We start from the raw sequence: 70,370 nt of genomic DNA on the forward strand, positions 1-70,370 counted from the left end.
ATAATATTACTACTTTAAATGAAGGAGGATTAGGGAGAATCATAATCCTTTATTGGGTTCTGGGGGGAAAACCTGGTTAAAAGGGATGAGTTAAAGGCTTAGACACTTAATGCCTTCTTTGCCTCTTTACTAGCAGCAAGACCAGTTGTTCCCCTGGACATTTCTTCCTCCTCATGGCCAGTGCCAACATTCCAATGCACACTTTGTGGCAGTCTTTTCTCTCCTGCTCTTTCCTACTACCAAAGGAAGCTCCATCAGGGTGGAAACCACTCCTGAAGTAGGCATCCCAACCAAGCAGGCTCCTTGAGGCCTCTCAGCCAAGCAGACACAAGTCACCTCAGCAGCAGCTTCCAAGCCAGGGGCCTGCTGCTGGCCTTGCAGCTTCTTGGCTACGCACAGCCAAGCCTTGTGCCTGCTGCTGCCCACTCATGGACTCAAGCAGAAGGGACAGGACAACCCATGTTGGGGCCTTCTTTCTGTCTGGGTCCTCCTGGGTCTGGAGGCAGAGGGGATCCCCCAGTCAGCATGCCAAGCAGGTGCCTTCTGCTGGCCTAGCAGGGCCACTGCCACATGTCAGCCCAAAAGTGCAGCTCCCAGGGAGAAGTCAAGGGTGACCTGACACCTCCAGACACAAAGTGACCTCACAGTCCCTTTGCGTGACACGTTCCTGGTGCTGCCCTATCAAGTGCAGAGACAGAAGTGACCTCACAGTCACTGCCACAGTCACATTCCTGCTGCTGGGGCAGGAGATCCTGAGGCAGAGCTGAACTTTCTCTCACCCCCTAGGTACCTGTTTTTCTCTTTCTGGGTCAGAGAATAAGCAAAGTTTTAATGGGAGTATGTGTTATCCTGCTAGTGGTGTCAGGTCTTTGGTTAAGACATAGACAAGGTCTGTGGTTTTAGGTCTCCCAAGGAATCTAGGGTTAAATAGAGCATTTTAATGTTAGTGTTAAGGGAAGGCATTAGGTTTAGTAAGAGAAAAAATTAATAATAAAAAAAAAAAATTCCTTTCAGAGTACTGTAGTAGCATGTAGGTTTAGGGATTGAAATTACTGTTTCAAGTAAGGAAAGGGACATATGTGACTTCTTTAAGTCAGCGTTACTGCAGCATCCACACTACGTAAACCCTCTTCCTTCTATGAAATCATAAGTTGCTGCTGGCCAAGCTCTTCTTCCCACAGAATCACAGAATCATAGAATTGTCTAGGTTGGAAGAGACCTCAAGATCATCGAGTCCAACCTCTGACCTAACACTAACAAGTCCTCCACTAAACCATATCACTAAGTTCAACATCTAAATATCTTTTAAAGATCTCCAGGGATGGTGACTCCACTACTTCCCTGGGCAGCCCATTCCAATGCCTCACAACCCTCTCAGTAAAGAAGTTCTTCCTAATATCCAACCAAAACCACCCCTGGTGCAAATCTAGCCTGTTCCCCCTCGTTCTGTCACCAGGCACGTGGGAGAATAGACCAACCCCCACCTCACTACAGCCTCCTTTGAGGTACCTGTAGAGAGCAAAATGGACACCCCTGAGCCTCCTTTTCTCCAGGCTGAACAAGCCCAGCTCCCTCAGCCGCAACTTGTAGGACTCCAGACCCCTCACCAGCTTTGTGTTTTCTCTGGACTTGCTGGAGCACCTTGATGTCATTCTTGTTGCGAGGGGCCCAAAACTGAATACAGTACTCGAGGTGTGGCCTCACCAGAGACGAGTACAGGGGGACAATCACTTCCCTAACCCTGCTGGTCACACTGTTCCTGATACAAGCCAGGATGCCGTTGGCCTTCTTGGCCACCTGAGCACACTGCTGGCCCATATTCAGCCGACTATCAACCATCACTCCCAGGTCCTTCTCTGCCTAGCAGCTCTCCAACCATTCCTCTCCCAGCCTGTAGCTCTGCTTGGGGTTATTGTGCCCCAGGTGCAGGACCCTGCACTTGGCCTTGTTGAACTTCATACAGTTGGCCTCAGCCCATCGGTGCAGCCTATCCAGATCCTCCTGCAGAGCTTTCCTACCCTCGAGCAGATCGACACACGCACCTACCCTGGTGTCATCTGCAAATTTAGTGAGGGTGCACTCGATCCCCTCATCCAGATCATTGATAAAGATATTAAAGAGGACTGGCCTTAGTACTGAGTACTCATGCTAAATCCAAAACACAGCTTCATACCAGCTACTAGGAGGAAAATTATCTGGATCCTAGCCAACTCCAGGACACTCACAGACTAAGGACATGATATATCTGTGTGTATATCATCTGAGAAAACGTGGTGGTGATTAATTGGAAAGTACTGGAGCTGAGCATGGTGCAGATGGTATGGAATATAGGGTGGATATTGTCCATGTGTTGTCTGGGATAGACTTAATTTCCTTCTTATTAGATGATACAGTGTTGTATTTTGTATATAGGACACAGTTCCAGATAAAGTAACAGTATGCATGAGAAGGAAGAACAGAAAAGTGGAATCTGGCAGCCTTCTATCCCCCACCCTTCACTGATTCTGTGCTGTAATTCCATTCAACTAGTTCCTGCTGTATAATCCAAACTGTCCTGCAAACTCCTGCTACTGTTATCTTGTGAGAAACAGCATAGTCAGGGTGAGCCGTCTGCCTGCAGACATTAACAGCTGACAGAATGGAGCTTCTGTGCAGGGGAACCTTGAGAAACTGCGGGATTTTGCCTACACAAACCTCCTGACATTTACACGGAGAAGAGCCCAATCCTGCACCAGAGGAAGAGGAACCCCATACATGGAGGCAGACTGGGACACTGCTGAGTGAGCAGTGCCCAGGAGGAGGAGGGCCTGGACACCATGAGGGATGCCATATGAGCAGTGGTGCCTGCTCAGCAGGAATCAGGCCAGCTTCCTACAGAGCTCCCTTCTGAGGAGCAGGAACACCAAGAAGATCTGAGTTATCAGACAGCTCAGATCAAATGTGACACTACCCACAGAAGGGTCTGCATCTGGCAGTGGAAGATTAGGAAGTCCGGGAGTCTCTCAGACAGCCTGCTGTGGAGAGGAGTAATGGCTGTGGCAAGGCTGTAAGACCCATCAGGACTCAGGTCTTTGTGTCCATGGCTATGGCTGTTGTCTCTGCCACTGAGGCCTATGAGGAGACGGCTGATCGTTAAAGCACCAGGGCCTCATTGCCTCCTCGCCCCCACCCATGAAGCAGACAGGGGTCGTACCATTCTCCTGCACTTGGCCATGCACATCCCCATCTCCTACTGCCCCACAAAGAGCCCTGAGCAAGGTGTGGCTGCTAAGGATCTCCCTTCTCAGGGGACAGGGGTCAAGGCCTGGCCCTTGTTCTTGGTGACACACATCCAGTTTTCCTACACATCAGTGTCACCTTCACACTGCCTTTGTCTCCGTGTCGTCACTGCCTCCAGTGTTCTGCTCTAACGAGCTCCAAGGGAGGCTGTGTCAGTGCTGGCCCTCAGGAGAACACTGCAGGAAACTTGCCTCTGACTTGGACTTCTGCAGAGATGTCTTCAATTGTCTCTGAGTGCCTGAGTTTCATGGGCTCATCAGCAAAGCCCCCAGAGGGGTGATTGCAGTGCCTTGGGCTGGTGCTGTGCTGCTGAGCTGGGCCGGGCTCGTGGGACAGAGAGAGCTCGTGGCAAGAGGGCCCTGGTGCAGAGAGACAGCTGTGGCCAGGAGCAGCTCCTCTGCACAGCGCAGCAGGGCTGGGGGCTCTGACCGCAGCTCGCACACAGAGAGGAGAGGAGAGAGGGCTTGGAGGCACTGAGGAGCGCAACAACAGAGGGCAGCGTGTGGCAGGACACATCTGCAGGCTCTTGACACCATGAGGCTCTGGCAGCAGGGCCATGCAGGTGGGGTTGCCAGAGGGGTCTTCTACAGCTGGCACATCTGATGGCTGATAGCATCTGTCAGGGTCGGTCTCACTCTTTTGGTAATTTGGACTAGGAGAAACTTTAGAGAATGGCATTTATGAATGGGCATTTCAGGAGGAAGACTGAGGCTCGCTTAGCCTGAGGAGAAAGGCTTTTTTGGATTCAGTGCCCTAAGTGCCAAATTCTTGCAGTGGAGGGGAATCTGAGTGAGTGTGAGCACACAGCTTGTGGTCTGGGGTCTCTTAGCATGGACAGGGAAGAGATGTGGGGACAGAGAACCAGTTCCCAGCAGGGCTATAGGCAGGCAGTGAGAGGGAGCTGCTGACAGAAATGCTGTTTGGGGGAGGGCTCAGGCACCTCCCTGGGACAATCGCTGCTCTTCTCTCCCACCAGCACAGGGCAGCTGAGACCAGAATGGATGGACAGACTGGCTGTGCTCTCTGAAGTACACTCTGCACTAGAGGAATAGTATCTATGACTCTGAGGATCCACAAGGCTTTTTTTGTAGTGCAGCAGGAACGACAGCATAGAAAAAAAAAAATTGCCAAAGCCCTTCTCTGCCATTAGGTGATTTGGGAGTAAAAATTTCTTCATATGAAGAGTTAAACTGATCTGACAATACCCCATGCTCCTCTTTACTTTTTTTTTTTTTTTTTTTATAGGTAGGGACTGTTAACTACACTGCCTACAGAAGAGTCCCCTGTTCCCACGGACTACTTTAGGCAGCATCCGTCAGGGCTCATGAAATGGACATGCCTAATGTCTGCTTAAAAGGCCAATATTGAATCAGATATCAACAGATAGTTGTGTTGTATTTTCTTACTGCCTTTTCCCTCCTTGTAGAACCCCATGACCACAACCAGCAAATGCCCAACATCAGCTCTGTGAGCGAGTTCCTCCTGCTGGCATTCGCAGACACGCGCGAGCTGCAGCTCCTGCACTTCGTGCTCTTCCTGGGCATCTACCTGGCTGCCCTCTTGGGCAACGGCCTCATCCTCAGCGCCGTAGCCTGCGACCACCGGCTCCACACCCCCATGTACTTCTTCCTCCTCAACCTCGCCCTCCTGGACCTGGGCTGCATCTCCACCACTCTGCCCAAAGCCATGGCCATATCCCTCTGGGACACCAGGGCCATCTCCTATCAAGGATGTGCTGCTCAGGTCTTTCTCTTTGTCTTCTTGATTGTATCAGAATTTTATCTTCTCACTGTCATGGCCTATGACCGCTATGTTGCCATCTGCAAGCCCCTGCACTACGGGGGCCTCGTGGGCAGCAGAGCTTGTGCCCAGATGGCAGCAGCTGCCTGGGGCAGTGGCTTTCTCAATGCTGTCCTGCACACGGCCAACACATTTTCCCTGCCCCTCTGCCATGGCAATGTTTTGGACCAGTTCTTCTGTGAAATCTCACAGATCCTCAAGCTCTCCTGCTCAGATGCCTACTTCAGGGAAGCTGGGCCACTTGTGTTTAGTTTTTCTTTAGCATTTGGTTGTTTTGTTTTCATTGTGGTGTCCTATGTGCAGATCTTCAGGGCTGTGCTGAGGATGCCCTCTGAGCAGGGCCGGCACAAAGCCTTTTCCACGTGCCTCCCTCACCTGGCTGTTGTCTCCCTGATGGTCAGCACTGGCATGTTTGCCTACCTGAAGCACCCTTACATCTCCTCCCCACATCTAAATCTGGTGGTGGCTGTTCTGTACTCCATGGTACCTCCAGCACTGAACCCCCTCATCTACAGCATGAGGAATAAGGAGCTCAAGGAGGCACTGAGGATGTTATTGCAATATTCAGTATTTCAACGAGGAACTGATCTTCTGCATGTGACTCCCTGAAGTATACCTGGACAAGGCAGAAACACCTTTGTTCACATATTTCAAAAACTGTTCATTCTTTTCAATATTATTCCCATATGCTAAATATGTCTTTATACTTTTATTTTATAAATTTAATATATTTTTCTTCTTCTGTGTCCTTCTACCTTTTCTTCTAAGCCAAAGACTTCATGTAGAGGTGCTGCTAAGCTCTTTGTAACAAACTAAATAAAGGAACCAGCAGGTAATCAGTTTCTGTGGATCTCATTTCTCATACACTCTTCTCAGATACAGCAGTGGTTGTGGGGTGAAGATCCCTGTTGCAACGTGGTGGAAAGCCCTGGTGTTGTTTGGGGCTGCCCTTTTCTGCCCTGGCAGGCACTCCTTGCCTGCAGCCTTTGAGTCAGGGTTGCCACTTTCTTGGACCCACGAACACTGAGAGCAGCAGGACATGGTCGTTTTGGTGCTGGTCTCACTTCTCTTCCACACTGCTGTCTTGTAGCACCACTGAATGAGAACTGGCCTTCCAGCTAACACCCCTAGGAGTACGGCTTTCAAAAGTGAGGTGGAAGAAGCATTGAGGAAGCAGCCTGATCTGATGTGAAAGTTCTCCCTGCTCAGTGCAGATCTTAGCACTGGAAACCTCCAGAGCTCCCTTCTGACTCTAATCCTGAAGGAAAGAAGGGCAGGACAGGAAGATAGGGGGAGGAAATACTGCGGTGGGTTGAGGTATTGCTGACATATGTAATCCTTGCTCCACATTGTCCTCAGGGTTACATCATGAATGAGTTCATCCCCAAAAGATCCTCTGCACCATGAGCACCCGGTGTCCAGCTGGTTTGGAGATACTGCAGAGACGTTCTTCTGATGCTTGTGTAACCAGATTGGTGATGGCAGGAAAAGACTGTTCCTTCACCAGTGATCAACTTTCTTCTTCATGTTAGGCCACAACTGAACATCCCTCACAATTCTTAGAGTGTTTGCTTTATGTCAGGGATGAACTGCATTAGGTCTCCTTGATTAGTCTGAGGCACAATGCAATACTTTTTCCCTTCTGCCACTCCAGCACAAAACCTCTGAATATTTTTTCCACATTGACCTGATGGGGCATTTCACATTTTTTACTTTCATATCCCTGATGGAAGGGGATGATTCCCAAACTAGGATAAGCAGATGGGTTCTGCTTCAGCCATTTGAACTGTCCTGTTCTTGAGTATTTCAGCCTGAGTTTTGCCACAACTCCTGCACTGTAATGCATCCCTTGTCTGGCATTACCCTGTCCCCTGTACTGTGGGATGACTGTGCTGTGGTGGGACGTGTTTCCAGTGAGTCGTCTACCAGACATCGTAAAGAATACTATAAGCAGGACTAGAGGGGTTCTGCTTCCAGCCATGGGGAGGCGGGGAAGAAAGGAACAATCACGTTTACTGGACTGGGTATAGTTACTGGCCTGGTACATCACACCCACAAATGTATCAGGCTCTACTGACACATCAGTACTCACCGGTGCACAGAGTACCCTAATGCCATCAAGCTAGAAAGAGGTAGAACCCACCTGTATTTCTGGAGTGACAGGGGGAACCCAATACATAACTGTACTGGAGACTGAGGTGAGTCTAACTGGGAAGGAATGGCAAAAGCACCCCATTGGGACTGGCCCAGAGGCTATGTGCATCCTCGGCATAGACTGCTTCAGGAGAGGGAATTCAGAGTTTCAAGAGGGCACCACCGGTGCGGCTTTGGCAGAGCTGCCTTGGAGACAAAGGACATGAAACAGTTGTCTACCTTGCTTGGCCTGCCACAGAATCCTTCTGTTGTGGGTTAGCTGAGGTTTGAAGAACAGCAGGTGCCAATGGCTACCATGGTGGAGCACCTGAGGCAGCATCGCGCTAACTGAGACTCCCTGATTGCCATCCATGAGCTGGGTCATCAACTGGAGAGCCAAGGTGTAGATGTAGAGCTTGGCAGCGTGGTTTAATGATGGACTTGTCAGCACTAAGGCAAAGATGTATGACCTGGGTGACACGTCCCAGAGTAGTGTCAGGCACAATGCAATTCTTTTTACCTTCTGCATCTATAGCACAGGAAGTAGGACTTTGCCCTACTCTATTGACTGGGCAGGTCTTTTCACTTTACTCAGTTTAGGTTTCTGTGTCTAGAAGGTTAAATTCCCCAAATGAGGCCAAGCTCATGGGTGCAGCTACAGCCACTCGAAGATATATATTTTTTAATTTTCATCCTGAGTTTCCCACAGAAGACCCAATAGAGCATAGATGTCCAGTTGTCTGCAAAGATTCTAGCAGAATTCCTCAGGTTCCAATGGTCATTTCAATTTTATTTTATTTTATTTTATTTTATTTTATTTTATTTTATTTTATTTTATTTTATTTATTTTATTTTATTATTTTATTTCATTTTTTTCCCTAGGAACTCCTGACTTCCCTTAGAAAGGGTTTCATGTGCTGGGCTGGGCTGCAGTTACAGGGACAAAGACTACTGCTGGCAGCAGATGTGTCAGACCTCTAGACTCTACTTTTCCTCCCGATGAAGGTTTCCAAAGAAGAAGCGATAGAAAAATAGCAGAAGAAGAAAGATGCTCAAAACTGAAATATAGCAAAATTCAGGATTTATAAACAGAAAATATTTTCATTAGTTGCTTTTTGAAATCTTCTTCCTTAACTACATCATGCAAGCTCTGCAATTAGCTGCACAAGCTGTGAAGACTTAATAAAACTATGGAAGAGATGTCAGGAGTTTCTGCATTTTAATGAGGTCCATAGTGTATTTTGGCACTGATGCTATGGAGCTCAGGTACTATAGAAGAGAGTGATGTAACCGCTTGAGCAAGTAAAGTCAGGAGGAAAAGTTGAAGCGACTTGGAGTATGAATGGGCCCAACTGAGGGCTTTTACTAAGAAAGCCTCCTCAGGGATACGTTAGGGTAGATAATTAGAGGCCATGATTGCAGACTGGCAAAGTCCTGTGCTGAGAAAACTCTTGGTTGATTTTAGTGAAGCAGAAGAGCCAAGGCCTGACCCCAGCCACTGGGAGAGGAGATCCTGCATCCCCATGTCTGGCTCAAGGCTCTTCCTGGGATCTGTGGGATGGAGTGGGCAGTGGGATGCCATGAGAAGAACAGTGGTATGACACCTCTGAGCTGCTGCTCAGAGTTGAAAGAAATCAATGAAGCCTCATCAGAATTAATATAACATATCTCCCAACAAACTCAAGCCAAGGGGACAAAAACCTCAGGGCTCTTGGGGCCTTCCCTTTTTACCAGCACCCTCTGCCTTCTCCTCTGCAGGCTCTCCTATGCTGTCCCACACTTTGTCCTATTTCCTTCAAGTCTACAGACACCCATCTCTGTCCACAACCTTGCTCTCATCCTTTGTTTCACCCATGTCTCGCCAACTCTCACCAGGTACTCCTTGAAAGACAAAGCCCAGGTCTGATCAGACACAAGTCACCTCAGCAGCAGCTTCCAAGCCAGGGGCCTGCTGCTGGCCTTGCAGCTTCTTGGCTACGCACAGCCAAGCCTTGTGCCTGCTGCTGCCCACTCATGGACTCAAGCAGAAGGGACAGGACAACCCATGTTGGGGCCTTCTTTCTGCCTGGATCCTCCTGGGTCTGGAGGCAGAGGGGATCCCCCAGTCAGCATGCCAAGCAGGTGCCTTCTGCTGGCCTAGCAGGGCCACTGCCACATGTCAGCCCAAAAGTGCAGCTCCCAGGAAGAAGTCAAGGCTGACCTGCCACCTCCAGACAGAAATGACCTCACAGTCCCTTTCTGTGACAGGTTCCTGCTGCTGCCCTATCAAGTGCAGAGACAGAATTTACCTCACAGTCACTGCCACAGTCACATTGCTCCTGCTGGGGCAGGAAATGCTGAGGCAGAGCTGAGCCCTTCAGAGCACTCCCATCCATCTCCTCTTTGTGGTCGACAAGCTGATCAGATCCATGACCCCTCACATCCATCTTTGCATGCCATGTGACTGCAGAGTAACCTCACAGTTCTTGGCCTGCACTAAGGGCCAGACCCAGTATGGTACCTAAAGGTAAGGGTTAGGAGAGGGGCTGAAGGTGAGGAAGTCAATGCACAGGAACAGGGGAATCAGCTGTTAGGTGCTCATGCATCAGGGGACTAGGGCTCACCTTTCTGGGTTTGAATATAAAGAAAGATTTTTTGGGAGGGATTGGTGTTCTGCTTTGCGTATCAGGTCTGTGGTTAAAGTGCGGACAAGCTTAGTGATTTAGGGTTTGTTTAGTTTTTCCAATAATTCTACACCTAAATAGAGCATTTAAATCTAGTGTTAAGGGTAGGGATCAATGTAAGCAAGAGAGTAAGGGTAAGGGAAAGAGGCTATGACTGAGTTTTGTCTTCAGTGCAGAATTAGATGTCAGGCATAGGAGTAGTTGATTCCTGTTTGGGTGTGGAGTAACATTTAAATGTAGGAATTAAGTTTGCTCTTTGAAGCTGGGGAATAGCCTCATATAAGTGTTTTAAGTCACGGTTACAGCAGCTTCCGCATAGCCTGAACCAACTTACCTTTTACAAAATCTTTAGTTTCTGCTGGATAGTCCTATTCCCTCCTCCTAATCTCACATTTCTCCTGACCAGGGCTTCTCCTGACCACACTATATCAGTCATATTCTTAGGGACAACTTTCTAGTGGCTTTCATGATCTCAGAGTATCTGTCACAGCTCTGTTGGGTACTTTATTCCTGAGAAATGTGGCACTTAATACATGATGGAAAAGGACATAAAAGTCCATCAGAGCACCCTGAACATGTGCCCAGCAGCTCGGCACCATCACAAAAGTGCGTTTCCTGCCTACAACTTTTCTTTCCAGAATGGCTCCTATGGCTCCAGGGTAACTTTTCCCAGGCACTACGTTCCACAGTCATGCATACAGGTCCCACGTGTCTCTCCAACCCTCCCCTCTTCCCCTGCAGTAGTGGCACCTCAGCACAGCAGGTTGGTGCATCTTCAGGCTCAGGGGTGTTTCCTGAGGGCCTGCCCCGTGTGGGGAGGAAGAGAGCAAGGTCATCTCCTGGGGCATGGCTGAGCACAGCCCAGCCATCCTCCACCACGGGCAGGCCCCTGCTCCCAGGCTGAGGCACACATGCAATGTGCACATTTCTCCATCATCCCAGCTTCACGCAGGGACCTTCAGCCCTGTCCCAGTCACAAGATTTGGCTACTTCTCCACCCACAGACAGAATCACAGAATCACAGAATTTTCTAGGTTGGAAGAGACCTCAAGGTCATCGAGTCCAACCTCCAACCTAACGCTAACAGCCCTCCACTAAACCATATCCCTAAGCTCTACATCTAAGCGTCTTTTGAAGACTTCCAGGGATGGTGACTCCACCACTTCCCTGGGCAGCCTGTTCCAATGCCTCACAACCCTTTCTGTAAAGAAGTTCTTCCTAACATCTAACCTAAAACTCCCCTGGCTCAACTTAAGCCCATTCCCCCTCGTCCTGTCACCAGGCACGTGGGAGAACAGGCCAACCCCCACCTCTCTACAGCCTCCTTTAAGGTATCTGTAAAGAGCAATAAGGTCGCCCCTGAGCCTCCTCTTCTCCAGGCTGAACAAGCCCAGCTCCCTCAGCCGCTCCTCGTAGGACTTGTTCTCCAGGCCCCTCACCAGCTTCGTCGCCCTTCTCTGCACCCGCTCAAGCACCTCCATGTCCTTCTTGTAGACATACCCTGCTTTCCATCTGGGGACTCAGGCAGGACTTTAAGGATCTGCTAAAGCCATGGATTTCCTTGTTTCTCACAGCCTTCTCACAAGTCTTTCTCCTGGCCCTCCCCACTGCCCAGCACTGCCTCTCAGGTGCCACTCAGTGACCCTTCAGAAGGGCCTTTGGGCTTCCTCAATTGTCCTGGTGCTTATTAGCACCTTCCTGGCTCCTTCCTGAGCTTAGAGAGAGTCTTCTTGTCCATCAGGGGCCCTGTACTGGCTCTGGCTGGGACGGAGTTACTCTCTGCAAAGCAGCCCCTTGTGGTACTGTGTTTTGGTTGTGTGACCAGTGATGGTCACCCACAGTTGTGGTTGCTGTTTTTGAGCATTTCTTGCACAGCATCAGGGCCTTCTATGGCTCACAATTTGTGAGTTTTATTTGGTTTTGCTATTCTGTCCCCAGTTCCTCTAGAAGAAGAGAAAGCAGGTGGCCGATAGGTGTTTATCTGCTGGATGCATGAAGCAAGGACGTGTCCATGGTGCCAGGAGATGGAGGTCCATGAAGCTGCAGGAGCCCTGCTCTCTTGCCTGGCAGATCCCCAGCCCACAGTGCCTATGCCCCACAGGGCCAGCCCCGCTCCCCAGGCCAGCACAAGAGGCCTGGCCCAGCCACAGAGCAGCCTGCCCCGAGCAGGGGCCTGCACAAAGAACTTTCCCTTTGCCCTTTCCCCATCAGTGCAGGCCCAACAATGCTGCCCTGCTCTTCCCCAGGGCCATCCCTGCTCCCAGGGAGCCTTGCCCAGGGCAGTGTGTCTGTGCTAGCCTGGCTGGCCATTGCTGCTTCCTTCTCCATGATCCCTGCAGGGCCCCAAGCTGGCGGTGGTGCTGTGAGAGCCAGGGGCTGTGGTGCCCTGGAATCCCTGCAGGTCTCCCCCCCTGCCCATGCTGCTCAGGGTGAGCAGCAGACCTATGTCCATGGGGATCTCTGCTGCTGAGCCCCTTTCCATCTGCCCTGATGGCTCAGCAGCACAGGGCAGTGCTGGGAAGGGCCATGGGGTGTGTCTGAGGGTACAAAGGGCAGGCAAGTGCTTCACCAGAACTTGCCCACAGCACTTCAAAATGCTTATCCTCAGTTACTCTGCAGTCTTATGGGCCTTTGCCTGCTGGGTCTTCAACACCTCTTGTGGCATTGCAGAGCCCTCCTTTAGACCATGGAATCCTTAGATTCCCCTTTTCCTTTACCAGACCCTTCTTTGGATGATCACACATTTTAGGAGGTTCTAATCACTACCCACTGAGCACATTGTCCCTGGAGATCCCCTGACATCTCCTGGAAGCTCCAGATTCCTCTACAGGCTGGAATCTGCCATCTGCCCCGCTGCAGGGGGTGCAGTCCCATGCAGATAAATTTAAGATCAGTTGTCATCTCCTTAGGCAAGTTCTGCCATAATGGAAGCTCTTAGTGCTGCCCTTGGTTCCTCAGGGACCACCCTGGGACTTTCAGCCTGTGTCCCTCACTCCATGACTAACCCCCAGAAATCAGAAGAGCGGGGAGCAACCCCTTGGCTGTGTTCCTGCTAACACATTTGGAAGAGGTGTCCAGAGCCTGGGTTTGCCCTGAGTAAGACCCTCTTGCTACTGTGGTGCGAGCAGGGAGGCAGCTGTGACCCAGGGCTGCACAGTGCGTGCTGCTGGCTGCAGACACAGGGATGCCACTGCAGAGGGGACAGGACTGTCACCAAGGTACACGAGATCTGAGGGTTTACCCAGAAAAAAAGAAGTTCAATGTGGAAGCCATAAGAGAGCAGCAGGGAAAAAGCCACGTCCTGATGCCGGCCATGGCCATGGCTCCAGGGAAGCAGCAGCCCCGACCCGAAGGCAGCAGAGAGGCAGAGCGCAGCGGGCAGTGAGGGGCAGCCCCGAGGGCCACCGGGGCTGCTCCTTCATGTGTCAGCAGGGCTCTTGATCCTGAGCCCCTCCTGCATGCTGGTGCTGCTCCCCCAGCTCCAGAAAAGATGGGAAGAGATGGCAGCTGAGACCAGTGAAGTTCTAATGGCTTTATTATTGGGTTTATCTACACAGGGAGCCATCTTCAATAGGAAATAATTGATTCTGGGGGGGGTTAAAAATAATATTATTTAATTCAAAAGCGAAATACTTAGAGAAAATAATAATACAGACATTTAATAACAGAAGACATGATATTATTTTATTTCTGAGAAAAACTAGGATTTCTAATATTATGTGTGGTATTATAGATGAATCTGCTGAAGATGTGTGTATTCAACTAGAGTCCTGATGGAATCCCTTAGTTCCCAGTTCCTCATACTGTAGATGAGTGGGTTTGCTGCTGGAGGTACTACTGAGTACAGAAGTGACGCCACCAGGTCCAGGAACGGCGATGAGATGGAGGGAGGCTTCAGGTAGGCAAACATGGCAGTGCTGACCATTAGGGAGACGACAGCTAGGTGCGGGAGGCATGTGGAAAAGGCTTTGTGTCGGCCCTGCTCAGAGGGCATCCTCAGCACTGCCCTGAATACCAGCACATAAGATACCACTATGAAGACAAAACAATCAAAGGCCAAAAAAATACTAAACACAAGTGCCCAAACTTCCCTGAGAGAGGCATCTGAGCAGGAGAGCTTGAGGATGTGGGGGATTTCACAGAAGAACTGGTCCACAGCATTGCCGTGGCAGAGGGGCAGGGAAAATGTAGTGGCCGTGTGCAGGACAGCATTGAGAAAGCCACTGCCCCAGGCAGCTGCTGCCATCTGGGCACAAGCTCTGCTGCCCACGAGGCTCCCGTAGTGCAGGGGCTTGCAGATGGCAATGTAGCGGTCGTACGACATGATAGTTAGAATTGAATACTCTGAACCAAAGAAGAAGACAAAAAAGAGAACTTGAGCAGCACAGCCTTGATAGGAGATGACCTTGGTGTCCCAGAGGGCATTGGCCATGGCTTTGGGCAGAGTGGTGGAGATGCAGCCCACGTCGAGGAGGGCGAGGTTGAGGAGGAAGAAGTACATGGGGGTGTGGAGGCGGTGGTCACAGGCTACGGCGCTGAGGATGAGGCCGTTGCCCAGGAGGGCAGCCAGGTAGATGCCCAGGAAGAGCGCGAAGTGCAGGAGCTGCAGCTTGTGTGTGTCTGCGAATGCCAGCAGGAGGAACTCACTCACAGAGCTGCTGTTGGGCATTCTCTGACTTTGTACTTGCTTGTCTGTTGAAGGGGAGAAGGCAGAAAAAGGTTAGAACAGACTTTTATGAAGAAAATTGGAAATAAAACAAAAGGCTGGCTAACTCATATTCAGACAAGTGTCAGATCAATGAGCTTTGAAGTATTGCTGCAAAAAAACTGAGCTGAATGCAAAGCAGAGCTGCAACTATTTCCCTCACTTTATTTTATTCTAGTTGCCCTATCCTAGTTGAGGTATTGGATTTTGAAACTCCCTGACATTACTTGTACACTCACAGTGAAATCCTGTGTTTGCCAGGAGGCAAAAGGGCTGTCCCTAGGTGAAGACTGAGCAGAGCAGCTCTGCCCAGTTGTCCTGTTCTCAGTTGCTCTGTGTCACCTCTCTGAGCTGCAGGACCATCCCACTCAGATGTTTCCCTGAGAAGAAACAAAAGAAAACTGAGAGCAGAAAAGCCTGAGTCCAAGTGCATCTGGACAGAATCCTCACCTTGTCTCACGGGGTCTTAGCAGGATCTCAGCTCTTCCCTCCTAACCAGGGCTGCAGAAGCCTCACTCCAGCTTCCCAGAGACAGCCATCCAGCAGCACATCCAGGCATGGCCTTAACACGGAGGTGTCTCCTCCTTCGGGTACCTGGATGCTGCAAGGGCACAAGGATGCCACGAGAGAGCTGCATCCTGCTGGAGAGCATCATGCAGACCAGGAGGACACCCCTCAGACTGCTCTGGATATTCAAAAGCTGGGGTATCCCAATATTCAAACTGCATCCCCTGCAGTGTCTGGAGGAGGCTCGGCCACCACAATCCTGGCTGACCAGGGGTAGCTATGTTATGACATTCCAAGGGGCTTCTGCCAGACTTCCTCCCCTCACACTGCAACCCAGTAGGACTCTCAAAGCCTACTGCACTGCCCACTGCCCTCCCAGAAACAACACCCAGCAGGAGGAGACCCTTCCAGGACCTGCCGCTGCATGGCCTGCAGCCAGGCACTTACCTTGTCAAGGGCTGTGCGGGTTACTACTGCAGGCAGCTCTCAGCATCTTCCCACTCCCAGCTGCCTCCAAGCCCTCTCTCCTTTTCTTTTCTCTGTGTCTGTGCCTCTGTGTCTCTTTCCTGCTGCGCTGTGCAGAGGAGCTGCTCCTGGGCACAGCTGTCTCTCTGCACCACGGCCCTCTTGCCATGAGCTCTCTCTGTCCCACGGGCCCGGCCCAGCTCAGCAGCACAGCACCAGCCCAAGGCACTGCAATCACCCCTCTGGGGGCTTTGCTGATGAGCCCACGAACCTCAGGCACTCAGAGACAATTGAAGACATCTCTGCAGAAGTGCAAGTCAGAGGCAAGTTTCCTGCAGTGTCCCCCTGAGGGCCAGCACTGACACAGCCTCCCTTGGAGCTCGTTAGAGCAGAACCCTGGAGGCAGTGAGGACAAGGAGACAAAGGCAATGTGAAGGTGACACTGATGTGTAGGAAACCTGGATGTGTGTCACCAAGCTCAAGGGCCAGGACTTGACATCCATCCCATTTTAAGGGGGATCCTTTCCCTTGACAGGTTGCTCAGGGCTCTTTGTGGGGCAGTAGGAGATGGGGATGTGCATGGCCAAGTGCAGGAGAATGGTATGACCCCTGCCTGCTTCATGGGTGGGGGCGAGGAGGCAATGAGGCCCTGGTGCTTTAACGATCAGCTGTCTCCTCTAAGGGCTCAGTGGCAGAGACAACAGCCATAGCCATGAACACAAAGACCTGGGTCCTGCTGGGACTTTGAGCCTTGCCATAGCCCTTGCTCCTCTCCAAACCAGGATGGCCTAGAGAATCCCAGACCTGTACCTCTTCACTGGTTAGTTGAAGACACTTGTCCTTGTGATGTCATACCGGATCTGATATGGGCATGATAACTCAGATCTTTTTGGTGGCCGTGCTCCTCATGAGGCAGCTCTGTAGAAAGCTGGTCTGGTTCCTCGTGAGGAGGCACCTCTGCTCATATGGCATCCCTTGTGGTGCCCAGGCCCTCCTCGTCCTGTGTACTCTGCAGTGTCCCAGTCTGCTCTGATGTGTGGCGTTACTCTCCCTCTCGTTCAGGACTGGGCTCTTCTCCTTGTAAATGTCTAGATGTTTCTCTAGACAAAATCCTGTAGTTTCTCAAGCTCCCACCACACCGATGCTCTGTTCTGTCAGATGTTCCTGTCCGCAGGCAGACAGTTCAGCCTTCATGTGATTGTGCTGTCTCTGACAAGACAGCAGTATTGGGAGGTACAGGGGACACAGAATCACAGAGAATTTTCTGGGTTGGAGGAGGCCTCAAGATAATCGAGTCCAACCTCTGACCTAACACTAACAAGTCCTCCACTAAACCAATGTTTGGATAATACAGGAGTAACTGGCTAAATGGAATTGCAGCACAGTCACAGAAAGGTAGTGGGTGGAAGGCTGCCAGATTCTACTTTTTCTGTTCTTCATTCTCATGCATGCTGTCAGTTTCTCGGGAGCTGTGTCCTAAATATTATGGGGCTGTGCAGGACAAAGTTAGAAGGGCCAAAGCCCAGATGGAGCTTAATCAATCCATTCCTGTCAAAGACAATAAACACTGCTTATATAAATACTTTAAATTAAAGAGGATTATGAATCGTCATAAATTACTGGATGTGGGGGGAAACCTGGTGCCAAGAGATGAGGTAAAGGCTGAGGTACTTAATGCCTTCTTTGCCTCTGTTACTAGCAGCAAGACCAGTTGTTCCCCTGGTCACTTCTTCCTCCTCATGGCCAGTGCCTAACTTTTAGGGTGGTTTGTGTCTTTTTTTTTTTTTCTCTCCTGCTCTTTCCTACTGCCAAAGCAGGCTCCATCAGGGTAGAAACCACTCCTGAAGTAGGCATCCCAACCCAGCAGGCTCCTTGCGGCCTCTCAGCCAACCAGACACAAGTCACCTCAGCAGCAGCTTCCAAGGCATGGACTTGCTGCTGGCCTTGCAGCTTCTTGGCTACACACAGCCAAGCCTTGTGCCTGCTGCTGTGCAGTCATGGACTCAGGCAGAAGGGACAGGACAACCCGTCTTGGGGTCTCCTTTCTGCCTGGGTCCTCCTGGCTCTGGAGGCAGAGGGGATCCCCCAGTCAGCATGCCAAGCAGGTGCCTTGTGCTGGCCCAGCAGGGCCACTGCCAGATGTCAGCCCAAAAGTGCAGCTCCCAGGAAGAAGTCAAGGCTGACCTGCCACCTCCAGACACAAGTGACCTCACAGTCCCTTTGCGTGACATGTTCCTGCTGCTGCCCTATCAAGTGCAGAGACAGAAGTGACCTCACAGTCCCTGCCACAGTCACATTCCTTCTGCTGGGCCATGAGATCCTTAGGCATAGCTGACTGCTTTCTATTTCCCAAGGGACTAAGGCTCAACTTTCTGGGTTAGAGAGTAAACAAATGTTTACTGGGAAGGTTTGGTGTTCTTCTGTGTTTAGGGTATGGTCAGGCTCTGTAGTTTAGTTCATTTTTAGGTCTGCCTAGAAGCCTAGGGTTAAATAGAGTATTTTAATGCTAATATTAAGGAAAGGGATTAGGGTGATTAAAAGAGTAAATGTAATGGAAAGGGGCTATGGGGTGAGTTTTGCTTCAAGGGATACTTTGTGTTCAAGCTTTGGAGAAATGGATTCCTGTCAGAGTGTTGGAACAGCATTTAGATTTCGGGATTAAAACTACTGGTTAAAATAGTGTAAGGGCCATACATGACTGTACAAGTCAGTGTTGCTTCATAATCTACATTACATGATTCCTCTTACCTCTACAAAATCATTAATTGGCCATGCTCCTCTTGCCACCTGAAAATGTCACATCTCTCGTGTCCAGGTTGCTCCCGACCTCCCCATATCTTACTGGGATCAGCTTTCTGATGACATCCATGACATAGGCAGTATATGTCTCACGTCTGTGGGCTATTCTGTTCTTCAGAGAGAAGTGGCATTGTAGTCAGGAGGGAAAAGGGCCTAAAGGAGCATCCTGCCCAGTATGCCCATCAGCTCTGCCTCTCTACAAAATTGCGCATCCTACCTACTAGTTTTGTTTCCAGAATAGCTTCCATGGATCTCGAGGGCTCTTTTCCAGGCCCTCACAAATACTTCATTTTTGGATGTGTAGAGATGGAATAAGGAAAGCAATGCGCGGATAGAACTGAGCTTAGCAAGGGAGGCAAAGAATAACAGGAAGAGATTCTAGAGATACATAGCTCAGAAAAGAAAGGCCAAGGAGAGTGTACCCGCTCTGAGGGATGAGAAGGGTAAACTGGTAATGACAGGCATGGAGAAGCCTGAGGGCCTCGACAACATTTTGGCTCAGTCTTCCCTGCCAATCAGGCTTCCCAAGTCTTTACTTTTCCTGAAGCCATGGGTGGAGGCTGGGAGGCAAAGTCCCACCTGCTCTTAGTGAAAAGCAGGTTTGAGACCACCTGAAGAAACTAAACAAGTACAAGTCTATGGGGCTTGATGACTTGCATCCCAGGGTCCTGAGGGAACTGGCTGATGTAGTTGCCAAGCCTCTCTCCATCATATTTGAAGATTCCTGAAGGTTGGGTGAAGTCCCTGGTGACCTGAAAAAGGAAAACATCACTCCCATTTTTAAAAAAGGGTAGAAAGGAGGACCCAGGGAACTACCGAATGGTGAGCCTCACCCCTGTGCCTGACAAGATCATGAAAAAGATCCTCCTGGAATCGGTGTCAAGGCACATGCAAGACAAAGAGGTGATCTCAGACAGCCAGCATGGCTTCTCCAGGGGTAAATCTGGTAGCTTTCTACAATGGAGTGACTACATCAGACAACAATGGAAGACAGACCACCTAATTGGATTTCTGTAAGACATTTGACACTATCCCACATGACATCCTGATCTCCAAATTGGAGAGATACGCATTTGATGGGTGCACCATTCAGTGGATAAGGAGTTGGCCTGAAGGTCACACCGAGAGAGAGGTGGTCAATGGATCTATGTCCAAGTGGAGGCTGGTGATGAGTGGTGTACCTCAGGGGTCTGTCCTGGGACAGGTATTGTTTAATATCTTTATCAATGACATAGACAGTGGGGTCAAGTGCACCCTCAGCAAGTGTGCAGATGACACCAAGCTGAGTGGTGTAGTTGATGCAACAGAGGAAGGGATGCCATCCAAATGGTTCTGGGAAAGCTTGAAATTTGGCCCCATGTGAACCTAAGCAGGTTCTATAAGTCCAAGTGCAAAGTGCTGCACCTGGGCCGGGGAAATCCCATACAGGAGGATAGACTGGGATAAGAAGTGATTGACAGTAGCCCTGCAGAGAAGGACTTGGGGATTCTGCTGAACGAAAAGCTCAACCTGAGCCAGCAGTGTGCCCTTGTAGCCCAGAAGGCCAACTGTATCCTGGGCTGCATCAGCAGAGGAGTGGCCAGCAGGTGGAGGCAAGTGATTCACCCCTTCTACTCTGTCCTTGTGAGGCTCCACTTGGAGTCCTGCATCCAGGACTGGGGCCGCCAGCACATGAAGGGTGTGGGTCTGTTAGAATGGGTCTAGAGGAGGGCCACGAAGATGATCAAGGGGCTGGAACACCTCTCCTATGAAGAAAGGCTGAGAGAGCTGGGGCTCTTCAGCCTGGAGAAGAAAAGGTTCCAGGGTGACCTCATCGCAGCCTTTCAGTACTTAAAGGGGGCTTATAAAAAAAATGGAGAGTGACTCTTGAAGTGGAGAGTGACTCCACTCTCCACTTCAAGAAAATCTTCAGCACTTGTTCTCGTGGGGGACTTCAACTTCCCTGACATATCCTGGAAGCACAACACAGCCCTGAGGAAGCAGTCTAGGAGGTTTCTGGAGAGCGTGGAAGATAGCTTCCTGACGCAGCTAGTTAATGAGCCTACCAGGGGTGGTGCCCCGCTAGACCTTCTCTTCACAAACAGAGAAGGACTGGTGGAGGACGTGATCGTCGGGAGCTGTCTAGGGCAGAGTGACCACGAAATGGTGGAGTTCACTATTCTTGGCAAGGCCAGGAAGGGGACCAGTAAAACCGCTGTATTGGACTTTCGGAGGGCTGACTTTGAGCTGCTCAGGACACTGGTTGGTGGAGTCCCTTGGGAGGCGGTTCTGAAGGGCAGAGGGGTCCAGGAAGGCTGGGCGCTCTTCAAGAGGGAAGTCTTAATGGCGCAGGAACGGTCTGTTCCCACGTGCCCAAAGACGAGCTGGCGGGGAAGAAGACCGGCCTGGCTCAACAGAGAATTGTGGCTTGATCTTAGGAGGAAAAAGAGGGTTTATAAGCTTTGGAAAAGTGGGCAGGCCACTAGGGAGGACTATAAGGATGTTGCGAGGCTGTGCAGGGACAAAATTAGGAAGGCCAAAGCTCATCTGGAGCTCAATCGGCTACTGCCATTAAAGATAACAAAAAACCTTTCTATAAATACATCAACACAAAAAGGAGGACTAAGGAGAATCTCCATCCTTTACTGGATGCGGGGGAAACTTAGTTACAAGAGATGAGGAAAAGGCGGAGGTGCTCAATGCCTTCTTTGCCTCAGTCTTTAGCGGCAATACCGGTTGTTCTCTGGATACCCAGTACCCTGAGCTGGTGGAAGGGGATGGGGAGCAGGATGTGACCCTCACTATCCACGAAGCACTGTTTGGTGACCTGGTACGGCACTTGGATGTGCACAAGTCGATGGGGCCGGATGGGATCCACCCAAGGGTACTGAGAGAACTGGCAGAGGAGCTGGCCAAGCCGCTTACCTTCATTTATCAACAGTCCTGGCTATCGGGGGAGGTCTCAGTTGACTGGTGGCTAGCAAACGTGACGCCCATCTACAAGAAGGGCCGGAGGACTGACCTGGGAAACTACAGGCCTGTCAGTTTGACCTCAGTGCCAGGAAAGCTCATGGAGCAGATCCTCCTGAGAGTCATCATGCAGCACTTGAAGGGGAAGCAGGCGATCAGGCCCAGTCAGCATGGCTTTATGAAAGGCAGGTCATGCCTGACGAACCTGATCTCCTTCTATGACAGAGTGACGCGCTGGGTGGACGAGGGAAAGACTGTGGATGTGGTCTACCTTGACTTCAGCAAGGCTTTTGACACCGTCTCCCACAGCATTCTCCTCAAGAAACTGGCTGCTCTTGGCTTGGACTGGCGCACGCTTCGTTGGCTTAGAAACTGGCTGGATAGCCGGGCCCAAAGAGTCGTGGTGAATGGAGCCAAGTCCAGTTGGAGGCCAGTCACTAGTGGCGTCCCCCAGGGCTCGGTGCTGGGGCCGGTCCTCTTTAATATCTTCATCGATGATCTGGACGAGGGCATCGAGTGCACCCTCAGTAAGTTCGCAGATGACACCAAATTAGGTGCGTGTGTCGATCTGCTTGAGGGTAGGAAAGCTCTGCAGGAGGATCTGGATAGGCTGCACCGATGGGCTGAGGTCAACTGCATGAAGTTTAACAAGGCCAAGTGCCAGGTCCTGCACCTGGGGCGCAATAACCCCAAGCAGAGCTACAGGCTGGGAGAGGAATGGTTGGAAAGCTGCCAGGCAGAGAAGGACCTGGGAGTGATGGTGGATAGTCGGCTGAATATGAGGCAGCAGTGTGCTCAGGTGGCCAAGAAGGCCAACGGCATCCTGGCTTGTATTAGGAACAGCGTGACCAGCAGGGCTAGGGAGGTGATCGTCCCCCTGTACTCAGCTCTGGTGAGGCCGCACCTCGAGTACTGTGTTCAGTTTTGGGCCCCTTGCTACAAGAAGGACATCGAGGTGCTTGAGCGGGTGCAGAGAAGGGCGACGAAGCTGGTGAGGGGTCTGGAGAACAAGTCCTACGAGGAGCGGCTGAGGGAGCTGGGCTTGTTCAGCCTGGAGAAGAGGAGGCTCAGGGGCTACCTTATCGCTCTTTTTAGGTACCTCAAGGGAGGCTGTAGCGAGGTGGGGGTTGGCCTGTTCTCCCACGTGCCTGGTGACAGGACGAGGGGGAATGGGTTTAAGTTGAGCCAGGGGAGTTTTAGGCTAGATGTTAGGAAGAACTTCTTCACTGAAAGGGTTGTGAGGCACTGGAACAGGCTGCCCAGGGAAGTGGTGGAGTCACCATCCTTGGAAGTCTTCAAAAGACGTTTAGATGTAGAGCTTAGGGATATGGTTTAGTGGAGGGCTGTTAGCGTTAGGTTGGAGGTTGGACTCGATGACCTTGAGGTCTCTTCCAACCTAGAAAATTCTGTGATTCTGTGATTCTGTGTTAGGTCAGAGGTTGGACTCGATTATCTTGAGGTCTCCTCCAACCCAGAAAATTCTCTGTGATTCTGTGTCCCCTGTACCTCCCAATACTGCTGTCTTGTCAGAGACAGCACAATCACATGAAGGCTGAACTGTCTGCCTGTGGACAGGAACATCTGACAGAACAGAGCATCAGTGTGGTGGGAGCTTGAGAAACTACAGGATTTTGTCTAAAGAAACCTCTAGACATTTACAAGGAGAAGAGCCCAGTCCTGAACGAGAGGGAGAGTAACGCCACATATCAGAGCAGACTGGGACACTGCAGAGTACACAGGACGAGGAGGGCCTGGGCACCACAAGGGATGCCATATGAGCAGAGGTGCCTCCTCACGAGGAACCAGACCAGCTTTCTACAAAGCTGCCTCATGAGGAGCACGGCCACCAAAAAGATCTGAGTTATCATGCTCATATCAGATCCGGTATGACACCACAAGGACAAGTGTCTACAACTAACCAGTAAAGAGGTACAGGTCTGGGATTCTCTAGGCCATCCTGGTTTGGAGAGGAGCAAGGGCTATGGCAAGGCTCAAAGTCCCAGCAGGACCCAGGTCTTTGTGTTCATGGCTATGGCTGTTGTCTCTGCCACTGAGCCCTTAGAGGAGACAGCTGATTGGTAAAGCACCAGGGCCTCATTGCCTTCTCGCCCCCACCCATGAACCAGGCAGGGGTCGTACCATTCTCCTGCACTTGGCCATGCACATCCCCATCTCCTACTGCCCCACAAAGAGCCCTGAGCAACCTGTCAAGGGAAAGGATCCCCCTTAAAATGGGATGGATGTCAAGTCCTGGCCCTTGAGCTTGGTGACACACATCCACTTTTCCTACACATCAGTGTCACCTTCACATTGCCTTTGTCTCCTTGTCCTCACTGCCTCCAGGGTTCTGCTCGAACGAGCTCCAAGGGAGGCTGTGTCAGTGCTGGCCTTCAGGGAGACACTGCAGGAAACTTGCCTCTGACTTGCACTTCTGGAGAGCTGTCTTCAATTGTCTCTGAGTGCCTGAGGTTCGTGGGCTCATCAGCAAAGCCCCCAGAGGGGTGATTGCATTCCCTTTGGCTGGTGCTGTGCTGCTGATCTGGGCTGGGCTCGTGAGCCCAAGGGGAGCTCGTGGCAAGAGGGCCCTGGTGCAGAGAGACAGCTGTGCCCAGGAGCAGCTCCTCTGCACTGCGCAGCAGGAAAGAGACACAGAAGCACAGACACAGAGAGAAGAAAATAAGAGAGGGCTTGGAGGCACTTGGCAGTGGGAGGATGCTGAGAGCTGCCTGCAGGAGAAACCTGCACAGCCCTTGACAAGGTAAGTGTCTGGCTGCAGGGCCATGCAACTGCAGATCCTGGAAGGGTCTCGTGCTGGGTCTTGTTTCTGGGAGGGCAGTGGGCAATGCAGTAGGCTTTGAGAGTCCTGCTGGGTTGCAGTGCGAGGTGAGTAAGTCTGGCAGAAGTCCCTTGCAGTGCCCTAAGGCAGGTGCCCCCAGTCAGCCCAGAACACCCTGCCGTGGCTGGCCATGCGTGGCTCGCTGTCAGCTGCCCCGTAGCTCCTGCAGCCATGGAGGTGCCCCTTGGCAGGGCCCTGTTGGTGGCAGGGTGCTTCAGGGCAGCGCTGAGCACAGCCGAGTGAGATGGGGTCTGTGCACATCGGTAGGGGGAAAGAAGAGGAGTGTGCAGAGCAGCAGCTCCTGGCAGGGACAGCTGCAGGCAGCAGAAAGAGGGGCAGGTGGCCAGAAGGAGCTGTTGGTAGAAACGCCGTGGCAGGGGGGATTCGGGCACCTCGTGGCCATGCCCTGCAGTGCAGACACCTTCCCCTGGAGCAGCCCCTCCCTGGCCTCCTCTTCCCCTGCAGCCCATGGGCTGTGGGGCAGATGGGGGTAGAAGAGGAGGTAGAGCTCAGACAGGGATGCTTCCAAGCTCTGTCTGTGTGAGAACTTCACCTCAGGTGAGGTTTCTGTCCAGCTGCACTTGGACTGGGGCTTCTCTGCTCTCAGTTGTCTCCAGTTTCTTCTCAAGGAAACTCCAGAGCTTGATGGTCCTGCGGCTCAAAGACAGCAAACACAGGGTAGATTAGAACACGACTTGTGGGCAGTGGCCTGTGTAACTGCATTCAGAGGAGTTGTTTGAAATAACACTGAAAAGCTCATTGATCTGACCAGTGAACTGAACTTGAGCTTCCCCCAAGTTCCTGATTTCTTTCTTTTCTACAGCAGCAAGGACTCCTCTGCAGTCTACAGCAGCCCCTGCTCCCAGTGCACTCTCAGCCAGCACCAGCTGGAGCTCAAGTAAGAGAGCTGCAGAAAGGTTCTTCTGAAAAGAGAGATGCTCAGGCTGGAGGGTGCTCTAAGACTTGCAATAAGTCTCCCTCAGAGAAGTGTGAACTAACATTGTTCTGCCTTCTCCTCTTCAACAGACAACAGTGTTCAATGTCAACAAATGCCCAACATCAGCTCAGTGAGTGAGTTCCTCCTGCTGGCATTCGCAGACACGCGCGAGCTGCAGCTCCTGCACTTCGTGCTCTTCCTGGGCATCTACCTGGCTGCCCTCCTGGGCAACGGCCTCATCCTCAGCGCCATAGCCTGCCACCACCGCCTGCACACCCCCATGTACTTCTTCCTCCTCAACCTCGCCCTCCTGGACCTGGGCTGCATCTCCACCACTCTGCCCAAAGCCATGGCCAATGCCCTCTGGGACAACAGGGCCATCTCCTATCAAGGATGTGTTGCTCAAGTTCTCTTTTTTGTCTTCTTCTTTGGCTCAGAGTTTTCCCTTCTCACCGTCATGGCCTACGACCGCTACGTTGCCATCTGCAAGCCCCTGCACTACGGGAGCCTCGTGGGCAGCAGAGCTTGTGCCCAGATGGCAGCAGCTGCCTGGGGCAGTGGCTTTCTCAATGCTGTCCTGCACACGGCCAACACATTTTCCCTTCCCCTCTGCCAAGGCAACTCTGTTGACCAATTCTTTTGTCAAATTCCCCAGATCATCAAGCTCTCCTGCTCAGATGCCTACCTCAGGGAAGTCGGGGCACTTTTGTTTAGTATTTCTTTAGTCCTTGGTTGTTTTGTTTTCATTGTTTTCTCGTATGTGCAGATCTTCAGGGCAGTGCTGAGGATGCCCTCTGAGCAGGGCAGGCACAAAGCCTTTTCCACGTGCCTCCCTCACCTGGCCGTGGTCTCCCTGTTTGTCAGCACTGGCATGTTTGCCTACCTGAAGCCTCCCTCCATCTCTTCCCCATCCCTGGACCTGGTGATGGCTGTTCTATACTCAGTGTTGCCTCCCGCAGTGAATCCCCTCATTTACAGCATGAGGAACCAGGAGCTCAAACATGCAGTGAGGAAACTATTTTATACCTCTTCCTTCAGCATTAATAATGTACGTAAAATGGTAATAGGATTTCTGCAAACAAACACTCTTAGTGCAAATTCTTGAAAGTAATTTTCTTTATTATTATTTCCTATAATTGGTTGCTTTGATTTAATGTTATTCTAAGCCTCCTAATTATTATTTTATTATTATTATTATGAAGTCAATAATTTCAAATAACTTTACAATCATTATTCTTGTTTAAATAAAGACAATAAAGAAACTGGGACTATTTCATTAGTCTCTACCACAGTCTCTTCCCATCGCCAGTGCCTCCAGCAGTGAACCCACTCATCTAAAACATGAGGAACCTGGAACTAACGGTTGCAGTGAGGACACTGATTGAATACATATTCTTCAGCTTCGTTGACTATAACAATAAGCTTATAATCAGAAACACCTATTTTTTGAAAACTTTAAGATACATTTTTTTTTCTTTTTATTTGTCTGTGTTGTTATTTTCACTAGCTATTGTTTCAGATATAAATAATATTAATCTTAACCTCCTACTTGTTAAAGATTTAGCTATAGAACCAGGCTTCCTGTGTAGGTAAACACAATAAAGAATCCAGAAGAAATTCATTGGTCTGAGCTGCCACCTCTTCCTATCCCCTCAGGAGCTGGGGGAGCACTTGTTGGGGCACTTGTGGTTTATTATTTCTTTAGTCTTTGGTTCTTTTGTTTTCATTGTGCTGTCCTATGTGCAAATCTTCAGGGCAATGCTGAGGATGCCCTCTGAACAGGGCCGACACAAAGCCTTTTCCACGTGCCTCCCTCACCTGGCCATGGCCTTCCTCTTTCTCAGCACTTCCACGTTTGCCTATCTGAAGCCCGCTTCCATCTCTTCCCCATCTCTGGACTTGGTGGTGTCACTTTTGTACTCAGTGGCACCTCCAGCAGTGAACCCCCTCATCTACAGCATGAGGAAGCAGGAGCTCAAGGTTGCAGTGAGGAAACTGTTTCTATATGTGCTTCTTAAGCATCAGTGCTGTTAACATTATTGTTATTTGTATCATATCATTTTTTGTACTTAGTATTATTATCATATTGTAATAACAATAATAATCCTTTAAATGCTACCATTCTATTTTAAGTAACTGACGAGAGATTTTCATTTCATTTTTCATTTTGATTATTTTCATAACTTTTGACATTGTTTTAATTTATTAAGTAATTTATTTACTTTGACTATGTCTTCTAATCAATCATATTGAACTAGGCTTCCTCTGTAAGTACAGACAATAAAGAAGACAGCATAAATTCATTGGACTCAGTATCCCTCTCTTCCCATCTCCTCTGATTCTGGGGGAGCAGCCCCAGCATGCAGGAGGGGCTCAGGGCCAAGAGGCTCACTGCCCGCTGGGCTCTGCCTCTCTGCTGCCTTCGGGCTGGGGCTGCTGCTTCCCTGGAGCCATGGCCATGGCCAGCAGCAGGACGTGGTCTTGTCACTGCTACTCCCTTTGGCTTCCTCATTGTTCTCTTGTGCTTTCACATTCAACTAAGTCTTGAGATCTCATGTATCTTGCTGACAATCTTGTTGTCTGTACAGTGGCATCTCTTTCATTGCACAGCTCTTCCAAAGCTGGTGCTAGGAATATACCCAAGGAACTGCTGCATGAACGGGCCTCTTGCTTTTCGGGACTTCACTGTGGATCAGAATTTCAGAGTGCTCAGTGTAGTGCTGGACTGGGAGCTCCCTTCTTGGCTGGCCATGGCTCAGCAAAGAATAACTGGCCTTGACTGGCCTGGAACTGTCCCGGTTGTGCTTAGTCTGATGGCAAATAACATGCTGGAGAGGAATGTGGAGCTGCTCTGTGGCTGGGCCAGGCCTCTTGTGCTGGCCTGGGGAGCGGGGCTGGCCCTGCGGGGCACAGGCACTGTGTGCTGGGGATCTGCCAGGCAAGAGAGCAGGGCTCCTGCAGCTTCACAGACCTCCATCTCTTGAGCCGGGTCTGGCCCCAGCGTGGGGACTGCTGGGGAGGCCCAGAGCTGCCTTTGAGGCAGCAGCTGCGGTGCCTTGCAAGGGGCTGGGGCTGTGGTGGCCGTGCCCAGAGCCCTGCAGCAGCCTGTGGTGGGCACTGCCCTGGGGACAGCACAGTCTGGGCTGCTGGGCTTGGCTGGGGAGAGGGCAGGGAGGTGGGAAGAGGTGGGCAGTGGCTGGACTGGGCTGGGCAGTGCCCGGCAGAGGGCAACAGCAGCATCAGGGAGCGGTGGCAGCATGCAGGGGAGGGCTCCCAGCAGGGCTTGGTGCTGCAGAGCCAGGGCTGCGCCAAGGGAGCCCAGAGCTGCAGGGGCAGGGGAGAGGAGGCCGAGGGCCAGGGCAGCTGCTGCAGGGGCAGGGAGCTCAGCATGGCCCTTGCAGCCCCCTGCCCTGGGCCTGCCTCTGCCCTTGGCCTCGGCCTCGGCCCCGGCCTTGGCTCTGCTGGCAGGAGCGCTCTTGCCATGCACTTCCTGGCCTCCCCTCGCCTGCGCACAGCTGCTGCCCACTCAGGCTGCTGCCACAAACGTGTCCTCACAAGCAGCACCACCCCTTGGGCTGCTTCTGCTGGCCTCCCCAACCCCACTGCCTTCACTCCTTGTCTCTACTGGGCCCCACCCCACCTTCCCCACCCAAATGTGTCTCTTGACTGTTGGCTCCATTCCCCTGCCCCATGGAATTACTGTGCTATGGCAGAACGTGTCTCCATTGGGCCGTCTACCAGACACAGCAATGAATACTATGAGCAGGACTAGAGGGGTCCTGCTTCAAGCCAGGGGGAGGCAGGGAGGAAAGGGAGAAACAGGTTTACTTGACTGTATATATTTAATGGCCTGGCACGTCAGATCCACAAATGTATCAAGCTCTACTGCACAACGGTGCACAGAGTACCCTAATGCCATCAAGCTAGAAAGAGGTAGAACCCACCTGTATTTCTGGAGTGACAGGGGCAGCCCATTAACTGTACTGGAGGCTGAAGTGAGTCTAACTGGGAAGGAATGGCAAAAGCACCCCACTGGGACTGGCCCAGAGGCTATGTGCATCCTTGGCATAGACTGCTTCAGGAGAGGGAATTCAGAGTTTCAAGAGGGCACCACGGGTGGGGCTTTGGCAGAGCTGCCTTGGAGACAAAGGACATGAACCAGTTGTCTACCTTGCTTGGCCTTCCACAGAATCCTTCTGTTGAGGGTTTGCTGAGGGGTGAAGAACAGCAGGTGCCAATGGCTACCATGGTGGCGCACCTGAGGCAGCGTCGCGCTAACCGAGAGTCCCTGATTGCCATCCATGAGCTGGGTCATCGACTGGAGAGCCAAGGTGTAGATGTAGAGCTTGGTAGTGTGCTTTAGTGATGGACTTGTCAGCAGTAAGATAAATTTGCCTGACCTGGGTGACACGTCCCAGAGTAGTGTCAGGCACAATGCAATTCTTTTTGCCTTCTGCATCTATAGCACAGGAAGTAGGACTTTGCCCTGCTCCATTGACTGGGGAGGTCTTTTCACATCATTCAATTTAGGTTTCTGTGTCTGGAAGGGGAAAATTTTCCCAAAGAGGCCAAGATCATGGGTACAGCTACAGCCAATAAAAATACATTTTCTTTAGTTTTCACCCTGAGTTTTCCACAGACGATCCAAGAGAGTCCATGGATGTCCAGGTGTCTACTGAGATTCAGGCTGAATTTCTCAGGATTCAATGGTCATTTCAATCTTTTTATTTTATTTTATTTTATTTTATTTTATTTTATTTTATTTTATTTTATTTTATTTTATTTTATTTTATTTTATTTTATTTTATTTTATTTTATTTTATTTTATTTTATTTTATATTGTTTGGTTTTGTTTTGTTTTGTTTTGTTTTGTTTTGTTTTATTTTATTTTATTTTAATTATCTGAACACAACCCTGACTTATCTTAGAAAGGGTTTCATGTGCTAGGCTGGGCTGCAGTTACAGGGACAAAGACCACTGCTGGCAGTGGAGCTGTCAGACCTCCAGTCTCTGCTTTTCCTCCTGATGCAGGTCTCCATAGAAGTCACCCTGGATGAAGAACAATAGGAGAATGATCATCCAAACTGAAATGCAACAACATTCAGCCTTGGAAACAAGAAAATATATTTATTATTTGCTTTGTGAAATCTTTTCCCTTAACTACGTCATGGAAGCTCTGCAGTTAACAGCACAAGGCATGAAACCTTGAAGAAAACTTTGGAGGAGATGTTAGGACTTTCTTCATTTTAATGAGTTCCATGGTGTATTTTGGTGCTGAGTCTATGAAGCTCTGGTACTGAGAGGACAATGATGCAACTGCTAGAGAAAGTAAAGTCAGAAGGAAAAGCTGAAGTGAATTGGAGTTTTAATGGGCCCCACTGAGGGCTGTTACTAACAAAGCCTCCCCAGGGACTAGTTAGGGTAGATAATTGGAGGCCATGGTTACAGACAGGCAAAGCACTGTGCTGAGAAAGGTCTTGGTTGGTTTTAGTGAAGCAGAAGAGCCAAGGCCTGACCCCAGCCACTGTGAGAGGAGATCCTGCACCGCCACGTCTGGCTCAAGGCTGTTCCTGTTGTCTGTGGGATGTGGTGGGCAGTGTGATGCCATGAGAAGAACAGTGGTATGACACCTCTGAGCTGCTGCACAGGGTTGCAAGAAATCAATGAGGCCCCATTGCAATGAGTATAACATATCTCCTCCTAAGCTACTGCCAAGGGGAAAACCTTCACGGCTGTTGGGCCTTCCCTTTTTACCAGCACCCTCTGCCTTCTCCTCTGTAGCTTTTCCTATGCTGTCCCAAACATTGCCCTATTTCCTTGAAGTCTGGAGACATCCATCTCTGTTTACCATCTTGCTCTCATGCCTTGCTTTCACTGATGTCTTGTCAACCCTCACCAGCTGTTCCTTGAAACACAAAGCCAGGGTCTGATCAGAGGGTGACCTCTGGCACCACAGCATGACCCTTTGAGGGACATTTCTCCCTCTTTGTGACCAGTGCCAGCCTTCCTGGAACACTTTGTGGCAGTTTTTTTCTCTTCTGCTCTTTCTTGCTACCGCAGAAAGCTCCATCAGGGTGGAAACCACTCCTGAAGTAGGCATCCCAACCCAGCAGGCTCCTTGCGGCTTCTCAGCCAACCAGACACAAGTCACCTCAGCAGCACCTTCCAAGCCAGGGGCCTGCTGCTGGCCTTGCAGCTTCTTGTGGAGACACAGCCAAGCCTTGTGCCTCCTGCTGTGCAGTCATGGATTCAAGCAGAAGGGACAGGACAATCTATGTTAGGGCCTTCTTTCTGCCTGGGTCCTCCTGGCTCTGGAGGCAGAGGGGATCCCCCAGTCAGCATGCCAAGCAGGTGCCTTCTGCTGGCCTAGCAGGGCCACTGCAAAATGTCAGCCCAAAAGTGCAGATCCCAAGGAGAAGGCAAGGGTGACTTGCCTCCTCCAGACACAAGTGACCTCACAGTCCCTTTCCGTGACACGTTCCTGCTGCTGCCCTATCAAGTGCAGAGACAGAAGTGACCTCACAGTCCCTGCCACAGTCACGTTCCTGCTGCTGGGGCAGGAGATCCTAAGGCAGAGCTGAGCTCCTCTGATCATCCCCGCCAATCTCCTCCTTGTGGTCCACAAGCTGATCAGATCAGAGTGAGCAAGAGATTAAAGATAAAGGGAAGAGGCTACAGGCTGTGTTTTGGCTTGAAGGGATACTTTGAGGTCAGGCATAAGAGTAGTGGATTCCTGTCAGGGTGTGGAGTAGCATTTAGGTTTGGGGATTAATGTCACTGGTTAAAATAGGGGAAGGGCTTTACATGACTGTTTTAAGCCAGCGTTACAGCAGAATCAACATTGCCTGAATGTTCTAACCTCAGAGCAATCATTAATTTCTGCTGGCTAAACTCCTTTTCTATCTCTCAAATCTCACATCTCTGTTGTCCAGGCTTCTCCTGACTTTCCCATATCAGTCATCTTCGTATGGGCAGCTTTCTGATGGCTTTCATGATCTCAGAGTATCTTTCTCATATCTGTTGGCTACTCCTTTCTTGAGACTGATGTGGCACCTAAGTCAGGATGGAAACGAACACAAAGGCTGTAGGTGAACCTTGCACAATATGCCCAGCAGCTCTTGTACCACCCCAAAATTTTGTTTCCTGCCTCCAACTTTTAGATACGGAATGGCTTCTGTGCACCCAGGCTATCTTTTTTCCAAACCCTCATGCATGGTTCAGTTTGCCCCAAGCGTCTTGGAGGCAGTGGTCCGCTCTGTGTCGAAAACTGAAAGCAGTCCTAAAGGATGACTTCAGGCAAAAGCTGACACCTCTGACATGAAAACCCCTACCCAAGACCTCTTTCACTATGGGGCCTACCAGCTACTTAGGAAGAGCAAATCTCAGAAACTACATGCACAGCAAGTGCCTTCTGCTGCCCTACCATGGACACTGGCAGATGTGAGCCTAAAGGCACAGATCCCAGCCAGGAGTCAAGGGTGACCTGTCAGCTACTTCAGAAAGCAATCACCTCACAGGCCATTTAACAGCCATTCACTTCCGGCTGGACTTAGTGTTTCTGATGCACCACTGAGCTTATAATACCACACCTACAAAACATCCCCCTTTTGGGCCAGGACCTGCCCAGGTAGTAGTGAGCTGGTTTTCATCCTCCAAGCTCATGGCACACCTGCTGGGCTCCCAGCCTCTCTGACACACAGGAGCCATTTCCTTGCCAGTTCTTTGAGGTGTTAATGCAGGAGGGACCTTGCAGGCAATGTTCTAGCCCCATGCCTGTTGGCGGTCTCTCAGCTCCTCATGCACAGCGAAGATCACAGTCAAGTCCAGAAGCGTGAAACTGGCCTAGCAGACACTCAGGGGAAGCACCCTCCAAGCCCCAGCCCCAGTCCCAGCCCCAGCCCCAGTCCCAGCCCCAGCTGGTGGTGCTGCTCTGCAGAGCAAGGGGGCTGTGGTGCCTGGGGCACGGGAGCACTCTGCAGGGCCGTGCTGGGCAGGCTGGGAGGCAGACCCAGCTCAGGGGGTCACTGCCATTGCCCCAGGGCTGCAAGGAATCACTTGTCAGGCTCCTTTTCTGGGGCTTTTGTGTGCCCTGGGGCTGCACAGCTCTCCTCTGCCTGCTCACAGCAGATTGAGCACTTGAGCTCTGCTCAGTCCACCTAGGAGGAGATCCCCCCTTAGGAGGGAAGTGCTGCAGTGGAGGCCAGCTGTGCCACTGCCGTGCCCACTGCCTGTCCCTGCCTGCAGTCCCAGCACAGCCCCACAGCACCACTGGCACCAAGGAGCAGCCGGGCCTGACCCCACCATCAGGGCTCAGCAGGAGAGGGCGGCAGTGGCAAGAGAGCAGCTCTGCATGCCCCAAGCACTGGTGCTCCCTGGCCATACTGCTGGGATGGGACTCTTTTCCTCTGCACCTCTGCACACGGGCATTGCCCCTGCAGAGGCAGGCCTGGTCTCAGAGGAAGGATGTCAGACAAAAAAGGCAGTTAAATCTTAACTTCCTTAAGGTTAAATTCACAGAGAGCATGGCTTCACACGCACAGAGTCTATGAGCTATATTCAACAGGTACTTCCATATCATCTTAACATGTGTTCATTAGCTGAATAATGTAATAAGAATATACACAAACACAATCACAAAACAAAACAAAACAAAACAGGTATACTGGCTATTCTGCCAATTATTTGCATTACAAGACATGTTCAGAAGCAGATGAGAAATCTATTGCATCTGTTAGGAATGTTTTAATAATTCGTGTCCATAAAGAAAAGTCCTGTCTGCCTCTGGGCCCTGCACTGGCAATTTAATTCTTAAACCACAGATGCAGTGTGTCCCAGTCTCCCCCTCATTCTAGTCAATTTATCAAGTCTTCAGAAAATATTCCTCAAATTTATGAAGCTGTTTGCTTTTGTTATTCCAGACTTCTATTTCTAACAGATACAGCCTTTTTTCTGTCTTCTTCGAGATTAACACTGCTATAGGTGTGACTGTCCCTGTGAATGGCTGGGGAAGAATGTTTTAATTACTGGTGAAGTGTCAATAAGAAAGCTATTTGTGTTTGATGTCTGGGAGTTTCAGAACAAGTGATAAAAACTAGTGACTGTTATGGGATACTATGCAGACCTTTGGTATCTGTTCAGGGGGCCAAGAGATTAAGAGGAAGGAAAAAGAAGCTGAAGGACGGCTGGGAGACAAGACCTGCAGAGAATGTTCTATAAACTTGGTACAGTGCCAAAGGAGTACAAAGGGGAAGGACTTGGAGAGGAAGACTACGAGCCTTCAGCATGAAAGACCCCTAGAGACCCCCAGAGGAGACTGATGCGCATGCTCCAGTAGGAGGGACTGGACCCCGGAAGCTAATTATAATAACCTGTTTTTTTTAGAAGAAGTAATGAATATGTATTAGTCTAGGAGCATAAAAATCAGCTACTTGATGTGGCTGGTGTGCGTCCTGGTGGAGCGGAGACTCCCGGTGCACCCAGCGCTGTTTGCTTACCTCTATTCTTTTATATTCTTTTAATAAATCCTTTTTTTTTTTTTTTTATTTAATCCTAATTTGAATCCTGAGCCATTTATAACACATCCAAGACACGTCTAGTCATCAATTTCCACAAGGCATGCTTGAGCTCCTGACTCCTCATGCTACAGATGATAACGTGCTCAGCTGGAGGCAACACTGAGTACAGAACTGCCACCACCAGGTCCACGGATGGGGAGGGGATGGAAGGGGCTTCAGGCAGGCAACCATGACAGGCCTGAGGAAGACGGACACCATGGCCAGGTGCAGGGGACATGTGGAAAAGGCTTTGTGCCAGCCCTCATATAGAGACAACAGGACTGTCACCTAGATACACAAGGTCGAATCCAAATACAATAAGTGGCAGCTGGGCTCTTCGCCCCGAGCCACTCCTGGTTGCTCAGGCTGCTGCCCCAACTCCAGAGGAGATGGGAAGTGAGGGATATTGAGAGCAATGAATTTCTGATGATATCTTTATTGTCTTTATCTACCAAGGAATCCTGGTTCTCTATGTATGTTAGATGATATGGTCAAAGCAAACACAAAATGTAACATTCAGAATGGTAAGAATTACATTATTAAAAACAAAATAAAATATTTTTAAAATACTAACAGAAAAAAATAATTTTTAAAATATTGTATCATTTTCCCAAATAGCATTTTATTTCTTTTATGATTATTATTAATGATAATGTTTTGATAACACTAGTAATGATAAAAATGATGTGATATAATATGAATCAAAATTGCATATTATCAGAAATACATCTTCTGAACACATCACTGATGCTTAAGAAGCATGTATTGAACAAGTTTCCTCATTGCATCCTTCACCTCTTGGTTCCTCATGCTGTAGATGAGGGGGTTCAGTGCTGGAGGCACCACCGAGTACAGAAGTGCGACCACCAGGTCCAAGGATGGAGAGGAAATGAAGGGTGGCTTCAGGTAGGCAAATATGGCAGCACTGACAAACAGAGAGACCATGGCCAGGTGAGGGAGGCATGTGGAAAAGGCTTTGTGCCGGCCCTGAGAAGAGGGCATCCTCAGCACTACCCTAAAGATCTGCACATAGGACAGCACAATGAAAACAAAACAACCGAAGGCTAAAGAAATATTAAACACAAGTGCCACAACTTCTCTGAAATAGGCATTTGAGCAAGAGGGCTTGAGGATGTCGGGGGATTTCACAGAAGAACTGGTCCACAGCATTGCTGTGGCAGAGGGGCAGGGAAAATGTGTTGGCCGTGTGCAGGACAGCATTGAGAAAGCCACTGCCCCAGGCAGCTGCTGCCATCTGGGCACAGGCTCTGCTGCCCAGGAGGCTCCCGTAGTGCAGGGGCTTGCAGATGGCAATGTAGCGGTCGTAGGCCATGATAGTAAGGTTATAATACCTTACTGAAATGAAGAAGAGAAAGAAAAAATCTGTGCAGCACATCCTTGTTAGGAGATGGTCCTGGTGTCCCAGAGGGCATTGCTTTGGGCAGAGTGGTGGAGATGGATCCCACATCGAGGAGGGCGAGGTTGAGGAGGAAGAAGTACATGGGGGTGTGGAGGCGGTGGTGGCAGGCTACGGCGCTGAGGATGAGGCCGTTGCCCAGGAGGGCAGCCAGGTAGATGCCCAGGAAGAGCGTGAATTGCAGGAGCTGCAGCTCGTGCATGTCTACGAATACCAGCAGAAGGAACTCAGAAATGGAGCTGACTTTGGACATCTGTTATTTCTGGTCATGAGGTCCTGTACAAGGAAGAGAAAGGCAGTGATTGGGTACCACAGACATAACTGAGGAAAACCCTTTCCATATTCTCATTTAAAATCAACAAAAGTTTTTCCATTTCCAGGCAGATATTTTGAAGCTCTCTTTCATTGATTCTGCCTGAGAGTGCCTTTGGGAGCAGGGGACTCCTCTGTGGCAATGGAAGAATCATTTCCGTACTACAGCCAGAGGGAGTAGCATGGTAGTAACATGGTAGGAACATGGTAGGAAAATGGGGTAATCTCAGATTAACTTTACTGCTCATATCAAAGAGATTTCCCCCGATTTGCTCCTAGTTCACCCAACTGCAGAGCAGATGTGTGGAGGTTTAGATATGTAATTATTTGTTTTGTATTGGACTTGGACTCTCTTGACTTGGACTGGCACACGCTTCTTTGGGTTAGAAACTGGCTGGATAGCCGGGCCCAAAGAGTCGTGGTAAATTGAGTCAAGTCCAGTTGGAGGCCAGTCACTAGTGGCGTCCCCCAGGGCTCGGTGCTGGGGCCGGTCCTCTTTAATATCTTCATCGATGATCTGGACAAGGGCATTGAGTGCACCCTCAGTAAGTTCGCAGATGACACCAAGCTCGATGTGTGTCGATCTGCTTGAGGGCAGGAAGGCTCTGCAGGAGGATCTGGATAGGCTGCACCGATGGGCTGAGGTCAACTGCATGAAGTTCAACAAGGCCAAGTGCCGGGTCCTGCACCTGGGGCACAATAACCCCAAGCAGAGCTACAGGCTGGGAGAGGAATGGTTGGAAAGCTGCCAGGCAGAGAAGGACCTGGGAGTGATGGTGGATAGTTGAATATGAGGCAGCAGTGTGCTCAGGTGGCCAAGAAGGCCAACGGCATCCTGCCTTGTATCAGGAACAGTGTGACCAGCAGGGCTAGGGAGGTGATCGTCCCCCTGTACCCAGCTCTGGTGAGGCCGTACCTCGAGTACTGTGTTCAGTTTTGGGCCCCTCGCTACAAGAAGGACATTGAGGTGCTTGAGCGGGTCCAGGGAAGGGTGACGAAGCTGGTGAGGGGCCTGAAGAACAAGTCCTACGAGGAGCGGCTGAGGGAGCTGGGCTTGTTGAGCCTGGAGAAAAGGAGGCTCAGGGGCGACCTTATTGCTCTCTACAGATACCTTAAAGGAGTCTGTAGTGAGGTGGGGGTTGGTCTGTTCTCCCACGTGCCTGGTGACAGGACGAGGGGGAATGGGCTTAAGTTGAGCCAGGGGAGGTTTAGGTTGGATGTTAGGAAGAACTTCTTTACTGAGAGGGTTGTTAGGCATTGGAACAGGCTGCCCAGGGAAGTGGTGGAGTCACCATCCCTGGAAGTCTTCAAAAGACGTTTAGATGTAGAGCTTAGGGATATGGTTTAGTGGGGACTGTTAGTGTTAGGTCAGAGGTTGGACTCGATGATCTTGAGGTCTCTTCCAACCTAGAAATTCTGTGATTAGGAAAGGCTGCTGTGGAAAGGATTAAGGGCTGTGACAAGACTGAGAGTTCCAGCAGAACCCTGATCTTTGTGCCCATGGCTATGGCTGTTGTCTCTGCCACTGAGGCCTTTGAGGAGACAGTTGATCTTTAAAGCACCAGGGCCTCATTACCTCCTCGCCCCCGCCCATGAAGCAGGCAGGGGTCGTACCATTCTCCTGCACTTGGCCATGCACATCCCCATCTCCTACTGCCCCACAAAGAGCCCTGAGCAACCTGTAAAGGAAAGGATCTCCCTTCTGAAGCACTTGGAGTCGAGGCCTGGCCCTTGTACTTGGTAACACACGTCCAGTTTTCCTACACATCAATGTCCTCTTCACATTGCCTTTGTCTCCTTGTCCTCACTGCCTCCACTGTTCTGCTCTAACGAGCTCCAAGGGAGGCTGTGTCAGTGCTGGCCCTCAGGGGGACACTGCAGGAAACTTGCCTCTGACTTGGACTTCTGGAGAGATGTCTTCAATTGTCTCTGAGTGCCTGAGGTTCGTGGGCTAATCAGCAAAGCCCCCAGAGGGGTGATTGCAGTGCCTTGGGCTGGTGCTGTGCTGCTGAGCTGGGCCAGGCTTGTGGGACAGAGAGAGCTCGTGGCAAGAGGGCCGTGGTGCAGAGAGACAGCTGTGCCCAGGAGCAGCTCCTCTGCACAGCGCAGCAAGGCTGGGGGCTCTGACCGCAGCTGGCATGCAGAGAGGAGAGAAGGAGAGAGGGCTTGGAGGCACTGAGGAGCACAACAACAGAGGGCAGCGTGTGGCAGGACACATCTGCAGGCTCTTGACACCGTGAGGCTCTGGCAGCAGGGCCATGCAGGTGGGGTTGCCAGAGGGGTCTTCTGCAGCTGGCACATCTGATGGCTGATAGCATCTGTTGGAATGGGTCTCACTCTTCTTGTAATTTGGACTAGGATCAACTTAAGAGAATGGCATTTATGAATGGGCATTTCAGGAAAAAGACTGAGGCTTGGTTAGTCTGAAGAGAAAGGCATTTTTAGAATTCTTTGCTTTAAGATTCTTGCAGTGGAGGGGAATCTGAGTGAGTGTGAGCACACAGCTTGTGCAATGGGGTCTGTTAGCAAGAACAGGGAAGAGATATGGGGACAGAGAACCAGTTCCCAGCAAGGACATGGGCAGGCAGTGAGAGGGAGCTCCTGCCAGAAATGCTGTGTGAGGGAAGGCTCAGGCACTTCACTGGGACAATCGCTGCTCTTCTCTCCCACCAGCACAGGGCAGCTGAGACCAGAACGGATGGACAGACTGGCTGTGCTCTCTGTAGTACACTCTGCACTAGAGGAATAGTATCTGTGACTCTGAGGATCCACAAGGCTTTGCTTGTAGTGCAGCAGGAATGACAGTATAGAAAAAAGAAATTGCCACAGCCCTTCTCTGCCATTAGGTGATTTGGGAGTAAAAATTTCTTCATATGATGAGTTAAATTGATCTGAGAATACCCCATGTTCCTCTTAATTTTTTTTTATTTTTTTTTTTTATAGGTAGGGACTGTTAACTACACTGCCTGCAGAAGAGTCCCCTGTTCCCATGGACTACCTTAGGCAGCATCCGTCAGGGCTCATGAAATGAACATGCCTAATGTCTGCTTAAAAGGCCAATATTGAATCAGATATCAACAGATATTTGTGTTGTATTTTCTTATTGCCTTTTCCCTCCTTGGGAGAACCCCATGGCCAGAACCAGCAAATGCCCAACATCAGCTCAGTGAGTGAATTCCTGCTGCTGGCATTTGCAGACACGCACAAGCTGCAGCTCCTGCACTTTGCACTCTTCCTGGGCATCTACCTGGCTGCCCTCCTGGGCAACGGCCTCATCCTCAGCGCCGTAGCCTGTGACCACCGCCTCCACACCCCGATGTACTTCTTCCTCCTCAACCTCGCCCTCCTGGACCTGGGCTGCATCTCCACCACTCTGCCCAAAGCCATGGCCAATGCCCTCTGGGACAACAGGGCCATCTCCTATCAAGGATGTGCTGCACAGGTCTTTTTGTTTGTCTTCTTGATTGCATCAGAATTTTATCTTCTCACTGTCATGGCCTACGACCGCTACATTGCCATCTGCATGCCCCTGCACTATGGGAGCCTCCTGGGCAGCAGAGCTTGTGCCCAGATGGCAGCAGCTGCCTGGGGCAGTGGCTTTCTCAATGCTGTCCTGCACACGGCCACTACATTTTCCCTGCCCCTCTGCCACGGCAATGTTTTGGACCAGTTCTTCTGTGAAATCCATCAGATCCTCAAGCTCTCCTGCTCAGATGCCTACCTTAGAGAAGTCGGGGCACTTGTGTTTAGTTTTTCTTCAGCCTTTGGTTGTTTTGTTTTCATTGTGCTGTCCTACATGCAGATCTTCAGGGCAGTGCTGAGGATTCCCTTTGAGCAGGGCAGGCACAAAGCCTTTTCCACGTGCCTCCCTCACCTGGCAGTTGTCTTTCTGACTATCAGCACTTCCATATTTGTCTACCTGAAGCCTAAATCAATCTCTTCCCCATACCTGGACTTGGTGGTGACATTTTTATACTCGGTGGTGCCTCCAGTATTGAATCCTCTCATCTACAGTATGAGGAACCAGGAGCTCAAGAAAGCCCTGTGGAGATTGATGATTTAATGTGTTTCAGGAGAATAAGTGCTCAGTCTGCTTCTGCAGATGAGTCTTAATGTCACTCATTATAGGAACAGCCTATATTCTGTTTCTTTTCGTTTCTGTGTGTGCATTTTATTAACCGATTTCCTTAGTTTTAGTTCAGTTAATGTTACCCACTAAAATGATATTGGTCATCCCAATTCCACTTTGGTATATATTTTTCAAGTCTAGCTCAGCAACTGTACACAAAGATCATGTCTGTCTGTGTACTTCAGGAAGGAGCTTGCACTGCCTGGTCTGTGTGCAGGGGTGCAGAGGAAAAGAGTCCCATCCCAGCAGCACGGCCAGGGAGCACCAGCACTTGTGGCATGCAGAGCTGCTCTCTTGCCACTGCTGCCCTGTCCTGCTGAGCCCTGCTGGTGGGGTCAGGCCCGGCTGCTCCTCTCACTTGGTGCCAGTGCTGCTGTGGGGCTGTGCTGGGACTGCAGGCAGGGACAGGCAGTGGGCACGGCAGTGGCACAGCTGGCCTCCACTGCAGCACTTCCCTCCTAAGGGGGGATCTCCTCCGAGGTGGACTGAACAGAGCTCATATGCTCAATCTGGTGTGAGCAGGCAGAGGAGAGCTCTGCAGCCACAGGGCATGCAGCAGACTCAGCAAAGGAGCCTGGGGAGTGATTCCTTGCAGCCCTGGCACAATGGCAGTAACCTCATGAGCTGGGTCTGCCTCCCAGCCTGCCCAGCACGGCCCTGCAGAGTGCTCCCGTGCCCGGGCACCACAGCCCCCTCACTCTGCAGAGCACCACCGCCAGCTGGGGCTGGGGCTGGGGCTGGGGCTGGAGCTGGGGCTGAGAGGTTGCTTCCCCTGAGTGTCTGCTAGGCCAGATTCAGGCTTCCAGACTTGAGTGTGATCTTCACTGTGCACAAGGAGCTGACAGACCGCCAACAGGCATGGGGCTGGAACATTGTCTACAAGGTCCCTCTTGCCATATCACCTCCCAGGACTGGCACGGAACTGGCTCCTGTGCATCAGAGAGGCTGGGAGCCCAGCAGGTGTGCCATGAGCTTGGAGGATCACAGCCAGATTATTTCCACCTTGGCAGCTCCTGGGCAAAAAAGGCGGTGTTTTGTAGGTGTGGTATTCTTTGCTCACTGGTGCATCAGAAACACTAAGTTCAGCAGGAAGCAAATGGCTGTTAAATGGCATGTGAGGTGAGCTCTTTCTGAAGTAGCTGACAGGTCACCCTTGACTCCTGGCTGGGATCTGTGCCTTTAGGCTCACATCTGCCAGTGTCCATGGTAGGGCAGCAGAAGGCACTTGCTGTGCATGTAGTTTCTGAGATTTGCTCTTCCTAAGTAGCTGGTAGGCCCCATAGTGAAAGAGGTCTTGGGTAGGGGTTTTCATGTCAGAGGTGTCAGCTTTTGCCTGAAGTCATCCTTTAGGACTGCTTTCAGTTTTCGACACAGAGGGGGCCACTGCCTCCAAGATGCTTGGGGCAAACTGAACCATGCATGAGGGTTTGGAAAAAAAGATACCCTGGGTGCACAGAAGCCATTCCGTATCCAGAAGTTGGAGGCAGGAAACAAAATTTTGGGGTGGTACAAGAACTGCTGGGCGTATTGTGCAGGGTTCACCTACAGCCTTTGTGTTCTTTTCCATCCTGACTTAGGTGCCACGTCAGTCTCAAGAAAGGAGTAGCCAACAGATATGAGACAGATACTCTGAGATCATGAAATCCATCAGAAAGCTGCCCCTATGAAGATGACTGATATGGGGAAGTCAGGAGAAGCCTGGCCAGGAGAGATGTGAGATTTGAAAGAGGGAAAAGGAGTTTAGCCAGCAGAAATTAATGATTTCTGTGAGATTAGAACATTCAGGCAATGTTTATTCTGCTGTAACGCTGGCTTAAAACAGTCATGTAGCCCTTCCCCTATTTTAACCAGTGACAGTAATCCCCAAACCTAAATGCTACTCCACACCCTGACAGGAATCCACTACTCTTATGCCTGACCTCAAAGTATCCCTTCAAGCCAAAACACAGCCTATAGCCTCTTCCCTTTATCTTTAATCTCTTGCTCACTCTGATCTGACCAGCTTGTGGACCACAAGGAGGAGATTGGCGGGGATGATCAGAGGAGCTCAGCTCTGCCTCAGGATCTCCTGCCCCAGCAGCAGGAATGTGACTGTGGCAGGGACTGTGAGGTCACTTCTGTCTCTGCACTTGATAGGGCAGCAGCAGGAACGTGTCACGGAAAGGGACTGTGAGGTCACTTGTGTCTGGAGGTGGCAGGTCAGCCTTGACTTCTCCCTGGGAGCTGCACTTTTGGGCTGACAGCTGGCAGTGGCCCTGCTAGGCCAGCAGAAGGCACCTGCTTGGCATGCTGACTGGAAGATCCCCTCAGTCTCCAGAGCCAGGAGGACCCAGGCAGAAAGAAGGCCCCTATATGGGTTGTCCTGTCCCTTCTGCTTGAGTCCATGGCTAGGCAGCAGGAGGCACAAGGCTTGGCTGTGTCTAGCCAAGAAGCTGCAAGGCCCCTGGCTTGGAAGCTGCTGCTGAGGTGACTTGTGTCTGCTTGGCTGAGAGGCTGCAAGGAGCCTGCTGGGTTGGGATGCCTACTTCAGGAGTGGTTTCCACCCTGATGGAGCTTTCTTTGGCAGTAGGAAAGAGCAGGAGATAAAACTTCCATACAGTGCACCTCGGAAGTTAAGCATTGGCCACAAGGAGGAAGAAATGTCCCTCAACGTATATTGCTGTGGTGCAAGAGGTCACCCTCTGATTAGACCATTGCTTTGTGTTTCAAGGAGCAGCTGGTGAGGGCTGACGAGACATCAGTGAAAGCAAGGGATGAAAGCAAGGTGGTGAACTGAGATGGGTGTCTGCAGACTTAAAGGAAATAGGTCAGACTGTGGCACATGATAGGAAAGCCTGCAGAGGGGAAGGCAGAGGGTGCTGGTAGCAATGGCAGGCCCAAAAGCCCTGAAATTTCTGTCCTCTTGGCTAGAGTTTATGAGGAAATATATTTTATTCATTGTGATGAGGCCTCATTGATTCCTTTCAACCCTGTGCAGCTCCTCGGAGGTGTCACACCAGTCTTGTTCTCATGGCATCACACTGCCCACCACATCCCACAGACCCCAGGAAAAGCCTTGAGCCAGACGTGGGGGTGCAGGATCTCCTCTCACAGTTCTAGGGGTCAGGTCTTGGCTCTTCTTCTTCACTAAACCAAGGCTTTTCTCAGCACAGTGTTTTGCCTGTCTGTAACCATGACCTCCAATTATCTGCCCTAACAAGTCCCTGGGGAGGCTTTGTTAGTAACAGCCCTCACTGGGGCCCATTAATACTCCAAGTCACTTCAGCTTTTCCTCCTGACTTTAGTTTCTCTAGCAGTTGCATCATTCACCTCTCAGTACCTGAGCACCAAAATATACCATGGAACTCATTAAAATGCAGAAACTCCTAACGTCTCTTTGATAGTTGTCTTCAAGCCTTCACGACTTGTGCAGCTATTTGCAGAGCTTGCAAGATGTAATTAAGGAAGAAGATTTCAAAGAGCAACCAATAAAAAGATTTTCTTATTTCAAAGGCTGAATTTTTCTGCATTTCAGTTTTGAACATCATTCTCCTATTGCTATTCATCCAGGGTGACTTCTTTAGAGACCTTCATCGGGAGGAAGAGCTGAGTGTGCTGGTCTGACACCTCTACTACCAGCAGTGGTCTTTGTCCCTGTAACTGCAGCCCAGCCCAGCACATGAATCCCTTTCTAAGATAAGTCAGGGGTGTGTTCAGAAAATAACAAAATAAAATAAAATAAAATAAAATAAAATAAAATAAAATAAAATAAAATAAGATTCAAATGACCATTGGATCCTGAGAAATTCAGCCTGAATCTCAGTAGACACCTGGACATCCATGGACTCTCTTGGATCGTCTGTGGAAAACTCAGAATGAAAAATAAATATTTCTTTATTGGCTGTAGCTGTACCCATGAGCTTGGCCTCATTGGGGAAATTGTCCCCTTCCAGACACAGAAACCTAAATTGAGTAGAGTGAAAAGACCTGCCCAGTCAATAGAGTAGGGCAAAGTCCTACTTCCTGTGCTATAGATGCAGAAGGCAAAAGAATTGCATTGTGCCTGACACTACCCTGGGACGTGTCACCCAGGTCAGGCAACTTTACCTTAGTGCTGACAAGTCCATCACTAAAGCACACTACCAAGCTCTACATCTACACCTTGGCTCTCCAGTTGATGACCCAGCTCATGGATGGCAATCAGGGAGTCTCGGTTAGCGCGACACTGCCTCAGGTGCACCACCATGGTAGCCATTGGCACCTGCTGTTCTTCAGCCCTCAGCAAACCCTCAACAGAAGGATTCTGTGGAAGGCCAAGCAAGGTAGACAACTGGTTCATGTCCTTTGTCTCCAAGGCAGTTCTGCCAAAGCCCCACCTGTGGTGCCCTCTTGGAACTCTGAATTCCCTCTCCTAAAGCAGTCTATGCCAAGGATGCACATAGCCTCTGGACCAGTCCCAGTGGGGTGGTTTTGCCATTCCTTCCCTGTTAGACTCACTTCAGCCTCCAGTACAGTTAACTTTTGGGATCCCTTAGGGTACTCTGTGCACCGTTGTGCAGTAGAGCCTGATACATTTCTGGATCTGATGTGCCAGGCCATTAAATATACCCAGTCCAGTAAACCCGATTGTCCAGGAACACTTGGAGAAGCAGCCCTCAGAGGTGGGGCCGAGCAGAGAAAAGGAGTCAAGGCAGTGGGGTGGGGGAGGCCAGCAGAAGCAGCCCAAGGGTTGGTGCTGCTTGTGAGGACACGTTTGTGGCAGCAGCCTGAGTGGGCAGCAGCTGTGCGCAGGCGAGGGGAGGCCAGGAAGCGCATGGCAAGAGCGCTCCTGCCAGCAGAGCCAAGGCCGGGGCCGAGCCCAAGGGCAGAGGCAGGCCCAGGGCAGGGGGCTGCAAGGGCCATGCTGAGCTCCCTGCCCCTGCAGCAGCCGCCCTGGCCCTCGGCCTCCTCTCCCCTGCCCCTGCAGCTCTGGTCTCCCTTCATGCAGCCCTGGCTCTGCAGCACCACGCCCTGCTGGGAGCCCTCCCCTGCATGCTGCCACCGCTCCCTGATGCTGCTGTTGCCCTCTGCCGGGCACTGCCCAGCCCAGCCCAGCCCCTGCCCACCTCTCCCCTCCTCCCTGCCCTCTCCCCAGGCCAGCAGCCCAGGCTGTGCTGGCCGCAGGGCAGTGCCCACCGCAGGCTGCTGCAGGGCTCTGGGCACAGCCACCACAGCCCCAGCCCCTCTCAAGGCACCACAGCTGCTGGCACAAAGGTGGCTCTCGGCCTCCCCAGCAGCCCCTGCACTCAAGAGATGGAGGTCCGTGAAGCTGCAGGAGCCCTGCTCTCTTGCCTGGCAGATCCCCAGCACACAGTGCCTGTGCCCCGCAGGGGCAGCCCCGCTCTCCAGGCCAGCACAAGAGGCCTGGCCCAGCCACAGAGCAGCTCCACATTCCTCTCCAGCATGCCATTTGCCATCAGACCCAGCACCAGTGGGACAGTCCCAGGCCAGTCAAGGCCAGTTATTGTTTGCTGAGCCATGGCCAGCCAAGAACAGAGCTCCCAGTCCAGCACTACACTAACACTCTGAAATTCTGATCCACGGTGAAGCCCCGAAAAGCAAGAGGCCCGTTCATGCAGCAGTTCCTTGGGCATATTCCTAGCACCAGCTTTGGAAGAGCTGTGCAATGAAAGAGATGCCACTGTACAGACCGCAAGATTGTCAGCAAGATACACGAGATCTCAAGACATAGTTGAATGTGAAAGCACAAGAGAACAATGAGGAAGCCAAAGGGAGCAGCAGTGACAAGGCCACGTCCTGCTGCTGGCCATGGCCATGGCTCCAGGGAAGCAGCAGCCCTGACCCAAAGGCAGCAGAGAGGCAGAGCCCAGTGAGCACTGAGGGGCCCAGTGAGCCCTGCTTTGTGCTTGCTGAGTGTCCTGTACACAGCAGCCACCTCTGCTCCACTGCAGTGGGAAATGTTGTTGCTCTGGGGGCAAACCTCAGCCAGAGGTCACATCCAGGAGGGCTGGTCTGTCCATCCTCTGGCTGCTGTCTGCTTGCAGCACTCACCTGGGGTATGGCTGCGCTCAGAGGTTGTGTTAAAAAATCACATCTTGATTTCAGGTCCTAAAGAACAGCTCAGAAAAGCCCTGGTGCAGTCCGAAAGCAAAGAGAAGGGAAGGGATATTCTGAGTTTCATCACTAACCTGTTCATATCTCCTTTCAGTGAAATAGGAAGCTCAGTCACTTGTGCAAATCCAGCCACTCTTTTAACACAGAGCCTGCCCCACAATCAGAGCAGGAAGAGGCAGGCAGAGAGTGCAGAAAGTGCCTTCTCTTTGCAGGCAGTTCCTGCCCTGTCCTTCTTCTGCCCAAGCCCCTGGGCTCCCCGGGCAGGCTGAGTACTGGGCCTGGCAGGCGGCAGAGGCCCTGCCCTGGCACACAGCCCCTGGGGCACAGCAGGGACCCTGCTCTGCACCACAGCCATGGCCACCCCTGCATGCACCCCCAACATCTCCTTCCTCCAGGACCTGCCACAGTATTGCCCTCGAGCCAGAGACTTACCAGGTTCAGGGCTGGAAAGTGTTCTCCACCACTGAGCTCTGTGCATCCTGCCACTTCTGCCTGTCTTTAAGCACTCTGTCTCTGCAGGCAGTGCCCCCAGCCCTGCTGCGCTGTGCAGAGGAGCTGCTCCTGGGCACAGCTGTCTCTCTGCACCACGGCCCTCTTGCCACGAGATCTCTCTGTCCAACGAGCCCGGCCCAGCTCAGCAGCGCAGCACCAGCCCAAGGCACTGCAATCACCCCTCTGGGGGCTTTGCTGATGAGCCCACGAACCTCAGGCACTCACAGACAATTGAAGACATCTCTCCAGAAGTCCAAGTCCCAGGCAAGTTTCCTGCAGTGTCCCCCTAAGGGCCAGCACTGACACAGCCTCCCTTGGAGCTCGTTATAGCCGAACGCTGGAGGCAGTGAGGATAAGGAGACAAAGGCAATGTGAAGGTGACACTGAGGTGTGGGAAAATTGGATGTGTGTCACCAAGTACAAGGGCCAGGCCTAGACCCCAAGCGGTTGGGAAGGGAGATCTGTTCCTTTACAGGTTGCTCAGGGCTCTTTGTGGGGCAGTAGGAGATGGGGATGTGCATGGCCAAGTGCAGAAGAATGGTACGACCCCTGCCTGCTTCATGGTTGGGGGCAAGGAGGCAATGAGGCCCTAATGCTTTCACAGTCAGCTCTCTTGTCATAGGCCTCAGTGGCAGAGAAAACAGCCATAGCCATCTACACAAAGACCTGGTCCTGCTGGGACTTTCAACCTTGTCACAGTCCTCTATCCTGTCTATACATGGCTTTCCTAGGGACTCCGAGACCTACACATCATTCCTTTTTGGCTGCAGACCCTTATCTCTGTGGTGTCACAGCAGATCTGAGCTGAGCGTGATAACTCAGATCTTCTTGGTGGCCATGCTCCTCAGAAGGCAGCTCTCTAGGAAGCTGGCCTGGTTCCTCGTGAGCAGGCACCACTGCTCTATGGCATCCCTCGTGGTGTCCAGGCCCTCCTCCTCCTGGGCACTGCTCACTCAACAGGGTCCCAGTCTGCCCTGATGTGTGGGGTTTCTCTTCCTCTGGTACAGGACTGGACTCTTATCCATGTTAAAGTCAAAATTTTCTGAAGTCAAAATCCTGCAGATTCTCAAGGTTCACCCACAGTGATGTTCCATTCTATCAGCTGTTAATGTCAGCAGGCAGACAGTCCAATCTTAGTATAATTGTGCTATATCAGACCAGACAGCAGCAGCAGCAAGAGTTGCAGGGATATTTGGATAATTCAGGAGTAAACATTTGAATGGAATTGCAACACAGTCACAGAAGGTAGGGGATGGAAGGCTGTCAGGTTCCACATTTGCTGTGCTTTCTTCTCATGCATGCTGTCAGTTTGTCTGGAGCTGTGTCCTCAATGTTAAGGGGCTGTGCAGGTCAAAATTAGAAGGGCCAAAGCCCAGCTGGAGCTCAATCCATCTATTACTGTCAAAGACAAATAAAAAAATAAAATAAAATTAGATAAAAAATATATAAATAGTTTAAATGAAGGAGGATTAGGGAGAATCATAATCCTTTATTGGATTTTGGGGGAAAAGCTGTTGACAAGGGATGAGGTAAAGGCTGAGACACTTAATGCATTCTTTGCCTCTGTTACTAGCAACAAGACCAGTTTTTCCCCTGGACATTTCTTCCTCCTCATGGCCTTTGCCAACCTTCCAATGCATACCGTGTGGCATTTTTTTCTCTCCTGCTCTTTCCTACTACCAAAGATACTCTATCAGGGTGGAAACCACTCCTGAAGTAGGCATCCCAAACCATCTCGATCCTTGCAGCCTGTCAGCCAACCAGACTCAAGTCACCTCAGAAGTGCCTTCCAAGCCATGGGCCTGCTGCTGGCCTTGCAGCTTCTTGGCTAGACACAGCCAAGCCTTGTGCCTCCTGCTCTGCAGTCATGGACTCAAGCAGAAGGGACTGGACAACCCACCTTTGGGCCTTCACACACAGACACACACAAACACACAGAATTTCTAGGTTGGAAGAGACCTCTAGATCATCGAGTCCAACCTTTGACCTCTTTCTGTCTGGGTCCTCCTGGCTCTGGAGGCAGAGGGGATCCCCCAGTCAGCATGCCAAGCAGGTGCCTTGTGCTGGCCTAGCAGGGCCACTGCCAGATGTCAGCCCAAAAGTGCAGCTCCCAGGGAGAAGTCAAGGCTGACCTGCCACCTCCAGACACATGTGATCTCACAGTCCCTTTGCGTGACACGTTCCTGCTGCTGCCCTATCAAGTGCAGAGACAGAAGTGACCTCACAGTCACTGCCACAGTCACATTCCTCCTGCTGGGGCACGAGATTCTGAGGTAGAGCTGAGCTTTCTCTAGCACCCTCGGTACCTCTTTTTACTTTCTGGGTTAGAGATTAAGCAAAGATTTAGTGGGAGTGTTTGGTGTTCTGATTGTGGTGTCAGGTCTGTGGTTAAGGTATGGACAAGCTCTGTGGTTTACGGGTGTTTTTCGTCTATCAATGAATCTAGGGTTAAATAAGGCATTTTAATGTATGTGTTAAATGAAAGGATTACAGTTATCAAGTGAGAAAATTGATTTCTTTCAGTTTGTTGTAGTAGCATTTAGGTTTATATAGCGTTAAAATTACTAGCTCAAGTAAAGTAAGGGCCATATGTGACTGTTTTAAGTCAGTCTTACTGCACTACCAGCATTGCATGAATTCTCTTACCTCTATGAAATCATTAATTTCTGCTGGCCATGCTCTTCTTACCACCCCAAAATCTCACATCTCTCTTGTCCAGGCTGCTCCTTACCTCCCCATATCTAACTGGGATCAGCTTTCTGATGACATTTACCATCTCAGTGTATCTGTCTCACCTCTGTTGGCTCCTCCATTCCTGAGAAGGAAGTGGCATTGTAGTCAGGAGGGAAAAGGACACAGAGGTCTTTAGGAGCATCCTGCACAATGTGCCTATCGTCTCTATTCTTCCACAAAATCACGCTTCCTGTGTACAAGTTTTGTTTCCCATATGGCTTCTCTGGATCCAGGGCTACTTTTCCCAGGCCCTCTCACATGTTTCAGTTTTGGATGTCCAGGGATGGGATAAGGAAAGCCAAGGCATGGATGGAACTGATCTTCTCAAGGGATGCAAGTAATAATAGGAACAGATCCTATAGGTACTTTGTTCAGAAAAGGAAGGCCAAGGACAGTGTACCCCCTTCTGATGGATGAGAAGGGTGGACTGGTAATGACAGACATGGAGAAGGCTGAGGGACTCAACAACATCTTTGCCTCAGTCTTCCCTGCCACTCAGGCTTCCCAAGTCTTTCACTTCCCTGAACCTATAGATGGAGGCTGGGGGGCAAAGTCCCTCCTGCTCTAAGTAAAGAGGAGGTCTGAGTCCACTTGAAGAAACTGAGCACATGCAAGTCTATGGGGCTTGGTGACATGCATCCCAGGGTCCTGAGGGAACTGGCTGATGTAGTCGTCAAGCCTCTCTCCATCATATTTGAAGAGTCCTGGCAGTCAGGTGAAGTCCCTGGGGACCTGAAAAAGGAAACATCACTCCCATTTTTAAAAAGGATAGAAATGAGAACCCATGGAACTACCAAATGGTGAGCCTCACCGCTGTGCCTGAAAAGATCATGGAAAAGATCCTCCTGGAATCAATGTCAAGGCACATGCAAGACAAAGAGGTGATCTCAGCCAGCCAGCATGGCTTCACCAAAGAGTAAATCATGCCTGACCAATGTGCTGGCTTTCTACAATAGAGTGACCACATCAGACAACAACAGAAGACAAACCAATGTCATCTACTTGGACTTTTGTAAGACCATTGACACTGTCCCACATGACATCCTGATCTCCAAATTAGAGAGATATGCATTTCTTAGGTGCACCATTCAGTGGATAAGGAGTTAGCTTGAAGGTCACACCCAGAGAGTGGTGCTCAATGGCTCTATGTCCAAGTGGAGGCTGGTGATGAGTCTTGTACCTCAGGGGTCTGTCCTGGGACTTGTACTGTTTAATATGACATAGACAGTGAGATCGACATTGATATTTCTACGCTTGTAGCCCAGAAGGCCAACGACATCCTGGGCTGCATCAGCAGAGGAGTGGCCAGCAGGTGGAGGCAGGTGATTCTCCTCCTCTGCTCTGCCCTTGTGAATCCCCATTTGGAGTCCTGCATCCAGGTCTGGGGCCCCCAGCACAAGAAGGATGTGCATCTGTTAGAACGGGTCCAGAGGAGGGCCACAAAGATGATCAAGGGGCTGGAGCACGTCTCCTGTGAAGAAATGCTAAGAGAGCTGAGGCTGTTCAGCCTGGAGAAAAGAAGGCTCCGGGGTGACCTCTTCGTGGCCTTTCAGTACTTAAAGGGAGCTTATAAAAAGATGGAGAGTGACTCTTTGTTCAATTAGATAATGGTAGGACAAGGGTGAATGTTTTTAAGCTAAAAGAGGGGAGATTTAGATTAGAGGTTAGGAGGAAACTCTTCACTCAGAGGGAGGTGAGGCACTGGAACAGGTTGCCCAGAGAAGCTGTGAATGCCCCATCCCTGGAGCTGATCAAGGGTAGGTTAGATGATGCCATGGGCAACCTGACCTCATGGGGGGCATCCCTGCTAATGGGTGGGGGTTGGAACTAGATGACCTTTAAGGTCGCTTCCAACAGGAGCCATTCTCTGATTCTATGGTCTCACAAACTATACCTCAAGCATGACTCCCATGCCATCAGCCTTCCTGTGGTCTCTCACCTGACCAGAACAGAAGGTGCCTCACCATCATCTTCAATGCCATGTGCATGCTTCTAGCCTTTATGGTTCCTATCTGTTCCTATCTGTTCCAGTGTGCTCAGGTGGCCAAGAAGGCCAACGGCATCCTGGCTTGTATTAGGAACAGTGTGACCAGCAGGGCTAGGGAGGTGATCGTCCCCCTGTACTCAGCTCTGGTGAGGCCGCACCTCGAGTACTGTGTTCAGTTTTGGGCCCCTCGCTACAAGAAGGACATGGAGGTGCTTGAGCGGGTGCAGAGAAGGGCGACGAAGCTGGTGAGGGGCCTGGAGAACAAGTCCTACGAGGAGCGGCTGAGGGAGCTGGGCTTGTTCAGCCTGGAGAAGAGGAGGCTCAGGGGCGACCTTATTGCTCTTTACAGATACCTTAAAGGAGGCTGTAGAGAGGTGGGGGTTGGCCTGTTCTCCCACGTGCCTGGTGACAGGACGAGGGGGAATGGGCTTAAGTTGAGCCAGGGGAGTTTTAGGTTAGATGTTAGGAAGAACTTCTTTACAGAAAGGGTTGTGAGGCATTGGAACAGGCTGCCCAGGGAAGTGGTGGAGTCACCATCCCTGGAAGTCTTCAAAAGACGCTTAGATGTAGAGCTTAGGGATATGGTTTAGTGGAGGGCTGTTAGCGTTAGGTTGGAGGTTGGACTCGATGACCTTGAGGTCTCTTCCAACCTAGAAAATTCTGTGATTCTGTGATTCTGTGATTTCCTGCTGCTGGTCCATCAGATCCAGAGACAGAAGTGACCTCCCAGCCTCCTTCACAGCCATGTGCCTCCTGCAGGCCCAGCACATCCTGAGGCACACCTGATCCCATTCCAGCATTCCCAGCTAGCTCCTCCTTGTGGCCTTGGATCTGATCACATACCTGTCACCTCACATGCCTCTTCCAATGCCATGGGACTGCTGCAGGACCTCACAGTCCCTGCCCTGCCCCATGGGGACAAACACCTGAAGTTAGGTGTAGGAGTGGGGTTGAAGCTGAGATGTGCTGTGTGCATGCTGGAGGGCTTTGGGGGTTAGATGATCAGGTTAATGTTTAGGGATTAGAGGGCACCCTCCAGGGTCAAGGGAATGGCAAAGCATCGAGGGAGAGATTGGTGTTCTGCTTAAGGATCCTGCTCAATTTTAGGATAAGGGCAAGCTCTGAGGACTTCAGTTTAGGTCTGGTTTGGGGGTTAAGGCTAAGGTTGGTTTTTTATTCCTTGGTTAGGTTTAATCATCCTTCTGCTTGCCTTCCTATTAGCGGATGAGTTTGACATCTGTCATTTCCAAGTTCTGAGGAATGTCTTTGATCCATCTGTCCTTTCCAAGGTCTTTGAGATAGGTCTTATGATGACATCTGCAGATCTACTTGAACCTCTCTCACCCTTCCCATACCATCTCTAGGCAACCTGAGGACTGACTGGGAGGATGGTGGTTTAGGAAAGGGCTTCATTAAAATCTCTGAGGAGGGCTGTTATGGGCTTCTCACACACCGTGATGGCAGTATCATAGAAAACAGTGACACTCATGAGGACAGAAGAGCAGGTGGATAAGGCCTTGGCCTGCCAACAGAGGATACACACACATGAGAACTGAATGAGAGGGAAGATTGGATCCAAAATGTAGATTATGAAATCAAAGGCCGTGAGTATCACCGTGGCACTGCAGGACAGCTCCAGCAATGGGGCAAAACCACAGAAGGTGTCTATGACACTGGGGCCGCAGAACTGTAGCTGGGAGGAGGAGAAAGAATTCCTGTACATGAGAGAAATTCCCATGGTTCGGGTACAGCTGCCTTCTGGAGCCAGACCTTCCACTTCTCGAGCCTTGCAGAGAAGAGGGGTGGCATAGAGCCCAGGGCTGACCGTAGGGCATGGTCCCCAGAAGGAAGTACGGCATCTGCAGGTGTTTGGTGTCAGGCACCAGCACAGTGATGAGGGTGTTCCACATCCCAGTCACTGTGCTGGTCAAGTAAGAGAGGAAGAAGAGATTTGTGTATGGGTAGAGGATCTCCCAGACAGGAAATTGATGAGCCGGTTCATCCACTGGAGAACCAAGGTGTAAATGTAGAGCTTAGGAGCGTGGTATAGTGATGGACTTGTCAGCACTAAGGTAAAGTTGCCTGACCTGGGTGACACGTCCCAGAGTAGTGTCAGGCACAATGCAATTCTTTTTGCCTTCTGCATCTATAGCACAGGAAGTAGGACTTTGCCCTACTCCATTGACTGGGCAGGTCTTTTCACTTTACTCAATTTAGGTTTCCGTGGCTGGAAGGGGCAATTTCCCAAAAGAGGCCACGCTCATGGGTACAGCTACAGAAAATTGAAGATATATTTTCTTTAGTTTTCCACGGAATACCCAAGAGATACCATGGATGTCTAGGTGCCTACTGAGATTCAAGCTGAATTTCTCAGATTCCAAATGTCATTTCAATTTTAATTTAATTTAATTTAATTTTAGATATTATTTTTTTCTCAAAGAACCCGAACTGTCTTAGAAAGGGTTTCATGTGCTGGGCTGGGCTACAGTTTCAGTGACAAAGACTACTGCTGGCAGTGGAGGTTTCAGACCTCCAGACTCTGATTTTTCTTCTGGTGAAGGTCTCCAAAGAAGTAACCCTGGACGAGTAGCAATAGGAGTATGATTCTCAAAACTGAAAAGCAGCAAAATTCACCCTTTAAAAACAGAAGATATTTTTATTAGCTGCTTTTTGAAATCTTCTTCCTTAATTACATCATGCAAGCTCTGCAGTTAGCTGCACAAGGCATGAAGGCTTGAAGAATACTATGGAAGAGATGTTAGGAGTTCCTTCATTTTAATGAGTTCCATGGTATGTTTTGGTGCTGAGCCTGTGACGCTCAGGTACTGAGAGGAGAGTGATGTAACTGCTTGAGCAAGTAAAGTCAGAAGGAAAAGTTGAAGTGACTTGGAGTATTAATGGGCACCTCTGAGGGCTGTTACTAACAAAGCCTCCCCAGGGCCTTGTTAGGACAGATAATTGGAGGTCTTGATTAGAGACAGGCAAAGCACTGTGCTGAGAAAAGTCTTGGTTGGTTTTAGTGAAGCAGAAGAGCCAAGGCCTGACCCCTGGAACCGGGAGAGGAGATCCTGCACCCCAAAGTCTGGCTCAGGGCTTTTCTTGGGGATCTGTGGGATGGGGTGGGCCGTGTGATGTCATGAGAAGAACAGTGGTATGACACCTCTGAGGTGCTGCACAGGGTAACAAGGAATCAATGAGGCCTCATCACAATGAATGAAATATATTTCCTCATAAAGTCTAGCCAAGAAGACAGAAATTTCAGGGCTGTTGAGCCTGCCATTTCTACCAGCACCCTCTGCCTTCCCCTCTACAGGCTTTTCTATCATGTGCCATAGTCTGACCTATTTCCGTGAAGTCTGGAGACATCCATCTCTGTTCACCACCTTGCTTTCATCCCTTGCTTTCACCCATGTCTCGTCAGCCCTCACCAGATGTTCCTTGAAACACAAAGCCAGGGTCTGATCAGAGGGTGACCTCTGGCAACACAGCAAAACCCTTTGAGGGACATTTCTTCCTCCTTGTGGCCAATGCTTAACTTCCAAGGTGCACTGTGTGGAAGTTTTTTCTTCTGCTCTTTCCTACAGCCAAAGGAAGCTCCATCAGAGTGGAAACCACTCCTGAAGTAGGCATCCCAACCCAGCAGGCTCCTTGCGGCCTCTCAGCCAACCAGACACAAGTCACCTCAGCAGCAGCTTCCAAGCCAGGGGCCTGCAGCTGGCCTTGCAGTTTCTTGGTTAGACACAGCCAAGCCTTGTGCCTGCTGTGCAGTCATGGACTCAAGCAGAAGGGACAGGACAACCCATCTGGCGGCCTCCTTTCTGCCTGGGTCCTCCTGGCTCTGGAGGCAGAGGGGATCCCACAGTCAGCATGCCAAGCAGGTGCCTTGTGCTGGCCTAGCAGGGCCACTGCCAGCTGGCAGCCCAAAAGTGCAGCTCCCAGGTTTATGTCAAGGGTGACCTGCCACCTCCAGACAGAAGTGACCTCACAGTCCCTTTGTGTGACACGTTCCTGCTGCTGCCCTATCAAGTGCAGAGAGAGAAGTGACCTCACAGTCCCTGCCACAGTCACATTCCTGCTGCTGGGGCAGGAGATCCTGAGGTAGAGCTCACCTCTCTGTTGTCCCCTACAGACTGGGGCTCACCTTTCTGGTTTAGGGAGTAAACAAAGTTTTAGTTGGAAGGTTTGGTGTTCTGTTTGTGGTGTCAGGTCTCTGGTTAGTGTATGGGCAAGCATTATGGCTTAGGGTTTTGTTTAGGTCTGGGAAGAAGTCTAGGGATAAATAGAGCATTTAATGTTAGTGTTAAGGGCAGGGATAAGGGTGAGCAAGAGAGGAAATGTAAGAAAAAGGGGCTACGGGCTGAGTTTTTCTTGAGGTGATATTTTGAATTCTGCTTTCCAATAGTGGATTCCTGTCAGCATGTTGGACTAACGTTTAGGTTGAGGGATTATTGTTATTGTTTAAAGGCGTTACAAGACTGAAGTCAGTGTTACAGCAGCATCAACATTACATGAACCCTCTTACCTCTACAAAGGTAAGCTTCCAAGCTCCTCTTCCCTTCCTCTTCCCTCCCGCAAATCTCACATTTCTCCTGGCCAGGCTACTCCTGACCTCTCCATAGCAGTCATCTAACTGGGCTAACTGGGATCAGCTTTCTGATGGCTGTCAATATATCAGAGTACCTGTCTCACCTCTGTTGGCTACACTATTCTGTAGTATTAGAATACGCAGTACTCTGTTGGCTATTTTATTCAGTTACTCACAAAGCCTCCCATGGGAATTGTTAGGGCAGATAACTGGAAGCCATGATTACAGAGAGGCAAAGGTACTGTGCTGAGAAAATCATTGTTTATTTTGGTGAATCAGAAGGGCCAAGGCCTGACCGCAGCCACTGGGAGGGGAGATCCTTCACCCCCAGCATCCCCACGTCTCATTCTTCCTGGGGTCTGTGGGGTAGGGGGTGATGCCCACAATATCATGTGAAGGGCAGTGATATGACACCTCCCAGTGTTTGCACAGGGTTGAAAGCAGAATTCATGGTCCAAATGCCATGAGTAAAACACATCTTCTCATAAGCCATGGCCAAGGAGACAAAGATGTCAGTGCTGCTGCAGCCTTCCATTCTTGTCAGAGCCCTCTGCCTTCTCCTCTGCATGCTTTCCTGTGCTGTCCCACACTTCCCTGAAGGCTGCAGACAGACACTTCTCTTCCCTACCTTGCTCTCACTCTGGTATTCCCATGATTTCACTGCTGCCTCTCCACTCTCACCAGTTGTTCCTTCAAACACAAGGGCATGGGCTGATCCAAACTCCCTCTGGGTGACCTCTCGACCCACTGCACAAGTGCCAGTGCCTCACCTCCAAGTCAAGAATTTCTTCTGACTATCGAATCTAAATCTACCCTCTTTAAGATTAAAACCATTTCCCTTGTCCTATGATAGAGTCATAGAAATCATAAAAACACAAATTTGGAAAGGACATACAGGATCATTTAGTCCAACCTTCCTATCACTAAGAGTACCCACTAAGCTACTGAGCCATAGCTCCTAGCACCTTGTCCTGGTGCTTCTTGAACACTGTGATGGTCAGTGAGTCCACCACCTCCCTGAGCAGACCATTCCAGTTCCCGACTAGAAAAGTTTTTTTGATATCTAATCTAAACATCACCAGGCACGACTTGTGGCCTTTTCCTCAAGTCCTATCATTAGTTATCTGAGAGAAGAGGCTGACCCCCACCTCATCACAACCTCTCTTCAGGGAGTTGTAGAGTGCAATGAGGTGTCCCCTGATCCTCCTCTTCGCCAAAGTAAATAATCTCAGTTCCCTCAGCCGCTTCTCATAAGACCTGTGCTCCAGTCCCCTCAACAGTTTGGTTGCCCTTCTCTGGACATGTTCCAGGGCCTCAATGTCCTTCTTGTAATGAGTGGCCCAAAACCGAACACAGTGCTCGAGGTGTGGCCTCACCAGAGCTGAGTACAGGAGGATGATCACCTCCCTGCTCCTGCTGGCTGCACTATTTCTAATACAGGCCAGGATGCCCTTGGCCTTCTTAGCCACCTGGGCACATGGCTGACTCGTGTTCAGCTGAGCATCCATCAACACTCCCAGGTCCTTTTCTACTTCACTGTCTTCTAGCCACTCTGCCCCAAGCCTATAGTGTTGCATGGAGTTATTGTGGCCAAAGTGCAGGAGCCTGCACTTGGCCTTGTTGAACCTCATCACATTCACCTCAACCCAGCAATCCAGCCTATCCAGGTCCCTCTGAAGGGCCACCTACAGATCCTCAGACAGATCAACACTACCTCCCAACTTGGTGTCATCTGCAGACTTACTGAGGGTACACTCAATCCCCTCATCTAGGTCATCAATAAAGACATTAAACAAGATAGGTCGCAGTACTGACCCCTGGGGGACACCACTTGTAACAGGATGCCAGCTGGACTAACCAAAATTCTTGGTTAAAATCTCTGAGGAGAGCCTTTATGGGCTTTGTATGGACAACAGTAGCAGTGTCACAGATAATCATAGAAACATGGGATCACAGAATCATAGAATGGTTTTGGTTCAAAGGGACATTAAAGATCACCTTATTCGTCTTAACTGAGATAAACAAAACCCTAGACCACAAAGCTTGCCCATACCCTAACCACAGATGTCACACCATAAACAGAATACCAAACATTTGGTAACACAAAAACTAATTTTTCCTTAATGTTTAATACAGAATGGTGAGCCCTAGTCCCTAATACCATACATGAACAAATAACATCGAAAGCCCCTGTACCTGTTCATTAACATTCTCACCTTCAACACCCCTCCTAAACCTTACCTTAAGGCACTTGGCACCTTGGGGCAAAGCAGGAACCGAGGTTACTGTGTGGCCAAATGGCATTCAAAGCTGAATGTGAGGGGCCATGGATCTGATCAGCTTGTGGACCACAAGGAGATGGGTGAGAATTCTATGAGCCCTACCTCAGGATCTCCTGCCCCAGCAGGAGGAATGTGACCGTGGCAGTGACTGTGAGGTGACTTCTGTCTCTGCAGCTGATAGGGCAGCAGCAGGAACGCGTCACACAAAGGGACTGTGAGGTCACTTGTGTCTAGAGGTGGCAGGTCAGCCTTGACTTCTCCCTGGGATCTGCACTTTTGGGCTGACATCTGGCAGTGGCCCTGCTAGGCCAGCACAAGGCACCTGCTTGGCATGCTGACTGTGGGATCCCCTCTGCCTCCAGAGCCAGGAGGACCCAGGCAGAAAGGAGGCCCCCAGATGGGTTGTCCTGTCCCTTCTGCTTGAGTCCATGACTACACAGCAGGAGGCACAAGGCTTGGCTGTGTGTAGCCAAGAAGCTGCAAGGCCAGCAGCAGGACCCTGGCTTGGAAGCTGCTGCTGAGGTGACTTGTGTCTGGTTGGCTGCCAGGCTGCAAGGAGCCTGCTGGGTTGGGATGCCTACTTCAGGAGTGCTTTCCACCCTGATGGAGCTTCCTTTGGTAATATGAAAGAGCTGGAGAGAAGAACTTGCCACAATGTGTGCCCTGGAAGTTTGGCGTTGGTCACAAGGAGGAAGAAATGTCCAGGGGAACAGTTGGTCTTGCTGCTGGAGACTGAGGCAAAGAAGGAATTAAGTACCTCAGCCTTTACCTTATCTCTAGATCATTACCAGATTTCCCCTCAGATCTAATAAAGGATGATGATTCTCCGTAATCCTCCTCTATTTAAAGTATTTATATAAACAGCTTTTTATTGTCTTTGACATAAATATACAGATGGAGCTCCAGCTGGGCTTTGGCCCTTCTAATTTTCACCTGCACAGCCCCATAACATTCAGGACACAGCTCCAGACAAACTGACAGCATGCATGAGAAGGAAGCACAGAAGAGGTGGAACCTGGCAGCCTTCCATATCCTGTGCTTCTGTTACTCTGTGCTGCAGTTCCATTCAACTGGTTATTCCTGTGTTATCCAAACTTTCCTGCACTCCTGCTGCTGTTGTCTTGTCAGAGACAGCACAATCATACAAAGGTTGAACCATCTGTGTACAGACATTAACACCTGACAGAATGAAACATCAGTGCGGTGCATACAAGCAGTGGTGCCTGCTCAGCAGGAACCAGGCCAGCTTCCTACAGAGCTGCCTTATGAGGACCATGGCCACCAAGAAGATCTGAGTTATCATACTCAGCTCAGCCCCGGTGTGACACTGCACGGACAAGTGCCTACAACTAGCTGGTAATGAGGTGAAGGTCTGGGAGTCCCTAGGACAGCCTGGTGTAGAGAAGAGCAAGGGTTCTACCAAGGCTGAAAGTCCCAACACTGAGGCCTGACTGAAACTCACTGCCACTGAGGCCTGTGAAGAGGCACCTTGATAATGAGCACAAGGTCCTCATTGTCTCTGTGCATGCACCCTTGAAGCAGGCAGGGGTCATACCATTCTCCTGCACTTGGCCATGCACATCCCCATCTCCTACTGCCCCACAAAGAACACTGAGCAATGTGGGAAGAGAAAGGATCTCCTTCCTAGGGAGCATGGGCCTTGTGCTTGGTGACACACATCCAGGTTTCCTACACATCAGTGTCACCTTCACATTGCCTTTGTCTCCTTGTCCTCACTGCCTCCAGGGTTCTGCTCTAACGAGCTCCAAGGGAGGCTGTGTCAGTGCTGGCCCTCAGGGGGACACTGCAGGAAACTTGCCTCTGACTTGGACTTCTGGAGAGATGTCTTCAATTGTCTCTGAGTGCCTGAGGTTCATGGGCTCATCAGCAAAGCCCCCAGAGGGGTGATTGCAGTGGCTTGAGCTGGTGCTGCGCTGCTGAGCTGGGCTGGGCTCGTGGGACAGAGAGAGCTCGTGGCAAGAGGGCCGTGGTGCAGAGAGACAGCTGTGCCCAGGAGCAGCTCCTCTGCACAGCGCAGTAGGGCTGGGGGCTCTGACCGCAGCTGGCACGGGGAGAGGAGAGAAGGAGAGAGGTCTTGGAGGCACTTGGCAGTGGCAGGATGCTGAGAGCTGCATGCAGGACAAACCTGCACAGCCCTTGACAAGGTGAGTCCCTGGCTGCAGGGCCATGCAGCTGCAGGTCCTGGAAGAGTCTCCTCCTGCTGGGTCTTGTTTCTGGGAGGGCAGTGGGCAATGCAGTAGGCTTTGAGAGTCCTGCTGGGTTGCAGTGCAAGGTGAGGAAGTCTGGCAGAAGCCCCTTGGAGTGCCCTAAGCCAGGTGCCCCCGGTCAGCCCAGAACACCGTGCTCTGGCTGGCCATGCTGGGCTCTCTGACAGCTGCCCCGTAGCTCCTGCAGCCATGGAGGTGCCCCTTGGCAGGGCCCTGTTGGTGGCAGGGTGCTGCAGGGCAATGCTGAGCACAGCCGCGTGGGTTGGGGTCTGTGAGCACGGGCAGGGGGAAAGAAGAGGTGGGCACAGAGCAGCAGCTCCCAGCAGGGACAGCTGCAGGCAGCAGAGAGAGGGGCAGGCGGCCAGAAGGAGCTGTTGCCAGAAACGCAGTGGCAGGGGGGATTCGGGCACCTCATGGCCATGCCCTGCAGTGCAGACACCTTCCCCTGGAGCAGCCCCTCCCTAGCCTCCTCTCCCCGTGCAGCCCATGGGATGTGGGGTAGGCATGGCCAGCAGTACAGGCAGAGACCATACGAGGAGATGCTCTCAAACTCTGGCATGATTTGGCCCTCCTTGATTAGCAGTCATCTACATTTTTTCTCAGGGAAACACCTGAGAGCAATTGTCCTGCAGCTCAGAGGGGTGACAATTGCCTGCTGAGAACTGGTCTGATCGACAGAGCTGCTCTGTTCAGTCTTCACCAAGGGACAGCCCCTTTGGCTCCTGGCACCCACAGGGTTTCTCTGGGAGTGCACAGGAAATGTCAGGGAGCTCAACCATCCAATACCTCTCCTAAGTGTTATTGGGATAATAGGAACAAAACAAAGGAAACAAAATCCCTGCAGCTCTGCCTCTGTATTCAGATAATTTTTTTGCAACAACACTGCAGAGCTCATGGATCTGACCAGTGGACGGAATGTAATTTTCCCCCATGTTTCTGCCTCTCTCCAGCTGCACAGCAGGAAGGACTCCTGTGGAGTCACAGCAGCCCCCGCTCCCAGTGTTCCTCTCAGCCAGCACCAGCCACAGCTCAAACAAGAAAGATGCAGAAAGGTTCTTCTGCAAAGAGAGAGGCTCTGTTTGGGGGTGCTCTACGACACACAATAGGTTTTCCTCAGAGAACTCTGTTTTAACATTTTTCTGCATTTTCCTCTTTAACAGAAAACTGTGTTCAATGTCAGAGAATGCCCAACATCAGCTCTGTGAGCGAGTTCCTCCTGCTGGCATTCGCAGACACGCACGAGCTGCAGCTCCTGCACTTCGCGCTCTTCCTGGGCATCTACCTGGCTGCCCTCCTGGGCAACGGCCTCATCCTCAGCGCCATAGCCTGCCACCACCGCCTCCACACCCCCATGTACTTCTTCCTCCTCAACCTCGCCCTCCTCGACGTGGGCTGAATCTCCACCACTCTGCCCAAAGCCATGGCCAATGCCCTCTGGGACACCAGGGCCATCTCCTATCAAGGATGTGCTGCTCAAGTTCTCTTTTTTGTCTTCTTCTTTGGCTCAGAATTTTCCCTTCTCACCGTGATGGCCTATGACCGCTACGTTGCCATCTGCAAGCCCCTGCACTACGGGAGCCTCGTGGGCAGCAGAGCTTGTGCCCAGATGGCAGCAGCTGCCTGGGGCAGTGGCTTTCTCAATGCTGCCCTGCACACAGCCAACACATTTTCCCTGCCCCTCTGCCATGGAAATGCTGTGGACCAGTTCTTCTGTGAGATCCCCCAGATCCTCAAGCTCTCCTGCTCACATGCCTACCTCAGGGAAGTTTGGGCACTTGTGTTTAGTTTTTCTTTAGCCTTTGGTTCTTTTGTTTTCATTGTGTTTTCTTATGTGGAGATCTTCAGGGCAGTGCTGAGGATGCCCTCTGAGCAGGGCAGGCACAAAGCCTTTTCCACGTGCCTCCCTCACCTGGCCATGGTCTTCCTCTTTCTCAGCACTTCCATGTTTGCCTACCTGAAGCCTGCTTCCATCTCTTCCCCATCTCTCGACTTGGTGGTGTCACTTTTGTACTCAGTGGTACCTCCAGCAGTGAACACCCTCATCTACAGCATGAGGAACCAGGAGCTCCAGGTTGCAGTGAGGAAATTGTTTCTCTATGTGCTTCTTAAGCATCAGTGTTGTTAACATTACTGTGATTTGTATCATACCATTTTTATACTTAGTATTATTATCATATTGTAATAATAATAATAATCCTCTAAACGCTACAATTCTATTTGAGAAACTGACATAAGAGATTTTCATATCTTTTTTTTATTATTATTTATTATTTTCATAACTTCTGATATTGCTTTAATTTATTTAGTAATTTTTTTACTTTGACTACATCTTCCATTTAACCTATTGAACTAGGCTTCCTCTGTAGGTATAGACAATAAAGAAGACAGCATAAATTCATTGGTTTCAGTATCCCTCTCTTCCCATCTTCTCTGGAGCTGGGGGAGCAGCCCCAGCACGCAGGAGGGGCTCAGTGCCAAGAGCCCAGCTGACACATGCAGGAGCAGCCCCGGTGGCCCTCGGGGCTGACCCTCACTGCCCGCTGGGCTCTGCCTCTCTGCAGCCTTTGGGTTGGGGCTGCTACTTCTCTGGAGCCATGGCCATGGCCAGCAGCATGATGTGGCCTTTTCCCTGCTGCTCTCTTTAGGTCTCCACATTTTTATCCTGTGCTTTTTTTTATGGATAAGCCATCAGATCTCATGTACTTTGGTGACAGTCTTGTTGTCCCTGCAGTGGCATCCCTTTGGCTGCAGGCAGCAGCAGGCACTGTGCAGCCCTGGGTCACATCTGCCTCCCTGCTAGCACCACAGTAATAAAAGGGTCTTGCTCAGGGCAAACCCAGAAGCCTGGACACCTCTTTCAAATGTGCTATTGGGAATAGAGCTAAGAGATTGCTCCCTGCTCTTCTATTTTCTGGGGATCTTCATGGAATGCAGGACTCAGGATGAAAGTCCCAGGGTGGTTTGTGGGGAAACAAGGGCAGCAATAAGAGCTCCCTTTATGGGGGCACTTGCCCAAGCAGATGACAACTGGTGTTGGACTCATCAGCATGAGACTGCACCCCCTGCAGTGGGGCTGATGGCCGAAGCCAGCCTGGAGAGCTTCCAGGAGATGTCAGAGGATCTCCAGGGACAAGGTGCTCAGTGGGTAGTGATTAGAACCTCATAAAATGACTGTGCAAGGTCATTTCAGGTAACAAACAAGGTGAATCTGAGGAGTGCATGGGCAGCTCAGACTGTTCAGGCTGGGTCAGCTGTCACAGCAGGTCCCCCACCCAGCCTCTAGCCCACCTGCAGCCAACTGTCTCCTGGGGTAGAGTGAGAAGCAGAGAAGGCCTTGATGCTGTGCCAGCACTGCTCAGGAACAGCGACTACAGCCATGGGTGACCAACACTGCTCTGGTCACTTATCAGAAACACAGCACCACAGGGGGTGGTCTGCAGACAGTAACTTTGTCCAAGCCAGAACCAGTGCAGTGCCCCTGATGGACAAGAAGGCTCCCTCTAAGCTCGGGAAGGTGACAGGAAGGTGCTAATAAGCACCAAGACAACTGAGGATGCCCAAAGGCCCTTCTGAAGGGTCACCGAGTGTCACCTGAGAGGCAGTGCTGGGCAGTGGGGAGGGCCAGGAGAAAGACTTGTGAGAAGGATGTGAGAAACAAGGAAATGTCACTGCCATTGCCCCAGGGCTTCAACAGATCTCTCGCAAGGCTCCTTTGATGGGGATTTGTGAGCCCAGGGGACAGCAATGAATGTAGCCCGCAGAGTGTGAGCCTGTCCGAGGTGGACTGAGTAGAGCTCAAGTGCTTAGTGTGGTGTGAGCAGGCAGGGGAGAACTCGGCAGCCCCAGGGCACACAAAAGCCCCAGCAAAGGAGCCTGGCGAGTGATTCCTTGCAGCCCTGGGGCAATGGCAGTGACCCCATGAGCTGGGTCTGCCTCCCAGCCTGCCCAGCACGGCCCTGCAGACTGCCCCCGTGCCACAGGCACCACAGCCTCCTCACTCTTCAGAGAAGCAATGCCAGCTGGGGCTGGGTCTGGGTCTGGGGCTGGGGCTGCAAGGGAGCTTCCCCTGAGTGTCATCTAGGCCAGCTTCAGGCTTCTGGATATGAGCGTGATCTTCACTGTGTACAAGGAGCTGAGAGACCGCCAACAGGCATGGGGCTGGAACATTGCCTGCAAGGTCCCTCCTGCCCTAGCACCTCACAGGACTGGCACGGAAATGGCTCCTGTGTGTCAGAGAGGCTGGGAGCCCAGCAGGCTTGAAGAATGAAAACCAGCTCACTTCTAGCTGGGCAGGTCCTGGCCCAAAAAGGGGGTGTTTTGTAGGTCTGGTATTATGAGGGCAGAGACGCCTCAGAAGCTGTCAGCCCAGTAGGAAGCGAATGGCTGTTAAGTGGCTGTGAGTTGACTTCTTTCTGAAGTAGCCGACAGCTCAACCTTTGACTCCTGGCTGGGATCTGTGCCTTTAGGCTCACATCTGCTGGGCGCATTGTGCAGGGTGCTCCTACAGACATTTATCTCCTTCTCCATGCTGGTTCTCCAAACTTCCCCTAAGAAGATGACTGATATGGGGAAGTCAGGAGAAGCCTGGCCAACAGAGATGTGAGATTTGTGGGAGGGAAAAGGAACGTGGACAGCAGAAACTAATGATTTTGCAGAGGTAAGAATGGTCAGGTAATGTTGATCCTACCATAAAGCAGACTTAAAGCAGTCATGTGAGGCCCTTGCCCTATTTTAACCTGTAACGTTAATCCATAAAGCTAAATGCTACTCCACACCCTGACAGGAATCCACTGCTCTAATGTTTGACCACAAGATCCCTTGAAGCCAAAACTACTCCATAGCCTCATAACATCACCCTTACTCTCTTGCTCACCCTGATCCCTGCCCTTAACTCTACGACTAACACACTCTATTTAGCCCTAGATTTCTTGCAGACCTAAACAAAATCCTAAACCAAAGAACTTGTACATACCCTAACCACAGACTTGACACTACAAGCCAAACATCAAACCCTCCCAATAAATATTTGATCATAGAATCATAGAATATCCTGAGTTGGAAGGGACCCTTAAGGATCATCAAGTCCAACTCTTGACACCGCACAGGTCTACCCCAAAGTTCAGACCATGTGACTAAGTGCACAGTCCAATCTCTATCACAGAAAGCTGAGCCCTAGTCCCTAACCGGATACATGAATGCCTAACACCCAAAGCGCTGATTCCTTTGCATTCACTTATTCACATTCAGCCCTTTTCCTAACCCTTATCTTAAGCACTTAAAGTGCTGGCTCTTATCCCAAGCACTTAAGGTGCTTGGCCCATAAGGAAGGGTGGGAAGCATGAGATTGCTCCGCAGTCACGTGGCATACAAAGATGAATGTGAGGGGCCATGGATCTGATCAGCTTGTGGGCCACAAAGACGAGATGGATGGGAGTACTCTGAAGAGCTCAGCTCTGCCTCAGGATCTCCTGCCCCAGCAGGAGGAATGTGACTGTGGCTGGGACTGTGAGGTCACTTCTAACTCTGCACTTGACAGGGCAGCAGCAGGAACGTGTCACAGAAAGGGACTGTGAGGTCACTTGTGTCTGGAGGTGGCAGGTCAGCCTTGACTTCTCCCTGGGAGCTGCACTTTTGGGCTGACATCTGGCAGTGGCCCTGCTAGGCCAGCAGAAGGCACCTGCTTGGCATGCTGACTGGGGGATCCCCTCTGCCTCCAGACCCAGGAGGACCCAGGCAGAAAGAAGGCCCCCAGATGGGTTGTCCTGTCCTTTCTGCTTAAGTCCATGACTGGGCAGCAGCAGGCACAAGGCTTGGCTGTGTGTAGCCAAGAAGCTGCAAGGCCAGCAGCAGGCCCCTGGCTTGGAAGCTGCTGCTGAGGTGACTTGTGTCTGCTTGGCTGAGAGGCCGCAAGGAGCCTGCTGGGTTGGGATGCCTACTTCAGGAGTGGTTTCCACCCTGATGGTGCTTCCTCTGGTAGTAGGAAAGAGCAGGAGAGAAAAAACTTCTGTGGAGTATACCTTGGAAGTTACACATTAGCACGATAGAAAAAGAAATGTCCCTCAAAGTGTCGCACTGTGGTGCCAGAGGTCACCCTCTGATCAGACCCTGGCTTTGTGTTTCAAGGAACAGCTGGTGAGGGTTGACGAGACATGGGTGAAACAAAGGATGAGAGGAAGGTTGTGGACAGAGATGGGTGTCTGCAGACTTCAAGGAAATAAGTCAGAATGTGATAGAGTCTGCAGAGGAGAAGGCAGAGGGTGCTGGAAAAAATGGCAGGCCCAATAGCACTGAGGTTTCTGTCCCCTTGGCTAGAGCTTAGGAGGAGATATGTTATATTCATTCTGATGAGGCCCCATAGATTCCTTGCAACATCGTGAAGCTCCTCGAAGATGTCATACCAGTGTTCTTGTCATGGCATCACACTGCCCACCACAGCCCACAGACCCCAGCAAGAGCCTTGAGCTGGACTTGGGGGTGCAGGATCTCCTTTCCCAGTTCCAGGGGTCAGGCCTTGGCTCTTTTGCTTCACTAAAGCCAACCAAGACTTTTCTCAGCACAGTGCTTTGCCTGTCTGTAACCATGGCCTCCAATTATCTGCCCTAACAAGGCCCTGGAGAGGCTTTGTTAGTAACAGCTCTCAGTGGGGCCCATTAATACTCCAAGTCACTTTAATTTTTCCTTCTGACTTTACTTTCGCTAGCAGTTGCATCATTCTCCTCTCAGTACCTGAGCTTCATAGACTCAGCACCACAATACACCATGGAACTCATTAAAATGCAGAAACTCCTAACATTTCCTCCATAGTTTTCTTCAAGCTTTCACGCCTTGTGCAGCTAATTGCAGAGTTTGCATGACGTAGTTAAGGGAAAAGATTTCACAAAGCACATAATAAATATATTTTCTTGTTTCAAAGGCTAAATGTTGTTGCATTTCAGTTTGGAGCATCATTCTCCTATTGCTATTCATCCAGGGGGACTTCTTTGGAGACCTTTATGAGGAGGAAAAGCAGAGTCTGGAGGTCTGACACCTCCACTGTCAGCAGTGGTCTTTGTCCCTGTAAGTTCAGCCCAGCACATGAAACCCTTTCTAAGACATGTCAGGGGTTCCTTGGGAGAAAATAAAATATAAAATAAAATAAAATAAAATAAAATAAAATAAAATAAAATAAAATAAAATAAAATAAAAATTGAAATGAGCATTTGGAATCTGAGAAATTCAGCTTGAATTGCAGTAGACACCTGGACAGCCATGGTTCTCTTGGGTCTTCCGTGGCAAACTAGGGATGAAAACTAAAGAAAATACCTCTTCAAGTGGCTGTAGCTGTACCCATGAGCGTGGCCTCTTTTGGGAAATTGCCCCTTCCAGCCACGGAAACCTAAACTGAGTAAAGTGAAAAGACCTGCCCATTCAATGGAGTAGGGCAAAGTCCTTCTTCCTGTGCTATAGATGCAGAAGGCAAAAAGAATTGCATTGTGCCTGACACTACTCTGGGACGTGTCACCCAGGTCAGGCAACTTTACCTTAGTGCTGACAAGGCCATCACTAAAGCACGCTCCCAAGCTCTACATCTACACCTTGGCTCTCCAGTCGATGACCCAGCTCATGGATGGCAATCAGGGAGTCTCGGTTACCGCGATGCTGCCTCAGGTACGCCACCATGGTAGCCATTGGCACCTGCTGTTCTTCACCCCTCAGCAAACCCCCAACAGAAGGATTCTGTGGAAGGCCAAACAAGGTAGACAACTCTTTCATGTCCTTTGTCTCCAAGGCAGCTCTGCCAAAGCCCCACCGGTGGTGCCCTTTTGGAAGTTTGCAGTTCCCTCTCCTGATGCAGTCTAAGCCGAGGATGCACATAGCCTCTGAGCTAGTCCCATTGGGGTGTCTGATATATGGAGTAATATTTGTGTCAAGAAGATGGTTGACATAAAGAAGGGGGACATGTAGGGGTGTGGCCATCGAGGTTGGCAAGCCCCATGGTTGATGATACCATCAGACTCTTAAGGATGAGGCCATCAGGAATGAAAAAGTGTTTAGAGGGAACATAGAAGGGTGAGGACCTGTAACCCCGGTCATGGAACTTTACCTCAGTACTGACAAGTCCATCACTAAGCCACGGTACCAAGCTCTACATTGACATCATGTCAGATGTTCACGTGTGCAGGCAGACAGTTCAACCTTTGTGTGATTGTGCGCTCTCTGACAAGACAGCAGCATCTGGAGCTGCAGAAAAGTTTGGATAATACAGGAGTAACCAGCTGCATTGAATTGCAGCACAGAATCACAGAATGGTAGGCGATGGAAGGCTGCCAGGTTGCACCTTTTCTGTGCTTCCTTCTCATGCATGCTCTCAGTTTCTCTGGAGCTGTGTCCTGAATGTTATGGGGTTGTGCAGGTCTAAATTAGAAGGGCCAAAGGAAGGTGATTAAAGGATTGGAGCATCTCAATCCCATCCAATGGGATCCTAGCCTGAATCAAGAGGAGTGTGGACAGCAGGTTGAGAGAGGTGATCCTCCCCCTTTACGCAGATCTGGTGAGGCCACACCTGGAATAGCGTGGGCAGTAAGGGGCTCCCCAGTACAGGAGGGGCATAGAATGTCTAGAGAGGGTCCAGCATAGAGCCAGGAAGGTGATTAAGGGATTTGAGCATCTGTCCTCTGAGGAAAGACTAAGCACGCTGGGCCTGTTTAGCCCAGAGAAGAGGAGATTGAGAAGGGATCTTATCAACCTCTACAAATACTTGAGGGGACAATGTAAAGAGAATGGTGCCAAAATCTTCTTAGTGGTGGCCAGTGATAGGACCTGGCAGCCTTCCATCCCCTACCCTTCTGTGACTCTGTGCTGCAATTCCATTCAGCTGGTTACTTCTGTATTATCCAAACTTTCTTACAGCTCCCGATGCTGCGATCTTGTCAGAGACAGGACAATCACATGAAGGTGGAACTGTTTGCCTGCAGACAATAGCTGTTAACAGAATGGAGCATCAATGTGGGTGAACAAGGAGAAAATACAGGATTTTGCCTACAGAAACCTCTTGGCATTTACAAGGAGAAGAGCCCAGTCCCGCACCGGAGAAAGAGTAACCCCACACATCAGGGCAGGCTGGGACCCTACTGAGTGAGTAGTGGCCAGGAGGAGAGGAGCATGGCCATCAAGAAATCTGAGTTCCCAGACTCAGCTGAGATCTATAAGAGACCACCAACAGAAGGGACTGCAGCCAGCAGGGAAAGAGGTGCAGCTGTGAGAGTCCTTAGGAAAGGCTGCTGTGGAAAGGATTAAGGGCTGTGACAAGACAGAGTCCCAGCAGGACCCAGGTCTTTGTGCCCATGGCTAGGTTGTTGTCTCTGCCACTGAGGCCTATGGAGAGACAGCTGACCGTTAAAGCACCAGGGCCTCATTGCCTCCTAGCCCCCAACCATGAACCAGGCAGGCGTCATACCATTCTCCTGCACTTGGCCATGCACATCCCCATCTCCTACTGCCCCACA

At 50.7% G+C, this 70,370-nt stretch overlaps 4 protein-coding genes and 1 pseudogene across 5 annotated transcripts in view; 3 read left to right on the forward strand and 2 right to left on the reverse strand.

Annotated features, from left to right (window-relative positions):
* Window positions 1-4,728: 4,728 nt before the first annotated feature.
* On the forward strand, window positions 4,729-5,688 carry LOC311428014 (olfactory receptor 14A16-like; the record flags this gene model as incomplete). Its single annotated transcript, XM_084539582.1, has 1 exon — window positions 4,729-5,688. The coding sequence occupies one exon, from the start codon at window positions 4,729-4,731 to the stop codon at window positions 5,686-5,688; it is 960 nt and encodes a 319-aa protein (XP_084395708.1).
* A 7,914-nt stretch (window positions 5,689-13,602) lies between these two features.
* Window positions 13,603-14,544, reverse strand: LOC311428015 (olfactory receptor 14C36-like; the record flags this gene model as incomplete). The annotated part of the gene is made up of 1 exon (XM_084539583.1): window positions 13,603-14,544. One exon carries the CDS (start codon window positions 14,542-14,544, stop codon window positions 13,603-13,605), a length of 942 nt encoding a protein of 313 aa, XP_084395709.1.
* A 10,641-nt stretch (window positions 14,545-25,185) lies between these two features.
* On the forward strand, window positions 25,186-30,140 carry LOC311428016 (olfactory receptor 14C36-like; the record flags this gene model as incomplete). The annotated part of the gene is made up of 2 exons (XM_084539584.1): window positions 25,186-26,121; window positions 30,105-30,140. The coding sequence occupies 2 exons, from the start codon at window positions 25,186-25,188 to the stop codon at window positions 30,138-30,140; spliced, it is 972 nt and encodes a 323-aa protein (XP_084395710.1).
* Window positions 30,141-35,368: 5,228 nt separating this feature from the next.
* On the reverse strand, window positions 35,369-36,129 carry LOC311428017 (olfactory receptor 14C36-like; annotated as a pseudogene). Its single transcript has one exon. The product of its transcript is annotated as an olfactory receptor 14C36-like (transcript).
* Window positions 36,130-70,026: 33,897 nt separating this feature from the next.
* Window positions 70,027-70,370, forward strand: part of LOC311428018 (olfactory receptor 14C36-like) — a gene marked incomplete at both ends in the record, with an annotated part of 3,200 nt that continues 2,856 nt past the window's right edge. Inside the window, one exon of the mRNA XM_084539585.1 lies at window positions 70,027-70,114. Within this exon, the coding sequence (XP_084395711.1) occupies window positions 70,027-70,114 (88 nt within the window). The remainder of the gene's footprint in view (window positions 70,115-70,370) is intronic.

The sequence above is a fragment of the Aythya ferina genome (assembly GCF_964211825.1).
Source record: "Aythya ferina genome assembly, contig: HAP1_SCAFFOLD_29, whole genome shotgun sequence".
NCBI lineage: Eukaryota > Metazoa > Chordata > Aves > Anseriformes > Anatidae > Aythya > Aythya ferina.